This window comes from Trachypithecus francoisi, unplaced genomic scaffold, assembly GCF_009764315.1.
Source record: "Trachypithecus francoisi isolate TF-2019V2 unplaced genomic scaffold, Tfra_2.0 Lachesis_group2, whole genome shotgun sequence".
NCBI lineage: Eukaryota > Metazoa > Chordata > Mammalia > Primates > Cercopithecidae > Trachypithecus > Trachypithecus francoisi.
Genome location: NW_022681465.1, coordinates 151402087 through 151473314, shown reverse-complemented (window position 1 = coordinate 151473314; position 71228 = coordinate 151402087). Strand labels below are relative to the sequence as shown.

The window sequence follows — 71228 nt, the reverse complement described above, 5'->3', positions numbered from 1 at the left end:
TCTTAATTTTTCCCTCATATTTGAATGATGGTTTTGGTGGATATAAAATTATTGGTATACAGTTTTGTTCTTTCAATGCATTAAATATATAATTCAATTGCTTTTTGGCCTGCAAGGTTTCTGATGAGAAGTTGGTTGATAATTTTATTGAGCATCTCCTATACATATTGAGTTGCTTTTCTCTTGCTTTCAAGATTCTGTCTTTTTCTTTAGATTTTGATAGTTTGATTATAATGTGTCTTAGTGTGGGTTTCTTTGTGGTTTCCCATTTGGACTTTGTTGAGCTTCTTGGATTTGTAGATTGATGTCTTTCATTAAATTTGGAAAGTTTTCAAACACTATTGTTTAAAAATATTCATTCCAACCCCTTTTATCTCTCTCTGTCTCTCTTTCTCTCTTCTCCTTATGGGACTCTCATATGCATATATTTGTATACTTGATGATATCCCACAAGTCCTTTAGGCTCTCTGCACTTTTCTTCATTCATTTTTCTTTCCTGCTTTTCCAATGATAATGTCAATTATCTTATTTTCAAGTTGGCTGATTATTTATTCTGTCTAGTTAATTCACTTTTTTCAGAGATGAGGTCTCATCTCACTATGTTGACTAGACTGGTCTGGAACTCCTGGGCTCAAGCAATCCTCCCACCTTGGCATCCCAAAGTACTAGGATTACAGGCATGAGCCATTACACTCAGCTTCTTCTGTCTACTTAAATCTGTATTTGAACCCCTCTAGTGAACTTTTCATTTAGTGATTGTATTTTTCAGCTTCAGAATTTGTTTGGTTTCTTTTCATAATTTTTATATGTTTGTCAATTCTGATTTTGTTCATATATTATCTCTTGATTTTTTTTTACTTCTTTGTTCATATTTTTTCTTAGCTATTTGAGCATATTTAAGACAATTATCTTAAATTCTTTGTCCATTAAGTCCAAGGTCAGGGAAACCTTAGGGATGATTACTGTCCATGTATTACGTTTTTCTGAATAACACGTTTTCCTGTTTCTTTGTATGATGTGATTTTTTTCTTGAAAATTAGACATTTTGATATTTTGTGAAAACTTTGAAAATGAGATTATCTCGCTTTCCCAGAGTTTAATGTTTTAAATTGTTGAAGGTTGTAGTAGTTCTTTTTTTGGAGACTTTTCCAAGCATGTTTTGCAAAGACTATTCCTTGTCAAATGTGATCACTGAAGTTTCTGATCCTCTAGCTTGTGTTCATCTAGTTATTTGATGGATTCCCTTGAGTGTCATGAACTTAAACAAACAGATCAAAATCAGAGAAAGAGAGAAGCCATTTCTCCCAGTCTTTTCAGATTACCTATGTACTGGAGCACTTCTTCACCATAGATAGGCTTGTTCTAAGCTTAGGGATTATCTCAGGGTGGAATTTTTCTAAGTATGTATCTTGCCTGCACACACACATGGCGTTTTAAATTTCCCTATACTTGTAGCTGAATTTGAATATCCTAATTTCCCACAGAGTGTCACCTCAGCTTATCTTCCAGGTCTTAGATGGTATATTGTATGTCCCCAAGCATAATATCTTCCTCCAGATGCCTGTGGGTTTGTAGTCACCTTGTAGCTTTTAGGAACAGTGCCTGTGTCTTAGTCTGTTTAGTAATGCTATAACAGTCTAGTGGTACCACATAGTTTATAAAGAAATGATTAGTCTCATGGTTCTGGTGACTGGAAAGTTCAAGATTGCATATTTCCATCTGGTGAGGGTCTTAGGTTGCCACATATCATGGTGGAATGTGGAAGGTTAGCCAGTGTATAAAGAGATCAAATGGTAAGAGAGGAAGCAGGTTTTATGTGTGCATGCCAGGTTCTTTTTAACTACCAGCTCTTGTAGGAACTATTTAGAGCATTAACTCACTAACCCAGCAGGGAAGGTATTAATCTATTCATGAGGTACCACCCCCATGAACCAAATGCTTCCCACCAGGTCCTACCTCCTAACATTGCCACACTGGGAATCAACTTTCAACATGAAGCCTGGAGGGGACAAACATTAAAATTATAGCCACCTGCAAAATCTTTAACCTTCAAACAATCAAACACCTTGCTTCAGTCCTTCAGTGGTTTCCCTAGACAGCTTAGAAGAGACAAACAAAAAAAGTTGTAAATGAAGTCTGCTCTTCACCCTTTGGTTCTAGGGAGGGAACTGGGAACTGTGCTGTCACCAATTCAAGACCATGTTTGATATTGTGCCAGGAAGAAGGTGAGGCAAAGAAGAGTAAAAACATCACCAAATGTTTCTTTCTGAGACAGAGTCTTTCTCTATTTCCCAGGCTGGAGTGCAGTGGCATGAACAAAATTCACTGCAGTCTCGACCTCCCAGGCTCACATGATCCTCCCTCCTCAGCCTCCTGAGTAGTTGGGACTATAGGTGTGCACCACTGCATCCAGCTAATTTTTCATTTTTATCTTTTATTTTTGTAGAAGTGAAGTCTGACTATGCTACCCAGGCTAGTCTCAAACTCCTGGCCCAAGCAAACCTCCTACCTTGGCCTCCCGAATTGCTGGGATTACAGGCGTGAGCCACAGCTCCTGGCTAGATTTTTTTTTTTTTCTCACAGTCTAAATATGTTCATAGATTTTTTTTTTCTTGATTGGGCATTTACTTGGTTGTTGTAGACCTTTGACTGTTTTCCACAGCTCCCACAGAGTTTATTCAGACTGGTTTGTTTTTTGTTTTGTTGTTGTTTCTGTTGGGGGACAAAAGTTTAGAGCTTCCTTGTTCATGATTTTGCTGTCTTCACTTCTGATTTTATAATTAAACTTGTTGATATGGTTTGGATATTTGTATCCTCCAAATCTGATGTTAAAATGTGATCAGAGGTGAGCCTAGTGGGAGGTATTTTGGTCATGGAGGTGGATCCCTCATGAATGGCTTGGTGCCCTCCCTGTGGTAATAAATGAATTCTCACTTTATTAGTTCACATGATAGCTACTTGTTTACAGGAGCCTGACATCTGTCTTGCCATGTGATATGCCTGCTCCCCTTGCACCTCTCTCTCTCTCTCTGTCTTTTTTTTTTTTTTTTTTTTTTTTAGACAGTCTCACTCTGTCACCTGGGCTGGAGTGCAGTGGTGCAATGTCAGCTCACTGCAACCTCACCTCCCTGGTTCAAGTGATTCTCCTGCCTCAGCCTCCAGAGTAGCTAGGCCTACAGGAGGCGCATGCCATCACACCCAGTAATTTTTGTAGTTTTTTTTAGTAGAGACGGGGTTTCACTATGTTGGCCAGGCTGGTCCCGAACTCCTGACCTCATGACCTGCCCACCTTGGCCTCCCAAAGTGTTGGGGTTACAGGTGTGAGCCACTGGGCTCGGCCTCCCCCTTCACCTTCTGTTATGAGTAAAAGTTCCTGAGGCCTCAGGAATAAGAGGCCATCAGAAATAGATGTTACCACCATACTTCTTGTACAGTCTGCCAAACCATTAGCTAATTAAACCTATTTTCTTTATATAGTACTGACCTCAGGTATTCCTTTATAGCAATGCAAATCAGATGAACACACTTATTATTTAAGATAATTGTAGGCTCACATGGAATTATAAGAAATAATAATCCCCTGTACTGTTTACCCACTTTTCCACAATGGTAACATCTTCCAAAGCTATAGTACAACATTACATCCAAAATACTGATATTGCTGCAGTTAAGATCCAGAACATTTCCATCACTACAGGGATTCCTTATATTGCCCTTTTATGCCCATACTCACTTTTTCCCCTGGCCCACCTCTTTCTTAACCCTTGCAACCACTAATCTGTTTTCCACTTTTAAAATATTGTTATTTCCAGAATGACATATAAATAAAATCATACAGTATAAAACATTTTGGGATTAGTCATTTTCACTCAGCATAATTCTCTGGAAATTCATCCAGGTTATTGAATGTATTAATATAATGGAATAGAATTCCATTATATAGATGTTCCCCTGTTTATTATTCATCCATTGAAGGACATCGGGGATGTTTTAAGTTCAGGAATATTATTAATGAACCTTGTTTTACCATTTGTGTAAAGGTTTTTGTGTGAACACAAGATTTTACATCTATTAAATAAATGCCAAAGAATGCAATTATAGTTTTATATGAGAGGTCCATGGGTAGTTGATTGTTTTTTTTTTTTTTTTTTTTTTGAGACGGAGTCTCGCTCTGTCGCCCAGGCTGGAGTGCAGTGGCCGGATCTCAGCTCACTGCAAGCTCCGCCTCCCGGGTTCCCGCCATTCTCCTGCCTCAGCCTCCCAAGTAGCTGGGACTACAGGCGCCCGCCAACGCACCCGGCTAGTTTTTTGTATTTTTTAGTAGAGACGGGGTTTCACCGTATTAGCCAGGATGGTCTCCATCTCCTGACCTCGTGATCCGCCCGTCTCGGCCTCCCAAAGTGCTGGGATTACAGGCTTGAGCCACCGCGCCCGGCTTGTTTTGTTTTTAAAGAAACTGCCATACTCCTTATCAGAGTGGCTGTAGCATTTTGCATTATCACCAGAATGTGTGAGAAATCTAGTTTCTCTGACTTTTTCTAACATTTGGTGTTTTCAACATTTTATCTTAGTCATTCTGATAGGTATCTAATAATACCTAATTGTAGCTTTATTGTTCATCCCTAATAGCTACTGGCATTGAAAATATTTTCATGTGTTTCTTTGCCATCTTGGATATTTTCTTTGGTAAAATGTCTTTTCATATCCAGGTTCTAATTGGGCTGTTTGGTTTTTTACTGTTGAGTTTTGACTGTTTTTTATATATACTAGATATAAGTGCTTTGTCAGATATGTGCTTGCAAACATTTTCTCTAAAATTTCAGCTTTATCTTTTATGCTTTTAATATGTTTTTTTCACAGCATGAAAGTTTAAAAATGTTTAAGAAATTCAACTTACTAGTTTTTCATTTTACAGATTATGCTTTTGATGTCAAGTCTAAGAGCCGTTTGCCTAGCCTTAGATCCTGAATATTTTCCTTTATGTTGTTTTCTAAAAGTCTTAGAATGTTATGTTACTTTGAAGTTTGTGATAAATTTTGCATTAATTTTAGTATAAGATGTGAGACTTAAGTTGAAATTCATTTTTTTTGCCCATGGAAGTCCAATTGCTCCAATGCCATTATTTGGAAGGCCATCTTTCTTTCAGTGAGTTGCATTTACACCTTTGTCAAAATTCAGGTGGGTGTATTTGCATGCGTCTACTTTTGGATTATTTATTTTATCTTGTTCCATTGATTTACATGTCTATTCATCTACTTCTTATTTACAGTCTTTTTTTTTTTTTTTTTTTTTTGAGGCGGAGTCTCGCTCTGTCGCCCGGACTGGAGTGCAGTGGCCGGATCTCAGCTCACTGCAAGCTCCGCCTCCCGGGTTCATGCCATTCTCCTGCCTCAGCCTCCCGAGTAGCTGGGACTACAGGCGCCCGCCACCTCACCCGGCTAGTTTTTGTATTTTTAGTAGAGACGGGGTTTCACCGTGTTAGCCAGGATGGTCTCGATCTCCTGACCTCGTGATCCGCCCGTCTCGGCCTCCCAAAGTGCTGGGATTACAGGCTTGAGCCACCGCGCCCGGCCTACAGTCTTGATTACTGTAGCTATTTAGTAAAAATCTTAGAGTACATTGATTTTTCCTACTTTTTTCTTGTTTCTCAAAATTGCTTTAATTATTCTAGTTCCTTTGGTATTCCACATAAATTTTATAGTAATCTTATCTATAGCCACAGAAAATCTTGCTGGTATTTTGGTCGAAATTGTGTAAAATTATATATCAATTCAGGAAAAATTGATATCTCTCCATGACTTTTTGAGTCTTTCAATTGATGAGCACAGTGTATGTCTCTCCATTTATTTAGATTTTGAAAATCTTTCATCAGTGTTGTGTAGTTATTGTAGTTTTTAGAACACAAGTCCGGTACATTTTTTTTTTTTTTTTAACAGTTACACCTAAGTATTCTTTTTGAGTTAATGGAAATGGTATTATATTTTAAATTTTGGTATCCATTTGTTCATTGTTAGTATATGGGTATACAATTTACTTTTCTATGTTCATCTTTTTTTTAGAGACCTTGCTGAATTCATTCATTTATTCTAGAAGTGGTTTATTTTTTGTCTATTCCTTGGGATTTTAAAGTACACAGTTGTGTCAAACATGAATAAAAACAATTTTATTTCTTTCTCATTTGTATTTCACTTATTTACTTTTCTTGCCTTATTGCATCATGTAGAACTTCCAGTGCTATGCTGAATAAGAGTGGTAAGAACAGATATTTTTGCTTTTTTCTTGATCTTGGGATAAAAGCATTCAGTCCTTCACAATTAAATATAAATCCTTCTATAGGCTTTTCATAGATGCTTCTTACTGTGTTGAGGAGGTTCTCCTGTATTTCTATTTTTCTGAGATTTTTTAAAACCATGAATTGATATTGAAGTTTGGTTGAATGTCTTTCTGCATTTATTGACGTGATTGTTATGAACATATGTCTTTTCTTCTTTAGCCCATTAATATGGTAGATTATAATGACTGATTTTCAAATACTGAATATAGGAAAAAAGCCCCCTTGATCATGGTGTATAATTCTATTTGTTGTAAAATTTTATTTGCTAGTATTTTGAAAAAAATGTTGAAATCTAAATTTATGAAAGTTATCACTCTGTGTTTTCTTTTTATTTTTGTATCATCTTTGGTTTTGGCATCAGGGTGATACTATCTTCATAGCATACATTGAGAAATGTTCCTTCTACTTAGATGGATTACCTTCCTATGAGGGGACTTCCAAAAGTTCATGGAAAATGGAATTAAAAGATCAAAATAAAAATTATCAATTTTATTTCTCAACATAAGCTCCATCAAGTTCAAGACACTTTTAAAATTTATTTTATTTTGTTTTATTTTAAGCTCCATGATGCGTGTGCGGAATGTGAAGGTTTGTTATACAGGTAAATGTGTGCCATGGTGGCTTGCTGCACCTATCACCTAGGTATTAAGCCCCACATGCATGAGCTATTTTTTCTGATGCTCTCCCTGCCCCTACTCCCGTGACAGGCCCAGGTATGTGTTGTTCCCCTCCCTGCATTCATGTGTTCTCATTGTTCAGCTCCCACTTATGAGGGAGAACATGTGGTGTTTGGTTTTCTGTTCCTGTGTTAGTTTGCTGAGGATGATGGCGTCCAGCTTCATCCATATCCCTGCAAAGGACATGATCTCAATCTTTTTTATGGCTCCATAGTATTCCATGGTGTATATGTACTACATTTTCTTTATCCAGTCTATCATTGATGGGCATTTGGGTTGATTCCATGTCTTTGCTATTGTGAATAGTGCTGCAATAAACAGACGTGTGCATGTATCCTTATAAGAGAATGATTTACATTCCTTTGAGTATATACTCGGTAATGGGATTGCCGGGTCAAATGATATTTCTAGTTCTTGATCTTTGAGGAATCGCCACACTGTCTTCCACAATGTTGAACTAATTTACATTCCCACCAACAATGTAAAAACATCCCTATTTCTCCACAGCCTCACCAGCATCTGTTGTTTCTTGACTTTTTAATAATGCCATTCTGACTGGTGTGAGATGGTATCTCATTGTGGTTTTGATTTGCATTTCTCTAGTGATCAGTGATTTTGAGCTTTTTTTTCACATGTTTGTTGGCTGCATAAATGTCTTCTTTTGAGAAGTGTCTGTTCATGTCCTTTGCTCACTTTTTGATGGGGTTGTTTGTATTTTTTTCCTTGTAAATTTGTTTAAGTTCCTTGTAAATTCTGGATATTAGACTTTTGTCAGATGGGTAGATTGCAAAAATTTTCTCCCATTTTATAGGTTGCCCGTTCACTCTGATGATAGTTTCTTTTGCTGTGCAGAAGGTCTTTAGTTTAACTAGATCCAATTTGTCAATTTTTGCTTCTGTTGCAATTGCTTTTGATGATTTTGTTATAAAATCTTCACTCATGCCTATGTCCTGAATGGTGTTGCTTAGATTTTCTTCTAGGGTTTTTATGGTTTTGGATTTTATATTTAAGTCTTTAATCCATATTGAGTTAATTTTTGTAAAAGGTGTACGGAAGGGTCCAGTTTCAGTTTTCTGCATATGACTAGCCAGTTTTCCCAGCACTATTAATTAAATAGGGAATTCTTTTCCAATTGCTTGTTTTTGTCAAGTTTGTTAAAGATCAGATGGTTGTAAATGTGTGGTCTTATTTCTGAGATCTCTATTCTGTTCCATTGGTCTGTGTATCTGTTTTGGTACCAGTACCATGCTGTTTTTGTTACTGTAGCCTTGTAGTATAGTTTGAATCAGGTAGCGTGATGCCTCCAGCTTTGTTTTTTGCTTAGAATTGTCTTGGCTATATGGGCTCTTTTTTGTTCCATATGAATTTTAACGTCATTTTTTCTAATTCCGTGAAGAATATCAATGGTAGTTTGATGGGAATAACATTGAATCTATAAATTACTTTAGGCAGTATGGCCATTTTCATGATATTGATTCTTCCTATTCATGAAGATGGAATGTTTTTCATTTTGTTTGTGTCCTTTCTTATTTCCTTGAGCAGTGGTTTATAGTTCTCCTTGAAGAGGTCCTTTACATCCTTTGTTAGCTGTATTCCTAGGTATTTTATTCTCTTTGTAGCAGTTGTGAATGGGAGTTCATTCATGATTTGGCTCTCTGCTTGTCTATTGTTGATGTACAGGAATGCTTGTGATTTTTGCACATTGATTTTGTGTCCTGAGACTTTGCTGAAGTTCCTTTTCAGCTTAAGGAGCTTTTGGGCTGAGACAGTGGGGTTTTCTAGATCATGTTGTCTGCAAACAGAGACAATTTGACTTCCTCTTTTCCTATTTGAATACCCGTTATTTCTTTCTCTTGTCTGATTGCCCTGGCCAGAACTTCCAACACTATGTTGAATAGGAGTGGTGAGAGAGGGCATCTTTGTCTTGTGCTGCTTTTCAAGGGGAATGCTTTTGGGTTTTGCCCATTCTGTATGATATTGGTTGTGGGTTTGTCATAAATGTCATAAATGGTTCTTACTATTTTGAGATACGTTCCATCAATACCTAGTTTATTGAGTGTTTTTAACATGAAGGGATGTTGAAATTTATCAAAGGCTTTTTTGGCATCTTTTGAGATAATCATGTGGTTTTTGTCATTAGTTCCATTTGTGTGATGAATTATGTTTATTGATTTGCATATGTTGAACCAGCCTTGCATCCCAGGGATGAAGCAGACTTGATCATGGTGCATAAACTTTTTGATGTGCTGCTGGATTCAGTTTGCCAGTATTGTATTGAGGATTTTTGTATCAGTGTTCATCAGGGATACTGGGCTGAAGTTTTCCTTTTTGGTTGTATCTCTGCCAGGTTTTGGTATCAGGATGGTACCTCTGTCCAGTTCTGTGCACTTGCTGGAGAGGTGTTGTGATCATTTGGAGAAGAGGCACTCTGGCCTTTTGAGTTTTCAGCATTTTTCCACCACAGACTGTGTACTGCACCATGGGGATTACCTCTTGGAACCAAGCTGTCATGTCCCACTCCAGGGGGGGAAAAATGTGGTCTAGAGCTGTAGTGATGGCTGCCACCCTCCCCGCTGCCACCAGTTCAATGTCTTAGATGGCTAGCAGCCTGAGTAATGTTTGCCATCCCTCCTGCAGGGAGCTCAGTTTTCTTAGGCAGCTGACAGCTGCAGTGATGGCTGCCATCTTTCCCCCTGGGAGCTCAGATGGCTTAGACAGCAGGCAGCTGCAGTGATGATGGCGGCTTCTCCTCTGGGAACTCGTTAGTCTTAGGCAGATTCCAGCAGAGTGGCTGTTGAGAGTCTGTGCAGCTCTGTGGTTGGGACCCAAGGCCCTGATGATGTGGGCTCATAAGTGGAATCTTCTGATCTGTGGGTTGCACAGATCTGTGGAAAAAGCATGGTTTCCCAGGCAAGGTAGCATGCTCATTCACCACCTTCTTGGTTGCAGGTGGGGTTTGCCCTTGCTCCATGTGGACTGACGCACCACCCTGCCTTTTCTTGCTCTTTGTGGGTCACACCAACTGCCTAGTCAGTCCTGATGATAGAACCTGGATACCTCGGTTGCCAGTGCAGGATTCACATGCTATTTTGTTTCTTCTCAGTGGGAACCTCTAACTGCTGCTGCTTCTAGTTGGCCATCTTGGTCCTGCCAAGCTCAAGACACTTTTATAAGGGATGATACCAGTCATTTAGTCCATCTCTAAAGATCTGACGGTCCTAAGAATTTAACCATGTCAATGAAGAATTGTTTACATTATTAACTGAAGGGAAATGGATGCTCTTTAAAGACTTTTTAAGATTGGGAAATAAAGAAAAGTCAGAAATAATCACATTGGGGCAGGGCATGGTGGCTCACACTTGTAATCCCAGAACTTTGGGAAACCGAGGCAGGCGGATCACTTGAGGTCAGGAGTTTGAGACCAGCCTGGCCAACATGGTGAAAATCCATCTCTATTAAAATATAAAAATTGCCTGGGCAAGATGGCACACACCTGTAATCCCAGCTACTCAGGAGGCTGAAGCAGGAGAATCACATGAACCCGGGAGGTAGAGGTTGCGGTGAGCTGAGATCGTGCCACCGCACTCCAGCCTGGGCGACAGAGTGAGACCCTGTCTCGAAAAAAAAGAAAAAAAAAAAAGAAATAACCAAATTGGGACTGTACGGTGGATGTCCAGTGATTTTCCACGTCAGAATTCTTGCGAAATTGCCCTTGTTTGATGAGAGGAATGAACATGAGCATTGTTGTGGTGGAGAAGAACTCTATAGTGAAGCTTTCCTCGTTATTTTTCTGCTAAAGCTTCACTTTCTTAAAATATTATTTGGCCCTCTAGAAAGTCAACAAGCAAAATGCCTTGAAGATCCCCAAAACCTGTTGTCATGACCTTTGCTTTTTTTTGTGTGTAGGGACCTTTGCTTTTAACCAGCCTGCTTTTACTTTGACTAGATCATTTATGCCTCTTGGTAGCATTGCTTTGATTGTGCTTTGTCTTCAAGATCATACTGCTAAAGCCATGTTTCTCTCCTGTTACAATTCTCCAAAGAGAGTATTCAGAATCTTGATCCCATTGTTTAAAATTTCCATGGAAACTCAGCTCTTGTCTGCAGCTGATCTGAGTGCAATGGTTTTGGCACCCATTGAGCAGAAATTTGCTCAACTTTAATTTTTTAGTCAGAAGTATGTAAGCTGAACCATTTTGGATGTCTATGGTATTTCCTATTGTATTTGCTGTTAATTATTGGCCCTCTTCAATTATGTTATGAACAGGACTAATTTTTTTCTTATAAAATGATATGGATAGCCTGCCACCACAGGCTTTATCTCCAACATCATCTTATCCCTTCTTAAAACGAGTTATCCATTTGTACACTACTTATTTCTTTGAGGCATTGTCCTCATAAACTTTTCATAAAGTGTCAATGATTTCACTGTTTTTCCACCCAAGTTTCACCATAAATCTGATGTTTGGTCTTGCTTCAATTTTAGTAGAATTTATGTTGCTCTAATAGGGAGTCTTTTCAAATGGATGTCCTATCCTTCTTTGTGGCTTAAACTAGATCCTGCTCAGACATATTATAACAAGTTAATACAAGTTTATTTTGATGCAAACTTTTTAAAATTCATGCATCATTTTTTCATAGTATGCATTTTTCATGAACTTTTTGAAGACCTCTTGTATTTTCTGGGAGAGATTTGTATTGGTGTTATTTTTTAAATTAAAAATTTTTTTACCTAATACAATGTATTTTTTTTTTTATTCCTTTGAGACATCATTTTTGACTCATGGATTATTTAGAGATATGTTAGCATCCAAGTGTTAGAATATTTTTCTTTTTTTTTTTTTGAGACAGAGTCTCGCTCTGTTGCCCAGGCTGGAGCACAGTGGCATGATCTTGGCTCATTGCAAGCTCCGCCTCCCAGGTTCACGCCATTCTCCTGCCTCAGCCTCCCGAGTAGCTGGGACTACAGGCACCTGCCACCACGCCCGGCTAAGTTTTTTTTTTTTTTTAATTTTTATTTTTAGTAGAGACGGGGTTTCACTGTGTTAGCCAGGATGGTCTCAATCTCCTGACCTTGTGATCCACCCGCCTCGGCCTCCCAGAGTGCTGGGATTACAGGCATGAGCCACCATGCCCGGCCCAAATATCTTTCTTTTATCTCTATGTTATTAATTTCTCCTTTGATTCCATCGTGGTCCCAGAACACACTCTGTATGATTTCATTTACTGAGGCTTGTTTTATGACTCAGGGCAAGATGTGTTTTGAAATATGTTCCACTGGCACTTGGAAGAATGTATTTTATAATTTTTTTTTTTTTTTTGAGATGATGGAGTCTCTCTCTCTCTTTTTTTTTTTTTTTTTGACAGCGTCTCACTCTGTTGCCCAGGCTGGAGTGTAGTGGCATGATCTTGGCTCATTGCAACCTCCACCTCCCAGGCTCAAGTGATTCTCTTGCCTCAGCCTCCCAAGCACCTGGGATTACAGGCGTGCACCACCACACCTGGCTAATTTTTGTATTTTTAGTAGAGACAGGGTTTCACCGTGTTGGCCAGGCTGATCTCGAATTCCTGACTTCAAGGGATTTGCTTGCCTCAGTGTCTCAAAGTGCTGGGATTACAGGTGTGAGCCACTGTGCTCAGCCTGTGATTGTTGCATAATGTGTTCTATAAATGTCAATTAGTTTCCATTGGTTAGTGATGTTGCTGAGTTCTTCTATATTCTTGCTGATTTTCCCTTTAGTTGTTTTGTTATTTGTTGAGAGAGAAGTGTTGACTTCTCCAATTATAATTGTGGATTTATCTGTTTCTCCTTTTAGTTCTATGAGATTTTGTTTCACAGCTCTGTTGTTTGGTGCATACACATTTAGGGTTGCCATGTCTTTTTGGTGGATTGACTCCTTATCATTTATAATTTTCCTCTCTCTCTCTTTTTTTTGTTTTTTGTTTTTTTGTGGGATCTTGGCTCACTGCAAGCTCCGCCTCCCAGGTTCACGCCATTCTCCTGCCTCAGCCTCCTGAGTAGCTGGGACTACAGGCGCCCACCAGCACTCCTGGCTAATTTTTTATATTTTTAGTAGAGATGGGGTTTCACTGTGTTAGCCAGGATGGTCTCGATCTCCTGACCTCATGATCCACCTGCCTCAGCCTCCCAAAGTGCTGGGATTACAGGTGTGAACCACCGTGCCCAGCTTCTCCTGAAACAGGGTCTTACTCTGTCATCAGACTGGAGTGCAGTGGTGCGATATGGGCTCACTGCAACCTCCGCCTCTCAGGATCAAGCGATTCTCTTGCCTCAGCCTCCCAAGTAGCTAGGATTACAGGCACGCATCACTACCGCCTGGCTCATTTTTGTATTTTTAGTAGAGATGGGATTTCATCATGTTGGCCGGGCTGGTCTTGAACTCCTTACCTCAAATGATCCACCCGCATTGGCCTCCCAAGTTGCTGGGATTACACGCATGGGTCAGTGCTCCCGGCCTAATTTTCCTCTATATCCTGGTAGTTTTCTTTGTCCTGAACTCTATTTGATAGATACTTCTGCTTTCCTTTGATCACTTCTGACTAAAAAATTAAAGTTGAGCAAATTTCTGCTCGATGGGTACCAAAACCATTGCACCCAGATCAGCTGCAGATAAGAGCTGAGTTTCCATGGAAATTTTAAACAATGGGATCAAGATTCTGAATATTTTCTTTGGAGAATTGTAACAGGAGATGAAACATGGCTTTAGCAGTATGATCCTGAAGACAAAGCACAGTCAAAGCAATACTACCAGGAGGTGTAAATGGTCTAGCCAAAGTAAAAGCAGGCTGGTCAAAAGCAAAGGTCCCAACATACACAAAAAGCAAAGGTCATGGCAACAGGTTTTGGGGATGCTCAAGGCATTTAGCTTGTTGATATAGCTTTTACATTTTTTATTTGAATCTCCCTGTATTTTTATATTTCAAGTGAGATACTTGTAGGCAGCATGTAATTGGGTCTTTTTTTAAACTCACTTCATCAGTTTTTTTTCTCTTTCTCTTTCTTTTTCTTTCCTGTCCTTTTCTTTTCTTTTTCTTTCTTTCTTTTTTTTTTTTTTTTTGGAGACAGGGCTTTGTTCTGTCACTCAGGCTAGAGTGCAGTGGTATGGTGTCGGCTCACTGCAGCCTTGATCTCTCAGGCTCAAGTTGTCCTCCCACCTCACTCCCCTGAGTAGAGGAAAGAATGATTTCATTCTTTCCACTTAGGAGGAAAGAATGATTTCATTCTTTCCACTTAGGAGGAAAGAATGATTTCATTCTTTCCACTTAGGAGGAAAGAATGATTTCATTCTTTCCACTTAGGAGGAAAGAATGATTTTGAGGACCAGGTCCAAGGCCCTGCTGGCATGTGAAGCCTTGGGACACTGCTCCCAGGATCCTGACTGCTTTGGCTCCAGCTGGAGCCCAAAGGGCCACAAGTACAGCTCTGGCCACTGCATTGGAGAGTTCAGGCCACCATAAACCTTGTTGGCTTCCACATGGTGTTAAGCCTGTAGGTACATAGAATGCAAGTGTGAAGGAGGCTTGGCAGCTTCCACCTAGATTTCAGAGGATGTATCAGAAAGCCTGGATGCCTAGGCAGAAGCCTGCCCTAGGATGGAGCTCCCATAAAGAACTACTGGAGCAATTCCCAGGAGAAATGTGGAGCTGGAGCTCTCCCACCGAGTTTTCACCAGCATATTTTCTAGTGGAGCTGTGGGAAGGGGGTCACCATCCTCTAGATCCAAGAATAATCTAAGAATGCCACCAGCAGCTTGCACCCTGAGCCTGGAGAAGCTTCAGGCATTCAATTCCAAGCCATGATATCAGCCATGGGAGTTGCACCCTACAAAGCCATGGAGGTGGGGCTGCTCAAGGCCTTAGGAGTCTGCTCTGTGCACCAGTGTGCCTTGGGTGCAGGACATGGAGTCAATAATTATTTTGGAGCTTTAAGATTTAATGTCTGCCCTGTGTGGTTTCAGTCTTGTGTGGGACCTGTTCCTTTCTTTTATCTGTTTTCTCCTTTTTAGAATGGGAATGTTTACCCAATGCAATGCCTGTACTACCATTGTATCTCTTTTTTTTAATCTTACAGGCTCATAGGTAGAAGGAACTTGCTTTGAGTCTCAGATGGGACTTGGGAGTTTTGATTGAGTTGATGCTGGAACAAGTTAAGATTTTGGGAGAACTATTGGTAAGGAATGATTGGATTATGCAACGTGAGAAGGACATGAGATTTGGAGGGCTGAGGTGGAATGATATGTTTGGATATTTGGCTCCTCTGAATCTCTTGTGGAAATGTGATCCCCAGTGTTGGAGGTGGACCTAGTTGTGGGTGTTTGTGTCATGGGGGCAGATTCCTTATGAATGGCTTGGTGCTTGGTAATGAGTGAGTTACCACTTTATGAGTTCACATGAGATTTTCTTTTAAGAGTGTGGCACCTCCTCCTTCTCTCTCTTGCTTTCTTTCTCTCTTACCATGTGATATGCTGGCTCCCTCTTTGCTTTCAGTTGTGATTGGAAGTTTCCTGAGGCTCTCACCAAAAGCAGATGCTGGCACTGTGCTTCTTACATAGCCTGGAGAACCATGAGCCAAGTAAACCTCTTTTCTGTATAGATTACCCAGCCTCAGGTATTCCTTTATAGCAATGCAAAATGGACTAATGCACCACCCCAGCAGAGAGCGGGAGGTGGCAGCGTGTTATTTTCTGCGTAGGGGTACTAGTCCAGGCTGCCCACATGGTCTCCTCTGATACCACAGCTGTGGAGCATGTTAGCAGTTGGGGGAATGAAAATCTCAGTTTCATTTTTTGGCCTGATCTGATACCACCAGAAGTATTGGGTTTCCTCATTAACAGCTTTGCAAGAGTGTAAATCTAGATTCCCCAGTCAACTTTGGCTGGTGTGGGGCCACAGTGTTTTTCTGTGGTGATTATCTGGAGTAAATGATTATCTAGGAGCTTTTTGTCTTGCTAGGCTGCCTATTTCTTGGTCCTTGGTCTAGAAAGAGCATGCTTTTTTTTTTTTTTGAGCTTTTTGCATCAGTACCTAATAATGTTTCTGGCTGTTGGCTTCTTCAGGTCCAAGTCTGGAATAAATAAGGCAAAAACCCAGAGAGTACACCACTGTGTCATTCTTCAAAATGTATAACTCATTAAAGTATTTTGCATTTCCAAATGTTGACAATGTTCTCTAAATCTACTAAGCTTTAGAATGTTTCCAAGTTCAAAGTTTGCTTCACTTTTGGAGTAAGAGAATATTCGTTTTTTGTTTTTTTTTTAATGTGGAACGCTTCACGAATTTGCGTGTCATCCTTGTGCAGGGGCCATGCTAATCTTCTCTGTATCGTTCCAATTTTAGTATATGTGCTGCCGAAGCGAGCACTATTCATGTATTTTATATTGCTCCATCTTTTGTAATAAAGTAATTACTACATTGAACTGTTAAAATATATAAACTACTTGTTAAAAATAAAATAGCTCCATGTTTTATCTATATCTTAATTATCAAGTAAACAAGGATTTAGGCTTTCTGATTATGAAGACATACTGGATTAAATAATCCTTATTCACATTAATATCCTTAACTATTCTTAGTACTTAAAATATAAACATTATGGCTCTTCCTGCTATTTTATCTATATCTTAATTATCAAGTAAACAAGGATTTAGGCTTTCTGATTATGAAGACATACTGGATTAAATAATCCTTATTCACATTAATATCCTTAACTATTCTTAGTACTTAAAATATAAACATTATGGCTCTTCCTTTAAAAAAATAACTAGTGATAGCTTATTCTGATCACACTTCTTAGTCAAACTAAGATGTAGCTATGGGATTCTGACTATGAATTGGACTGAAATTGAAAGAGAGGTTATTAATAAGTAGGTTATTCTCAAATTATTTTTAAATCTATCTTTGCATTAGATTTACATTTTTCTTTTGACTATGGACTATATTAAGACTCTCAGTATGTGTCTCTGATATTGCAATTCAATATCCATATGATTTTTGTTGTAATATGACAATGTTTGGTCTCGATAAGAAAAAAGCATGGCTGAAAATTTAACATAGGAATAAAAGATCTAGTGGACACTGATTCAGTTAGGAGTACTGACTTCTGGAAGTTAGAGTTATAAGTTCAATATGTAGGTCATTATGTTATATAACAAGCAACAAAGGAAAATGTCACAAATATCTTTATTCTAACAGTTAAAGTATCAGAAAATGATGAAGTTGTTCATACAACATTAAAGGAATGTTACATGTGTTCAGAAATTTTCCAAAATGTCATCTGTAAGTACCTGATAACTATATATACATGTGCATATGTATGTGTGTGTGCATAATATCATTTAAAAAATAAACACCCAAGCTATGCTAGAATAAGGTAAATCATATCAGTCAAAGTACCTTATTTTAAAACTTTGACATTCAGTTGCAAATATTTAATAATAAAAACATATGAGCTGATAAACTGTTTTAAATAAAATGATGTAAGGAGAGGTTAAGTATATCTTAAAGTTTCTAATTCAATTGTAATATGTTTGTAATCATTACCAAAGGAAAATACTGGATTACACACTCTCCAATGAGATTTGAAATGTCCTGGGTCTTCAAAGGACATAAAATTGAAAATGATTGCATTGAATAAATTGCAGACGGATATAGAGGTTGCATTTTGAAAATCAATGAATGGATCTAAAATTTACATTGGCCACATGATGTCGCTGTACACCACAAAGTCTTGTCAAAAGGAGCTACTGATCACTAAAAGTAAAGGAGGAAGCTCCATTTTGTCACCGCCTGAAAGAAGACAGAAACGGTAAAGAGATAAATGATTGGAAGTATTAGATAAAAATAGCATGATTTTGAAGTAAGGGGAGGGCATAAAAAAGGTGTAGTCCTTTTGCAATGGTGTTTTCTAGGAGAGGAGGCCTGGGAGCCCAGGATCTGCTTCTTTCGCTTCTGCTCCTCGCAACCTGGGAGGTGGGGAGCGGCCAGCTCCACTACTCCATCCCGGAGGAAGCCAAACACGGCACCTTTGTTGGCCGCATTGCTCAGGACCTGGGGCTGGAGCTGGCAGAGCTGGTGCCGCGCCTGTTCCGGGTGGCGTCCAAAACACACGGGGACCTTCTGGAGGTAAATCTGCAGAATGGCATTTTGTTTGTGAATTCTCGGATCGATCGCGAGGAGCTGTGCGGGCGGAGCGCGGAGTGCAGCATCCACCTGGAGGTGATCGTGGACAGGCCGCTGCAGGTTTTCCATGTGGAGGTGAAGGTGAAAGATATTAACGATAATCCACCCGTCTTCAGAGGCAGAGAACAAATAATATTTATTCCTGAATCTAGACTCCTGGATTCGCGTTTTCCGATAGAAGGAGCTGCTGATGCAGACGTTGGTGTTAACGCTCTTCTAGCGTACACCCTCAGCCCGAGTGATTATTTCTCTTTGGATGTACAGGCAAGTGATGAATTGAGTAAATCTCTTTGGCTTGAATTGAGAAAATCTTTGGATAGAGAAGAAACACCAGAACTTCGCTTATTACTGACAGCCACTGACGGGGGTAAACCGGAGCTGCAAGGTACAGTTGAGCTGCTGATCACTGTCCTCGACGTTAATGATAACGCCCCACTGTTTGATCAGGCCGTATACAGAGTCCACTTATTAGAAACTACAGCAAATGGAACATTAGTGACCACATTAAATGCCTCCGACGCTGACGAAGGTGCAAATGGTGAAGTTGTCTTTTCCTTTGACAGTGGTATTTCTCGTGACATTCAAGAAAAATTCAAAGTTGATTCCAGCTCAGGAGAAATCAGGTTAATTGATAAACTGGATTATGAAGAAACAAAATCCTACGAAATTCAAGTAAAGGCAGTTGATAAAGGAAGTCCTCCGATGTCAAATCACTGCAAAGTTTTGGTGAAAGTGCTGGATGTAAATGATAATGCTCCGGAACTGGCAGTCACTTCGTTGTATTTGCCTATCAGAGAGGACGCTCCACTCAGCACCGTCATCGCCCTCATCACCGTGTCTGACCGTGACTCAGGTGCCAACGGGCAGGTGACTTGCTCCCTAATGCCCCATGTCCCCTTCAAGCTGGTGTCCACCTTCAAGAATTACTACTCGTTAGTGCTGGACAGCGCCTTGGATCGCGAGAGCCTGTCGGTCTTTGAGCTGGTGGTGACCGCGCGGGACGGGGGTTCGCCTTCGCTGTGGGCCACAGCAAGCGTGTCCGTGGAGGTGGCCGACGTGAACGACAACGCGCCAGCGTTCGCGCAGTCCGAGTACACAGTGTTCGTGAAGGAGAACAACCCGCCAGGCTGCCACATCTTCACGGTGTCTGCGCGGGACGCGGACGCGCAGGAGAACGCGCTGGTGTCCTACTCGCTGGTGGAGCGGCGGGTGGGCGAGCGCGCGCTGTCGAGCTACGTGTCGGTGCACGCGGAGAGCGGCAAGGTGTACGCGCTGCAGCCGCTGGACCACGAGGAGCTGGAGCTGCTGCAGTTCCAGGTGAGCGCGCACGACGCGGGCGTGCCGCCTCTGGGCAGCAACGTGACGCTGCAGGTGTTCGTGCTGGACGAGAATGACAACGCGCCGGCGCTGCTGGCGCCTCGAGTGGGTGGTACTAACGGTGCAGTCAGTGAGCTGGTGCCGCGATTGGTGGGCGCGGGTCATGTGGTGGCGAAGGTGCGCGCAGTGGACGCCGACTCCGGCTACAATGCGTGGCTGTCCTATGAACTACAGCCGGCGGCAGGCGGCGCGCGCATGCCGTTCCGCGTGGGGCTGTACACGGGCGAGATCAGCACTACTCGTGTTCTGGACGAGGCTGACTTGTCGCGCTACCGCCTTCTGGTGCTGGTGAAGGACCACGGTGAGCCAGCGCTGACAGCCACGGCCACTGTGCTTGTGACTCTGGTGGAGAGCGGCCAGGCGCCAAAGGCCTCTTCGCGGGCGTCAGTGGGTGTCGCGGGCCCAGAGGCGGCGCTGGTGGATGTTAACGTGTACCTGATCATTGCCATCTGTGCGGTGTCCAGCCTGCTGGTGCTCACACTGCTGCTGTACACGGCGCTGCGGTGCTCAGCGCCGCCCACCGAGGGTGCATGTGCGCCGGGCAAGCCCACTCTGGTGTGCTCCAGCGCGGTGGGGAGCTGGTCGAACTCACAGCAGAGGCGGCAGAAGGTGTGCTCTAGCGAGGGCCCACCCAAAACCGACCTCATGGCCTTCAGCCCAGGCCTACCTCCAAGTCTTAATCCGTCAGAAAGAAATGAACAACCAGAAGCAAATTTGGATCTTTCTGGTAATGTAAGTCCAACTTTCGAGTTTTGGCTTTAAATAGTTTTCACATTTAACTTGTCTAATCATCTTTTCAAATATCACTTTAAAAGAATGTCTTCAAGGTGTTCACTAACGTTGAAATAAATCGTACAATTGAATGTAGATATCCTATTAATGCCAATTTTGTCTCGAATGGAACTAGAAAGCAAAGAAAAATGTAGGGACAAATTGTCATATTTCTTGATTATTTAAATCAAGAAATACGGCCTGGTCAAACAGTGGGGCGTTATCATTAACGTCGAGGATGGTGATCAGCAGCTCAACTGTACCCTGCAGCTCCGGTTATTTCCGACAGGTTAAAAAAAGCTACAATACAAGGTACAATATAAGGAACGTTGATCATATTTAACACAAGATCTCAAAGTAGTAAAATAACAGTGATATTTTCAGGGTAACTTATTATGTTATCTTTTCTTGTAAAATGTCAAGCCCCGGACAAACAATTCTAGACAAAGTTACAGAAATCATCTGCCTTTCCTTTACGTGGGTAAGTTTCAAAGTGAACAATAAACTGAATAGTTTTAAGCAAATGTAATTTAAAATACATTAATTGGCCAGGGGCGGTGGCTCATGCCTGTAATCCCAAAACTTTGGGAGGCCGAGGTGGGCAGATCACCTGAGGTCAGGAGTTTGAGACCAGCCTGGACAACATGGTGAAACCCTGTCTCAACTAAAAATACAAAAATATTGGCCAGGCATGGTGGGGGGCGCCTGTAATCCCAGCTTCTGGGGAGGCTGAGGCAGGAGAATCGCTTGAACCTGGGAGGTGGAGGTTGTAGTGAACCGGGATCGCACCATTGCACTCTAACCTGGGCGACAGAGTGAGACTCCGTCAAAACAAAAACAAAAACAAAAACAAAAACCGACCAACCAACCAACCAAACAAAAACACCATTTATTGGGCGATTTGTTTAATTTCTTTATGAAAACATACAACCACGACTTCATTGTCGTTGTGAACAATTTCCTGATGCCATTAGCCTTGAGTTCCCCTGGGTCTAGAAGGCTTAATATTGCATGTATTTGCTATTTCGGGAATCCAGTTAGGAAACACTTATTGAGCACCTCCCATTCCTCCCATTCACTCACAAATTTCTAAAACCCTTTACTTTTTAGCTCATTCGATCCTTCCTACGATTTTATGAAGACTTTAGTCACATTTTGTGGATAAAGGTGCTGAGGCTCGGAAAAACTAAGTTCAGTATTATTACTAAGTTTTCTTCAAATTTCCTGAGGATATCCAAAACTTGCTTGCTGTCATACGGTTCTTTACCTTTCCTAAAATGTTTAAGGTAGCTTACAGTGGAAGAAATTTGCAAAAGCAAATTATTAAAAAATCTGCTTAAGGCCAAAGTAAAAGATCAAGAGAAAGATGGGAGTCATTATTTCAAAAACCAAGCCTAGGCTGAGTGCAAATCCCAATGCTTACCGTCCTGTAAGTCAATATAGGAGTATAAAAAATAACAATAAAAGGAAATTCTCTATACCATTTCTTCAAGAGAGAAAAAATAGCCTCTTTCTGCTACAAAATCAAAGAAGGTTTGATTACTGATGATTGTGTAAAGGTTGAGCAATATACTGGGCATCATGTTTTATAGTAGTTTTGCAAAACCCACGGAAATATCCTTGATGTAGACATCATTGTGTTTGCTAGTCATTCAGTCAAGGGAGTAATGTTAAATTTTATTTCCTATGTTTACTTCTGAAGTTACTTAAATATTAAATGAATGTATTTTTGTTTGTCAAACATTCAAACATATGTGAATGTCCCATTGTGAAGACATTCTATGAGAAATTAATATAATTTGCTAGTTAAGTTTCTAGAGATTTGAGTTGATACAGAGTTGTTGCTTAGAGTATTGTAAAAAAAATAGGCTGTAAGCATGTTCTATAACTTTTAATATATTATCATACTCAGCTTTTTGGCAAGAATCAGAAAAAAAAAAATCTTAGGATCATGTTGCCAAGAAAATGTCCCAGTTCCTCAAAATATGAGACAAACTTTGTAGGATTATAAAATTGGAAAAAATAGATCAGAAAATCACAAAACAATTTATCTTTCCAATTCACATTACTATGTCCCCAGAGCTTCATTTGCTAACAATATTAATGTCCAGGCTTAGAATTGCCTTTAGATACATTCAATATTTCTTTATTTAGTTTTCTAGGTTAGTTGAGGTTATTAACTTGAAAGTGAATCACAAATAATAGTGAATTACTATTAAACCAAAATAAATGGGTGTAGGAGTACAAAATTTGAAAAGTAATTTTATGAAAAGGTAATTCTAGAATGGAGGAAAAGATGATTGTGGAGTGGTATTGTCACTTAGTATTTATTTTAATGTAAATATGAATGGATTTCCCATTGGTAGTTAAAGTTCTTCCTCCATTCCAAATCTTCATATAGTTAACACAACTTTCAATAGGCTTATCTTTCTTCATGAGATTTCTTCCACAAACTAGTAAGGTATCATTTGAGGGACCTTAGAGGCTTGTGGTCAGTGAAGGATGCAAATAGATGAAAATGAGAAATGGTTTGTGTTGGTAGCCACTACCAATATTCCTCTGAGAATGCTGGAGGATTTCATTTTTTTGTTGTTTTGAAGTAGCACGATTGCGTGATTTCCTTTGGCCAATGAAATGTGAATGGTGTGTCACTTCCAAGCAGAATTATGTAACTGCCAGTGAAAGACTCTTCTGCTGTCTTTTCCTGTTACAGCAATTACATAAGCACTGGTTGATACTGAGATGCCATAAAGTCAAAGCAATCCAGGATTCTGAGCCAACATGTGGAGAAAAGCTGTCATAGGAAGTCCCCAAAAACTACAAAGGACTCTGTAGGAGCAAGAAATAAAATTATGTTTACTTTAGAGCAAAAACTGAATGTTAACTCACAACAGCATATGTATTGGGGTCCCACTGCCATTAAGCTAATATGAACAGAACAAATTTTAAGAGGAGGGCATTTTTTTTTTTTACAACAGGAAATACAACGGTAGGAGAACATTATTGTTGACACTTTTTACTAAGACATCTGACCATTAAGCAGATTAGATAACTTGAATTCCATGGAAAAAAATCTACTGTGTTTTGATTACTTTTTCTTAAATATAAAAGGTAGCAGAAGAAAAATAATAAGCTGAAATTTAAAATGTCATAGATATTCCTTCTTTTTTCTTGCTTAGGATCCATTCCCTTTGTTGTTTTTTTCTTCTAGGGTCTTCTAGTAGTTTTGTGAAAGACTAGGTTGAAGGTTTTGCAAGAATGAGTGCTTGGACATGTAAACGTTAAGGGACATACAGTTGCGTAGATAGGTGCAAAGGGTATAATTTTAGCAATGGGTACTATATTAGTTTCCTTGGGCTGATGCAACAAATTACCACAGACTTGGTGGCTTGAAATAGCAGAAATTTATTCTCTTACAGAGTCTCTCTAAGAATAAATTTCTTCTTTCTTACAGAGGCCAGAAGTCCAAAATCAAGGTGTTGCCTGGGCCACATTTCTTCTGAAGACTTTAGGGGAAAATTTTTTCTTGCATCTTCCAGCTTCTGGTGGCTCTTGGCATTGCTTGGCTTCTGGCAGCATACCTCCAGTTCCTGCCTCTGTCTTCACATTTCCTTCTTTCCTGTGTTACTATATGCCTTCTCTTTTTCTGTCTTTTATAAGGGGCAACCATCATTGGATTTATGGCCTTCTTTAATCTAGGATGATCTCATATCAAGATCCTCATCTTTGTTACAACTGCAAAGACCTTTATTCCAAATAAAGTCACTTATTTGAACCTCAGAAAAGTGATATCTTTTGGGGTATCTTTGACCCAAAACAGGTACCAAGAGATATCAAGTGCAGTGAGAGGAAGGATGATTTGCTGAGCATGGTTTCTTAGTCTCTTTTCCTCATTGTGGGGGAAATATGCTTGCATATGTGGCAACAGTATTCTATCTCCGAGGGAAGGGGGAAATATTCTATGTTCTCAGAAATCCTAAATAACAGCACAAAATGCCTCTTACACCCCCACATATGTCATTCTGAAAATCCAGTATAATTATCTTATATGATTGCAGAAATTGTCTCAAGCAAGTCATGTTTCCTGAAGCTGGCATCTGGATTCTAGGTATAATTCCTTCTATGTGTCAACAGTGGTCAATGTTGGCCATAGATTAAGCAATAATTACTGGGTGTCACACATATGCAGTTGCTTTGCAACTACATAATGCTGTAATGACCAGTTCTGTAGCTATCTGCCATCTGTTTAAGCTCCAGGAGAATTTGGGTACATGCCATGACCTCCACTTTTCAGTTCACATAAGAACCAACCTCCCACTTTTCATTTCACATAATTTAGGTGGAGCTGATTTCATTTCCTGGCTTCAAGAATGAACAAATGGACCTATGTCTAGCCAATGTGAGAAAAATCACAATTATTGACTAAAGGAAATTTACATCATACAAACTGGGCTGTGGGAAGTAATATCCAGGATTTTTGCTGGACTGTTAGAAAAGGGCACTTTCTGGTAAGAGTCAATAAACTAGTAATTTTTAGTCTAGAAAGCTACTTCGGACATTTTGCCAGCACACTGTGAAAAGTCTACCTGAGAAGATGGTCAGCAGGGGAATAGGAATTATAAATGTGGAGATTATTTTCCTTATGGAATTATGGAAGGGTGTAGACCCAGTTCTGCCTGAAACCAGTAATCAATCACCCACTTCCATATACAAGTCAGTAAAGGATTCTCTGGTTTATTTGTGCTTAAATCAGTTAACTTGGGATTCATTGTTAGAGTATGATTAATATAAATACACACTTCCATAGATGGTACAAATGAGTATCTTAAGATACTGTACACAAGGGAAAAAATTGTTATTGGAAAAAAAGCCAGCTTTTCTTAACAAGAGCTTTGCTTTTCTCTTATGGACATTGCAAATTTTGCAATTAATCTTACTTTTCTCTTTGCTCTAGAAAGCTGAAAACAAAATTTGTGACATGGTTAGAGTAACTGAAAATGACCCTTTATTATGCATTTTGTATGATATCCCACTCCTTGATTCATTTTATTTCATCCTCATCTTATCTTTATTCTATTTTCATTTTTTTTAATGTGAAGGGATCAGCTAAAAATTAACAAGATATTCTCAAGTAATTAACACTAAAAAAGAGATCACTTGTACTGTTCTTGCATAAAAGTCTAAATGTAATGGAAAAGGAAATATTCTAAATTAATAATACATTATCCAAATGAGAAACAAATAAATTATTAATTTCAAAAATCTGCAAACAATTCAAAAATCAAAATTAAATCACAAAACAACAGTATATATACACATATATTTTCAATGGACTAAAATACCTTTGATTACTATGTTCTTCATTTGAAGAGACTGAAAAATGCTAAATATCCAAAAGAATTGAAAGCAGGGTCTCAAGGAAATATTTGCACACCCATGTTCATGGCAACACTGTTCACAGCAGTCAAGAGATGGAAGCAACTCAAATGTCCACGGATACTTGAATGAATAAACAAAACGTGGTGTAAACATATGTTGGACTATTATTCAGCCTTAAAAAGGAAAGAAATCCTGTCACATGCTACAACATGGATGAACCTTGAGAAACCGTCCACGGATGTTTGAATGAATAAACAAAATGTGGTGTATACATACGTTGGACTAGTATTCAGCCTTAAAAAAGGAAATAAATCTTGTCACATGCTAAAACATAGATGAAACTTGAGGACATTGTTCTAAGTGAAATAGGCCAGTCACAAAAAGACAAATACTGTATGAGTTCACTTATATGAAATACCTAAAGTAGTGAAATTCATAGAAATAGAAAATAGAACTGTGGTTACCAGAGACTGGAGTGAGGGTGAAAAGGGGAGTTGTTGTCTGATGGGTATAGAGTTTCTGTTTTCCAAGATGAAAATTTCGTAACAACGTGAATATACTTAATATTACTGAAATGTACACTTAATCATAGTACATTTATGTACATAATACATTTACATAGTACATAGTACATTAATATGGTAGTTTTTAATTTTTATGTTGTGTGTGTGTTTTTTTTTACCAGAGCAAAAAAAGGGTAAAAAGGTAATATATTTTAGGGCTTAAAATAGGTATTTTTTCCAAGATGAAAGCTATGAGTAAACTTAAACCAGAAAATTGACTAGTTTTAAATCTACAGAATAAACAGTAGAGCCTTCGTTTTAGCCACATGATGTCGCTGTCCACCATAGAGTGTTCTCTAGGAAGAAAAATACCCAGAGCCCCTTTGTTACTTCAGAGAAGCGGAGGAATAAGAGAAGAAGCAGGACTTTAACAGAGACTAGAATATTTAAATTTTTTGCAAAATATGTTCCTCTAATTTGATCCAATCGTTGTGGATTGGTAATGGCGTCTTCTATCAGACGGGGCCGAGAGGGCTGGACATGGCTGCTCTCGCTTCTGCTCCTCGCAGCCTGGGAGGTGGGGAGCCGCCAGCTCCGCTACTCCGTCACTGAGGAGGCCAAACACGGCACCTTCGTGGGCCGCATCGCGCAGGACCTGGGGTTGGAGCTGGCGGAGCTGGTGCCGCGCCTGTTCCGAGTGGCGTCCAAAACACACGGGGACCTTCTGGAGGTAAATCTGCAGAATGGCATTTTGTTTGTGAATTCTCGGATCGACCGCGAGGAGTTGTGTGGGCGGAGCGCGGAATGTAGCATCCACCTGGAGGTGATCGTGGACAGGCCGCTGCAGGTTTTCCATGTGGACGTGGAGGTGAAGGACATTAACGACAACCCGCCAATATTTCCAATGACAGTCAAGATTATCCGGTTTCCCGAATCGAGGCTGCTTAATTCTCGGTTTCCTCTAGAGGGAGCATCTGATGCAGATATAGGAATAAATGCTCTTCTCTCCTACAAGCTCAGCTCCAGTGAGTTTTTCTTCCTAGATATACAGACAAATGATGAACTAAGCGAAACTTTGTCTCTCGTGCTGGGGAAATCGCTGGACAGAGAGGAAACTGCTGAGGTTAATTTGTTACTGGTGGCTACTGATGGGGGCAAACCTGAGCTCACGGGCACCGTTCAAATACTTATTAAGGTATTAGATGTAAATGACAATGAACCAACTTTTGCCCAATCAGTTTACAAAGTAAAATTGTTAGAGAATACTGCAAATGGGACCTTAGTGGTTAAATTAAACGCTTCTGATGCAGATGAAGGATCAAACAGCGAGATTGTATATTCACTCGGTAGTGATGTGTTCTCCACTATACAAACTAAGTTTACCATAGATCCCAGCTCAGGGGAAATCAGAACTAAGGGAAAATTAGATTATGAAGAAGCAAAATCCTACGAGATTCAGGTCACTGCAACTGACAAGGGAACCCCTTCAATGTCAGGACATTGTAAAATTTCATTAAAACTTGTGGACATCAATGATAACACACCGGAAGTCTCAATAACGTCTCTTTCACTTCCCATCTCAGAAAACGCTTCCCTGGGCACGGTCATTGCTCTCATCACGGTGTCGGATCGCGACTCTGGTACTAATGGACATGTCACCTGCTCCCTGACGCCCCACGTCCCCTTCAAGCTGGTGCCCACCTTCAAGAATTACTACTCGTTGGTGCTGGACAATTCCCTGGACCGCGAGAGCCTGTCAGCCTATGAACTGGTGGTGACCGCACGGGATGGGGGCTCGCCTTCACTGTGGGCCACCGCCAGCGTGTCTGTCCAGGTGGCCGACGTGAACGACAACGCGCCGACGTTCGCACAGCCTGAGTACACAGTGTTCGTGAAGGAGAACAACCCTCCCGGCTGCCACATCTTCACAGTGTCAGCGTGGGATGCGGACGCGCAGGAGAACGCGCTGGTGTCCTACTCGCTGGTGGAGCGGCGGGTGGGAGAGCGCGCGCTGTCGAGCTACGTGTCGGTGCACGCCGAGAGCGGCAAGGTGTACGCGCTGCAGCCGCTGGACCACGAGGAACTGGAGCTGCTGCAGTTCCAGGTGAGCGCGCGGGATGCGGGCGTGCCGTCTCTGAGCAGCAACGTGACTCTACAGGTGTTCGTGCTCGACGAGAACGATAACGCGCCGGCACTGTTGGCTCCTAGGGCTGGCACTGCTGCCGGCGCGGTGAGTGAGCTGGTGCCGTGGTCGGTGGGTGCAGGGTACGTGGTGGCGAAGGTGCGTGCGGTCGACGCGGACTCAGGCTACAACGCCTGGCTTTCGTACGAGCTACAGCTGGGTACTGGCAGCGCTCGCATCCCGTTCCGCGTGGGGCTGTACACGGGCGAGATCAGCACGACACGTGCCCTCGACGAGACTGACTCGCCTCGCCACCGCCTACTCGTGATGGTGAAGGACCACGGAGAGCCGACGTTGACAGCCACGGCCACCGTGCTGGTGTCGTTGGTGGAAAGTGGCCAGGCACCCAAAGCCTCGTCGCGGGCGTGGGTGGGCGCCGCGGGCTCAGAGGCTACGCTGATGGATGTCAACGTGTACCTGATCATCGCCATCTGCGCGGTATCCAGCCTGTTGGTGCTCACGGTGCTGCTGTACACTGCGCTGCGGTGCTCGGTGCCGCCCACTGAGGGTGCTCGCGTGCCGGGAAAGCCCACGCTGGTGTGCTCCAGCGCCGTGGGGAGCTGGTCTTACTCGCAGCAGAGGCGGCAGAGGGTGTGCTCTGGGGAGGACCCACCCAAGACGGACCTCATGGCCTTCAGCCCCAGCTTATCTCAAGGTCCAGACTCCACAGAAGAGAGACAGCACTCAGAATCAGAATACGTAGGAAAGGTGAGTCTTTTAATTTTTCTTGCCAATTCTAAAATTATTCTTTTAAAAAAATTCTATATGATTTCTACTAGTTATTTAGATTCATAGTTTCTCATTTATTTTATATCATCCTACTGTGCAATGTTGAATATGAATTAGAGATCAATTTCTTGCATTTACTGAACAATTTACTTAAACAATCTACGTAACTGTTTTCTTATTTTTACATTTTGGCATTTCCGTCATTAAGTCATGAGTAATAGACCATGAAAGCCTGAAAAACACCTCAACAAAATTTGTAAATTAAACATTGCTCTCTTTTAAAAACTGAAAATCACAATCGGAAGATATTAAAGAATTTGATTATATAATACATATTTTCAATTGACACTGTCTATCCAATCTGTCAGATAGTGTTTGGAATAACCTATATCCTGGACATTTCTTAGATTTTCAAACTAGCTTTGGATCAACAATGCCCTTGTCTATGCAGTAGTTAATAAGTTACATTTTTTTCTTTTTTCTTTTGTTGTTGTTGTTGAGACAGAGTCTTGCTCTGTCACCCAGGCTGGAGTGCAGTGGTGTGATCTCAGCTCACTGCAACCTCTGCCTCCTGGGTTCTCCTGCCTCACAGCCTCCTGAGTAACTGGGATTACAGGCGCCAACCACCACGCCCGGCTTTTTTTTTTTTCTTTTTAGTAGAGACGGGGTTTCACCATGTTGGCCAGGCTGATCTCAAACTCCTGGCCTCAAGTGATCCTCCCTCCTAGGCCTCCCAAAGTGCTGGGATTACGGGAGTGAGCCACTGCGCCCGACCTTTTTATTTGTATTTGAAATCAGACTGAGTGGATATTTTAATGCCAGAATTTCCAAAAGTATGTAGCACAGGTTGTTACAACAAAATGACAGCACTTAGGAATAATTGCTAATCTTAAGTATGTTTTTTATAAGTAAAATAACCCATTATTTGGTATAAAGATTTCACACTGATAAAATTTTTGAGTTAACAGGCAAAAATAGAGAGTACTGAGAAAAGAGACCCTCTCTATTTTGTTTAATTTGAAAATCTTAACATTTAAAAATCACACTGGGGTTGTTCAGGTCGTGGGACTTTTTCTTCATTTAAGTGGAGACTACCCAGTCTTTATGTTAACCGTTGATACATCATCCTTTCAGTATCATTATCATTAGGCCAATGTGTGCAAGCCTCCCACTGCAGAGAATGAGTACCTTTTTCTGGCGTCTAATTCTATGCATGGGAATACATTTTCTATTAATGTGAGCTCACTCAATTTTATCTGGAAGCATCCATATTCCTAATGGAATTGGAATTTTTCCAAAAGGTGAGGTCTGGTCTTGGATGACTACATTTTCATTTGAAACATTTATTTTGGGTAATTAAAACACTGAACTCTACAAGTAAATGCTACCCTTGGAAAGAATTTTTTTAGCTTTTCCAACCAAAGGAAGATGTATTGCAATAAAATAACTGTCTTAAACAGTCCTCTACTGCTTGGTTCTTAGTTATTTGCTGTTTATTCTAAATATATGTGCATATTGATAAATCATAGAACTAACTTCCATTAGTGATCTTACCTTTAGCCATTCCATAGTTAGGTCAGAATATCCATTTCCAAGTTATACTTGACCACTATGTTAAAAGCATAAATGATATGCTTTTAAAATTATATTCACATATGTCCAAATCTCCAGGAATCACAATCTGTTGCTCTATAAGTTTTTTTTTTTAATTCTTATTTACATTTTTTTCTTGGTTGTCTAAGAGATGTCTAGGTGGTAGTAGAAACTATTCACTGATACTTTATCTACAAAATAGCTCAATCTTTTAAAATCATATTTCCTTTAATATTACCTTTATCTCTTAATAATCAGTATGGAGTCTACTCTGTTATAAATTCCCATGTGACATCCCATTTTGCAATGAGTATAACTCTTAAAGGTACTGAAAAGCATAGTATTACAATAAGTTGTCAAAGACATCTCATTAATATGAAGTCCATGAAATTTAAAAATTTTAAATTTATCTCTCATTTTCAAACTAGCTACCATCTTTCAAAATTCAGCAAAGTGGTAACTGGAATATTAATAGCTATAATTATTTCTTAGTTCCATGCTTTTCAGAAATAATTCTTAAATGTTTACTTACTTCATAATATAGCACAATAGAATCAGTTAGAAATTATGTAAGTTTGATATTAACAAATATCATTAATTTAACTTACATTTTTATTTATCTTGCTTGAAAAAGTTAATTCAAAATATTAATTTATTTATTCACAAAAACAACAATTGATAATTTATCCTATTCTAAATATGAATAATAAAATCTGAGTAAGTTGCAGTCCTGGCTTCCATTTAGTGAGTACACAGAAAACAAACGCTGAAATGAAAACTTTTCCCCCAAATATTTAAATCACATGTTTGATTTTATTTTGAAATGGTCTGGCTATAAGCAAAAATTTGTACATTCTTTTATTTCTCTAAATTTGACCTCTTTCCATGAATTTTCTTTGCCCCACTTCCAAATGCTGAGAGAATTCATGCTTCTCACTGAATTCACAGAGATCTTTAGAATGTTTTATTATTTAGTGTTAAATATGTTGAGTAAATACTGGGTTATGTTCCTGGGTTACTTTTCTCCCTTCACTGGTTGGTTAAATCATCAATTCTTTCCAGTAACAACTTTTAAAGAAGCTGGAATCTAGAAATTCATCAGGAGTGGAGATCATCAAAAACATAATTATTTTATATTGTTAACATTTTAGTATATACAGGTAAATTCAAATACATAAAGAGTGTGGAGAAAATTAAACCTAATATATTCTTAATTGATGTGATGTGAATGTGGCAAATATACAAATCACATTCCCACAATAGGAAACAAATTTCCTGTTTGAATTTCTCTGTAAAGGACTGACTTCTGAAATCTTTATGTAAGTAACAGTCAAGACAGTTGACGAGGCCGTAGTTCTTGAAAACGGGGCATGGGAGGGAATTATAGACATTCTACAAATTTAAAAAACCATAAATGTACATATTTAAAAAAATTAACAGTTGCTGTAATAATATAAAATAGATACATGTATGTTTTAATATACACAGCACACATACACTTTTAAATACTTAAATGTCTCAATGTTTTGATGATCATTAATCTGAAAGGATCTGATTTTTCTCTAAAATGTAGCTTGGGAGGTAAAGAGGTTAATGGTAAGTTGTCTTGAATCAGATTGAAATCCCATCGTACCAACAGTTAATATCGTTTTACTTAACCTCTATGTGTTTATAAAAAGCGAATAATATTAAAACCTATTTCAGAGGATTGTGAGAGTTTAACGGGATAATTCCATTAAGACAAGTAGAAAAGTGGCTGTCACATGGGAAACATTTCCAATAGATGTCCACTGTTAAAACAGGAATCACAGTATTTTACTGTATGTCATGAATTAGCACAATTGATAGTGAATTAGTATAAAAGTTCTAAGGAAATATTTAGATAAAATATAAGGACTTTGAGGAGTGACCGAAGGATATTACAACTGAAACTACAAATTTTGGGAACGTTCAAACGACATACAAGGAAAAGAAGATATATTTACATATTTAATACTTACACATTTAGCCACATGATGTCGCTGTCCACCACAAAGTCTTTCTCCACAAAAGAGAGCGTGCATTACGTATTCAGATACTGCTTTGCTTCATCCTCTCTAAAATTTAACACCGAGGAGTTTAAGAAATGAAGATAGGGAACTCGAATTATTTTTAAAGTTTGGATTAATGTAAAGGCAATCTAATATTTGGAAAATGCTTGCAATGTTCTCCTGGCGAGAAGATCCTGGAGCCCAGTGCCTGCTGCTTTCTCTTCTGCTCTTCACAGCCTGGGAGGTGGGGAGTGGCCAGCTCCACTACTCCGTCTCCGAGGAAGCCAAACACGGCACCTTCGTGGGCCGCATCGCGCAGGACCTGGGGCTGGAGCTGGCGGAGCTGGTGCCGCGCCTGTTCCGGGTGGCGTCCAAAACACACGGGGACCTTCTGGAGGTAAATCTGCAGAATGGCATTTTGTTTGTGAATTCTCGGATAGACCGCGAGGAGCTGTGCGGGTGGAGCTCAGAGTGTAGCATCCACCTGGAGGTGATCGTGGACAGGCCGCTGCAGGTTTTCCATGTGGACGTGGAAGTGAAGGACATTAATGACAACGCGCCAGTTTTTCCAATGGCTGTAAAGAATCTGTTTATTTCCGAATCCCGACAGCCTGGCTCTCGGTTTTCGCTAGAGGGCGCATCAGATGCAGATATCGGAACAAATTCGTTGTTGACTTACAGTCTTGATTCCACTGAATATTTTACCTTGAACGTTAAAAGAAATGATGAGGAAATTAAATCCCTTGGACTCGTGTTGAAAAAAAATTTAAATCGAGAGGACACTCCTAAGCATTATTTACTAATAACAGCAATTGATGGTGGGAAACCAGAGCTCACTGGCACGACTCAACTAAAGATCACTGTTTTAGATGTAAACGACAATGCCCCAGCGTTTGAGAGAACGATCTATAAAGTCAGATTATTCGAAAATGCACCAAATGGTACCCTAGTGGTGACCGTTAACGCCACAGATTTGGATGAAGGAGTAAATAAGGATATCGTATATTCTTTATATACGGACATGTCAACAGATATTCTGTCAAAATTCCATTTAGATCCAGTCAATGGACAAATCAGTGTAAAGGGTAACATAGATTTCGAGGAAAGTAAGTCATATGAAATCCATGTAGAAGCCACGGATAAAGGAAATCCTCCGATGTCAGATCACTGCACAGTTCTACTCGAAATTGTAGACATCAATGATAATTTACCTGAGTTAGTTATTAAATCACTATCTTTACCTGTATTAGAAGACTCGCCACTTAGCACAGTCATCGCTCTGATCAGCGTGTCTGACCGTGACTCAGGTGTCAATGGAGAGGTCACCTGCTCCCTGACGCCCCACGTCCCCTTCAAGCTGGTGTCCACCTACAAGAATTACTACTCGTTGGTGCTGGACAGCGCCCTGGACCGCGAGAGCGTGTCGGCCTATGAGCTGGTGGTGACTGCTCGGGACGGGGGCTCGCCTTCACTGTGGGCCACGGCCAGCGTGTCCGTAGAGGTGGCCGACGTGAACGACAACGCGCCGGCATTCGCACAGTCCGAGTACACGGTGTTCGTGAGGGAGAACAACCCGCCGGGCTGCCACATCTTTACGGTGTCTGCGCGGGACGCGGACGCGCAGGAGAACGCGCTGGTGTCCTACTCGCTGGTGGAGCGGCGGGTGGGCGAGCGCGCGCTGTCGAGCTACGTGTCGGTGCACGCGGAGAGCGGCAAGGTGTACGCGCTGCAGCCGCTGGACCGCGAGGAACTGGAGCTGCTGCAGTTTCAGGTGAGCGCGCGCGACGCGGGCGTGCCGCCTCTGGGCAGCAACGTGACACTGCAGGTATTCGTGCTGGACGAGAACGACAACGCGCCAGCACTGCTGACGCCTCGGGTGGGTGGCATCGGTGGTGCAGTGAGTGAGCTAGTGCCGCGGTCAGTGGGTGCGGGCCACGTGGTAGCGAAGGTGCGTGCAGTGGATGCTGACTCGGGCTACAACGCGTGGCTTTCGTACGAGCTGCAGCCGGGGACGGGTCTGCATCCCGTTCCGTGTGGGGCTGTACACAGGCGAGATCAGCACGACGCGTGCCCTGGACGAGGTGGATGCCGCGCGCCACCGCCTACTGGTGCTGGTGAAGGACCACGGTGAACCCTCATTGACCGCCACAGCTACTGTGCTGGTGTCGCTGGTGGAGAGTGGCCAGGCACCCAAGGCCTCATCCCGGGCGTCCGCTGGCGCCACGAGCCCTGAGGCTGCACTGGTGGATGTCAACGTGTACTTGATCATCGCCATCTGCGCAGTGTCTAGTCTGTTGGTGCTCACACTGCTGCTATATACTGCTCTGAGGTGCTCCGCGCCGCCACCGGAAGGCGCGTGTGGGCCGGGCAAGCCCACGCTGGTGTGCTCCAGCGCGGTGGGGAGCTGGTCATACTCGCAGCAGAGGCAGCAGAGGGTGTGCTCTGGAGAGGAGTTGCCCAAGACCGACCTCATGGCTTTTAGCCCTAGCCTTCCTCCTTGTCCAATTAGCCGGGATAGAGAGGAGAAACAGGATGTGGACGTTGATCACTCAGTCAAAGTGAGTAATTTTTATTTATTCTTTCCAAAATGTCTTTTTCATTCCTCAATGTTTTCACTATTTTGGAAATACGTTAATAGTTAAGTATGAATTATGTGATTCATAATTAGACTTTTCCAGTTTTTTGGTTTTGTGGTTAAAATGCTAAGATTTTTGTTGCTAATTTTTGAACCAAATCAGCAGTAAGTCATGAGATCCACACTTGTAATTTTGTTTGTCAGCAGGTGCAGAAGTAGGATTACTTTATTGCTAAATGCCTGGGTATAAGACAAATATTTTTTCTTAGATGAGTTTCATTATGTAGAGAATTTGATTTCGACTCGTTTTATATTTATCCCTACACAATGCTTCTTCAATATTTTTTGCCACTTTTCATTTGGACTTCCTACCACCTGTTAGTACGAATGTTACTTGCTCATTTTATGAGTTCACCTAAATGCTTATAATTCCCTATTGATTATGCTTTTCCACCTTCAGTTTCAAAAATTAGATCATTACACCTGTTGTCTTTTATGGAACCTCTTTTATTCTGTTATTCATTTGTTTGGAGTGTCAATCCTTCTTTTTCACTTGAATATGATTCATTTTAGGCCTTGTGCTCTTATTTGGCACTACTGTTTATTGTTTCTTGATTTCCCAGTTGGGAGAAAAATCGAGAATAACAATTGCATTTAGAATTGTATTTTTGGGCCGGGCGCGGTGGCTCAAGCCTGTAATCCCAGCACTTTGGGAGGCCGAGACGGGCGGATCACAAGGTCAGGAGATCGAGACCATCCTGGCTGAAACCCCGTCTCTACTAAAAATACAAAAAACTAGCGGGGCGAGGTGGCGGGCGCTTGTAGTCCCAGCTACTTGGGAGGCTGAGGCAGGAGAATGGCGTAAACCCGGGAGGCGGAGCTTGCAGTGAGCTGAGATCTGGCCACTGCACTCCAGCCTGGGTGACAGAGCAAGACTCTGCCTCAAAAAAAAAAAAAAAAAAAAAGGAATTGTATTTTTGTTCATCTTTAGTTTATCACTACTTTATTTAATACTACTTTAATAATACTACTGTATTATGTGTTCAAATTTATTTATTACTAATAGCTAAAATATCAATATGAAGTGAAAATTTAATAGCTCTGTAGTATATTTATATGTTCATTTTAAAAGAATGTTTTAAATCTTGTTAAAAATAATTTTCAATGTGAACAATATCTTGAAAATAATTATAGTATCTAATTTTAAAACTATCCCTACTAGCAAAACTTTTCATTCATTAGTGTCTTTTACATACCATACTAAGGATGTTAATATGAAATAAATTTGATAAGCCAATGTTATAATGTTATTACTGGTTACCTTCTCTGAATAGCATCCTACTTATTAATGTGTGCCATGCAGTAAGTAGAAAACTCCAAATAACCAGAACCAAATAAAATTGAAGTTAGACTTTTTTCTAATCACTCCCCCCACATATTTGGTTATCTCCTCTAGCAATTAGTTGGACTCCCATTTTTTTTTTTTTGTCTTTTTTTTTTTTTTCCTTTTTGTGGAGAACGGGGTCTCGCTATATTACCCAGGCAGGTCTCGAACTCCTGGGCTCAAGCTATCCTCCCGCCTCTGCCTCCCTGAGAGTTGGGATTACAGGCGTGAACCACCATGCCCAGCCTGGACTCCCATTTAAGTTTCCCTACCACTGGAGAGAAATAGTAACCAATTGAAATCTGGTCAATACTCATTGACAGTGTGGGAGGTCTAACATGTAAAATAGATACTTTTCTTGACTCCTCTCCTTCCCCCGACTTTCATTTTCTTTATTTCCTTTTTTGCCACTATCCTTTGTTGCTCCCTTGTCCATGAAGTAGTAACCGTAGTGTGTCCATCTCAGGTCAATATTTTAAAAATTTAGTTCTGTTATCAGCTTCTTGAATATAATAGAGTCAGCCAAAGTACGTGTCTTCCCAGATATGGAACTTCAATCTTCAAATCCAGCTTGCCTCTTGAAATTCTTGTCTAACAAGACTCTTGGCAAAGACATTTTGAAGACTTTGGAATTTTTGCTTCGCAGATATATTGATGCTATGCCAAATAAATATTGAATAGCTACCAAATAAACATCCTTTTCTATGCTGCTGCATTCCCCATCTGTACATTAAAATACCTGGTAAATGAAAATATTACAAATGAAATGTGTGAAAATGGAATTCTTCCTCTTTTTTTCCAATGTGCTTGATGTCAATGATCATTTTGTAAAAATCTAGTTTGGGTCCCCAAATAGTGAAAGTACCCTGGTTTCTTTTTGATTCAGAAAGTTGGTGGGTTTTTTTGTTGTTGTTTTGATTTGTGTGTGTGTGTGTGTTTGTGTGAATGTAGCTCTTCGATAGAGAGGGAGCATAAAGCTATTTTCACTACATTGATTTTTTGTTTAGACAAACAGGATGAAAAGAACTTTATGAATACAGGAGGCAAAGAAAGTTTTTAAATAGCTACCATTATGTCTTTATATATTAAATGTCTTTATGTAAGAATAAATGTATTGTGGTTTATTTATTGGGAAGTCTTCATTCCCCATTAATACCCAGGATGATTCAAAGATCGTGATTACCAAGAATTAGAAGAAAAATTAAGCTAAAACCCAAGTTTTCAACATGGAATTTGAAATACGTCTTAATTGGGGAAATGTCTAGAGACTTTTTTTGTATCTTTAGAAAATTATAGAGGCTGCCGAAACACCACATTTTCCCAACTAGCTATGCGATCACCTGAAATTAATGCATTTTATTAGGAAATGGAAGGAAACCAAACCTTTTCTACAGGGTAAATATTTAGCAAATATTAAGTAAGTCCCTCTGAGCTATTAAACAATTAAGATACAACTATTCCCTTTAAAATATATTCCAAAAAAGGACACACATAGTCAAATGCTTATAAGAGATAAATTAATGTAATAAATGGCCCACGCGATTCCACCCTGGTGCTGCAGTTTGTAAAAGAAGAAAAAATACCTGTTCAATTGGTTTGATCATGACATTCTTCATGGGTTAGGGAACTTTTAAGTGGTTATAAAAACTGGCTTTAGAAGGGTTTAGAAATGATGTGGATTACTTATAGACAGGACAAAATGAACATGTTTGTTTATTAAAAAATGTTATTGGAAGCAGGAAATATTCAGTTTGGCTAAAATATATAAGCACTATAGGAGAAAATAGAAGCTTAGGCACATTACCTACTGGAGAACAAGCAAGTACTTATAAACTGTAAGAGTCAAAATGAGAATACCAGCCTTGCTTATGGGAGCAAATGAGTTCCAATGAATGAAATTATTTGGAATGCTTTTCCATGCAAGCTATTTGCTATAACTTCCTGCTTCCTTGCACTTTCAGCCCTGACATGACTCAAGGAAGACATTTAATTAAATGCTGATGGTTTTTGATTCTTTTATAAAATATCTGCAAATTTCCCTTTCAATAGCTTGTTCTTGGGACTAGAAGTTCTCTAGAGACCAGTCCCCTCAAGTCTACAACACCAAAAATACTAGGGCGAAGAGGGTGTTATCATTAATAAAAAACCCTGGAATTCTTGGGAATACAGGAATCTTTAATGAATTTTTGTAATCAACACTTTACGGTTACAAGTTTTACAAAGTGTGTAGTTAGGTCTCTGTAATACTTAAAGCCTGTGTTGAAAAAATTATTTCTACTGAAGTAAAAGGTGCCCCTATGGTGAAACTAAGGACCACACTCAATCAATCAGTGGTACAATGTGTACCACAATAGTACAAAATGTATTCCTATTCTCCAAAACGGCTGAAAGAATAAATAAAACCAAGTAGTTTATAGTAGAGTGTGTGTGGGTTTCCACAATTGCTACTTACGGTTTGGAGCCACATGATGTCGCTCTTTACCACAAAATACATGAGAGAAGAAAGACGAGGGGAAAATTCCTTCTATTCTTACTGGAAGGAACTATATGCACTCTTTGGAGTCTGAAATATGGAGGATGCAGCTGCACTTGACCGACCGATCAAAAGATTTCTCTTGACTTTGAGAAACGATATTTAATCAGAACAAAACACTGTGCACTAAAGATGGAATTTTCCTGGGGAAGCGGCCAGGAATCCCGGCGTCTGCTGCTCTTGCTTCTTCTCCTCGCAACCTGGGAGGCAGGGAACGGTCAGCTCCACTACTCGGTCTCCGAGGAGGCCAAACACGGCACCTTCGTGGGCCGCATCGCGCAGGACCTGGGGCTGGAGCTGGCGGAGCTGGTGCCGCGCCTGTTCCGGGTGGCGTCCAAGGGCCGCGGAGATCTTCTGGAGGTAAATCTGCAGAATGGCATTTTGTTTGTGAATTCTCGGATCGACCGCGAGGAGCTGTGTGGGCGGAGCGCTGAGTGCAGCATCCATCTGGAGGTGATCGTGGACAGGCCGCTGCAGGTTTTCCATGTGGACGTAGAGGTGAGGGACATTAACGATAACCCGCCGGTGTTCCCAGCAACACAAAAGAACCTGTCCATCGCGGAATCGAGGCCGCTTGACTCTCAGTTTCCACTAGAGGGCGCCTCGGATGCAGATATCGGGGAGAACGCCCTGCTCACTTACAGACTGAGCCCAAATGAATACTTTTCTCTGGAAAAACCGTCTGATGATGAGCTGGTAAAAGGTCTTGGGCTTATACTACGGAAATCTTTAGACAGAGAAGAAGCTCCGGAGATATTTTTAGTGCTCACAGCCACTGATGGAGGCAAACCCGAGATGACTGGCACTATTCAGTTACTCATCACAGTACTGGATGCCAATGACAATGCCCCAGCTTTTGACAGAACCCTTTATAAGGTGAGATTACCAGAAAATGTTCCTAATGGAACACTGGTAATTAAACTTAACGCCTCAGATTTAGACGAAGGATTGAATGGGGACATTGTTTATTCATTCTCAAATGATGTTTCGCCAAATGTGAAATCCAAGTTTCACATAGATCCAATTACTGGACAAATTATTGTAAAGGGATATATTGATTTTGAAGAAAGCAAATCCTATGAAATTATTGTAGAGGGCATTGATAAGGGACAGCTCCCACTTTCTGGCCATTGTAGAGTTATTGTGGAAGTAGAAGACAACAACGATCATGTCCCAGATTTGGAATTCAAGTCTTTATCACTTCCAATTAGAGAGGACGCTCCACTGGGTACAGTCATTGCCCTGATCAGCGTGTCCGACAAAGACATGGGTGTCAATGGGCTGGTCACCTGCTCCTTGACGTCCCACGTCCCTTTCAAGCTGGTGTCCACCTTCAAGAATTACTACTCGTTGGTGCTGGACAGTGCCCTGGACCGCGAGAGCGTGTCAGCCTATGAGCTGGTGGTGACCGCGCGGGACGGGGGCTCGCCTTCGCTGTGGGCCACGGCCAGTGTTTCTGTGGAGGTGGCCGACGTGAACGACAACGCACCAGCGTTCGCGCAGCCCGAGTACACAGTGTTCGTGAAAGAGAACAACCCGCCGGGCTGCCACATCTTCACAGTGTCAGCATGGGATGCGGACGCACAGGAGAACGCGCTGGTGTCCTACTCGCTGGTGGAGCGGCGGGTGGGCGAGCGCTCGCTGTCAAGCTACGTGTCGGTGCACGCGGAGAGCGGCAAGGTGTACGCGCTGCAACCGCTGGACCACGAGGAATTGGAGCTGCTGCAGTTCCAGGTGAGCGCGCGCGACGCGGGCGTGCCGCCTCTGGGCAGTAACGTGACGCTGCAGGTGTTCGTGCTGGACGAGAACGACAACGCGCCAGCACTGCTAGCGCCTCGGGCGGGTGGCATCGGTGGCTCAGTGAACGAGCTGGTGCCATGGTCGGTGGGTGCGGGCCACGTGGTGGCAAAGGTGCGCGCGGTGGATGCTGACTCAGGCTACAACGCGTGGCTTTCGTACGAGCTGCAGCCGGGGACTGGTGGCACGCGCATCCCGTTCCGCGTGGGGCTGTACACTGGCGAGATCAGCACTACGCGTGTCCTGGACGAAGCGGACGCTCCGCGCCACCGCCTACTGGTACTGGTGAAGGACCACGGCGAGCCCGCACTGACGGCCACGGCCACCGTGCTGGTGTCACTTGTGGAGGGTGGACAGGCGCCAAAGGCCTCCTCACGGGCGTTGTCGGGCGCTGTGAGTCCCGAGGCTGCGCTAGTGGATGTCAACGTGTACCTAATCATCGCCATCTGCGCGGTGTCCAGCCTTTTGGTGCTCACGCTGCTGCTGTACACCGCGCTGCGGTGCTCGGCGCCGCCCACCGAGGGCGCATGCGCTCCGGGCAAGCCCACACTGGTGTGCTCCAGCGCGGTGGGGAGCTGGTCATACTCGCCGCACAGGAGGCCGAGGGTGTGCTCTGGTGAGGGCCCACCCAAGACCGACCTCATGGCCTTCAGCCCCAGTTTACCTGACTCTAGGGAAAGAGAAGATCAGCTGCAGACAGCTGAGGAATCCTTTGCAAAGGTTAGTGTATAACATCCTTTTGTTTAATTTTCGTATTGTTTTTCTCTATCAACTTCTTCGTAAATTTATTTCTAAGAATCAAATTTCCCTGGCTTAAAATTTTACCTCTTTTTACATATCCATTTTAACTAAAGTCTTTTGGAATTATAGGACATCAAAGCAATATACATTGCCTTCCTTCATTTTATGCTGCATTATTCAATGCATATTAACAGGACTGTAATTTCTAGTAAATTTTCACTATATTCTCTTTCTTTATTTTTGGTAATAAGAACATTTAGAAAACATTTTACTATTATTTAACCTATAACACATAAACAAATGTGCAGAGGCTGAAATAATAAAGCTCCATAAATTGTATGAAAGTGAAAACCTCTATTGCCTCCATCGCTGAAGCCCCTCACATGCACTTGCCAAATCACTTCCCTTGTTTTTCCTCCAGTGTAACTGCACATTTGCCTGTTATATCTGTGTTTATTCTGGGCCTGTTTTGGGAACGTATTCTAATTGGAATTGCACAACGTGTATTGTCTGTGCATTTGTGTGTTATTTGTATTTATCACTCATTGTTTATGAAATTATCCATGTTGTTACATGTAGTTGTAGTTCATTTAATTGTTTCTAGTACTATTTCATAAATATACTATATATTATTTATTTTACTGTTCAGGAATTTGCATTGTGCCTCAATGTCTATTTCAAATAATGCCATCATAAATATATTGCACATTTCTTTGAGGCCTATGTACACAGATTTCTCTTAGGTTTTTACCTAAGAGTTGTGTTTGTGGGTCACAGAATATGTGTGTATCTTTGTCTTTTGTAGCTAACACCAACCAATTTTCCAAGATGTTTTTACCTATTTACATTCCTAGTAGTGTGTAAGGCTTTCTGCTGCTCCACATCATCTCTACATTTGTCAGGTTATTTTCATGTTAGCCATTTTACTGGGCAAGTTTTGTAATCTCATTTTGAAATTATTTTATGCTTAAATGAAGTTGAGTACCTTTCTATTTTATTTTAGCAATTTTTATACCTTATTTTGTGCAATAGCTGTTCAAATCTCCTATTTCTCTAGTCTGTTGTTTTTCTTGTCTTTTTTCTTTTCTTTTTCGCTTCCATAAAACTTTATTTCTTTCTTTATCTTGTGTTTTTCTTATTACTTAAACAAATCTTATATTCTGAACATAACTCCTTTTTTTAAAGTAGTTTTCAACCTCATGGCTTGTTTTTAATTCTATTTGTCTTTTGGTGAATAGAAAGTTGTAATTTTGGTTAAACTCAATTTATCAGTTTTTGCTTCTGATCCTATTTCATAAAGATAATTCTCTGTGGTATCTTTTATTTCATTGTTTACATTGCATCTATAATCCATTTGGAATATACATATTTTTATCATTGTTGTGAGGTAGGGATCAATATTTATTTTTATTTCTTCTTATTATTTTTATTATACTTTAAGTTTTAGGGTACATGTGCACAATGTGCAGGTTTGTTACATAGGTATATATGTGTGCCATGTTGGTTTGCACCACCCATCAACTCATCATTTACATTAGGTGTTTCTCCTAATGCTATCCCTCCCCCAATCCCCCACACCTCAACAGGCCCTGGTGTATGATGTTCCCCACCCTGTGTCCAAGTGTTCTTGTTGTTCAATTCCCACCTGTGAGTGAGAACATGCGGTGTTTGGTTTTCTGTCCTTGCGATAGTTTGCTCATGATGGTTTCCAGCTTCATCCATGTCTCACCCTTTTTTATGACTGCATAATATTCCATGGTGTATATATGCCACATTTTCTTAATCCAGTCTATCACTGATGGATATTTGAGGTGGTTCCAAGTCTTTGCTATTGTGAATAGTGCTGCAATAAACATACGTGTGCATGTGTCTTTATAGTAGCATGATTTATAATCCTTTGGATATATACCCAGTAATGGGATCTCTGGGTCAAATGGTATTTCTAGTTCTAGATCCTTGAGGAATCACCACACTGTCTTCCACAATGGTTGAACTAGTTTACATTCCTACCAACAGTGTAAAAGCATTACTATTTCTCCACATCCTCTCCAGCATGTGTTGTTTCCTGACTTTTTAGTGATCGCCATTCTAACTGGCATGAGATGGTATCTCATTGTGGTTTTGATTTGCATTTCTGTGATGACCAGTGATGATGAGCATTTCTTCATGTGTCTTGGCTGCATAAATGTCTTCTTTTGAGAAGTGTCTGTTCATATCCTTTGCCCACTTTTTGATGGGGTTGTTTGTTTTTTCTTGTAAGTGTGTTTAAGTTCTTTGTAGATTCTGGATATTAGCCCTTTGTCAGATGGGTAGATTGCAAAACTTTTCTCCCATTCTGTAGGTTGCCTGTTCACTCTGATTGTAGTTTTTTTTGAAGATTTATTTTTTACTACCATTTTTTGTTGTACTTTTAAAATGAGTTTGAAAGTGTTCCCTCTCCTTCAATTTTTTTTTTTTGAAGAGTTTGAGAAAAAATAACATTGATTCTTCTTTAAAAGTTTGGTAGAATTAGCCAGGAAAGGTATCTGGTCTTGGGCTTTTTTTATTTTTATTTTTTGTTAGGAGGTTTGGATTACTGATTCAATCTCCTTACTAGTTATCATTTTGTTTAGATTTTTTATTGCTTCATGATTATGTCTTGGTAGTTTGTATGTTTCTAGGAATTAATCAATTTCTTCTAGGTTATTTAATTTGTTGGTATATAATTTTAATAGCCTCTTATAACTGTGGCATCAGTTGTAATGCCACCTTCTTGGTTTCTGACTTCCAGTCTCTTTGTTTTTTCCTTAGTTTAGCTAAGGGTTGTCAAATTTGTTTTTTCAAAAATTCAACTAAGTTTAAAAACTTAATTTAAACTTTTTCTTCGTTTATTTTTGCTCTAATCTTTATTATAGTATTTCCTCCCTTTGCTTTGGGCTTCCTCATTTGTCCTTTTTTTTCTAGTTGCTTGAGTTGTTAAGTTTTTTATTTGAGATCTTTCTTCTTTCTTCATTTTTAGTGTAGGCATTTACAACTCCCTTCTTTGTTTTGTTTTCATTTTTAAGAGACAAGGTCTTGCTGTGTTGCCCAGGCTGAAATACAGAGGAACGATCATAGCTCCCTGTAAGTGATCCTTGTGCCTTGGCTTCCCGAAGCACTGGAATTACAGGCGTGAGCCACTGAGCTTGCCCAGCTTAATCTTCCTTCTTAGTACTGCTTTTATTGTATCCTGTAAGTTCTGATGTGTTGTGTTTTCATTTTTGTTTATCTTAACATATTTTCTAAATTATTTTTTGATTTCCCCTTTGACCTACTAGTCATTCAAAATTCTGTTGTTTAATTTCTACGTATTTGCAGATTTTCCAGTTTTAATTCCACTATTGATTTCTAGTTATATTCCACTGTGGTCAGAAAAGATATTCAGTAAGATTTCAACCTTCTTGAATTTGTTAAGACTTGTTTTGTGACCTGACATGTGATTTATCCTGGAAAATGCTCTGAATATGCTTGAGAAGACTGTGTATTTGCTTCTGTTGGGTGGAATTTTCTGTATATGTCTGTCAGTTCCATTTCAGCTATAGTGTTGTTCAAGTCCTCTGTTTCCTTACTGATTTTCTGTCTGAATGTTCTATTCCTTATTGAAAGTAGGGTACCAAAATCTCCTACTACAGTCATATCACTTAATGATGGAGATACATTCTGAGAATTGTATCATTCTAGGAATTCATCACTGTGCAAACATGAGAGTGTACTTAAATATTTACACAAATCTAGATAGTATAGCCTACTACAGACCTAGGCTACATGATCTATTGCTTCTAGGCTACAAACCTGTACATATGTTAACTGTACTGAATACTATAGGGAATTGTAACACAATGTTAAGTATTTGTATACCTAAATATATCTAAACATCTAAAAGGTACAGTAAAAACATTGTATAGATTTTTAAAATGGTACACCTGAATAGGGTACTTACCCTATGAATGGAGGTTGCCGAGCTGGAAATTTCTCTGGGTGGGTCAAAGAGTGAATGGTGAGTGAATGTGAAGGCTCAGGACATTACGGTGCACTAATGTAGACTTTAAAACACTGCACATTTAGGCTATACTCAATTTATCAAAAATTTTCTTTTTATAGGCTGGTCATGGTGGCTCATGCCTGTAATCTCAGCACTTTGGGAAGCTGAGGAAGGAGGATCACTTAAGCCCAGGAGTTCAAGACCAACCTGGGCAATATAGTGAGACCCTGTCTCTAGAAAATAATTTTTAAAAATTAGCTAGGTGTGGTGACACACACCTGTAGTTCCAGCTACTCAGGAGGCTGAGGCGGGAGGATCCTTGAGTTGAGCAGGTCAAGGCTACAGTGAGCCATGGTCATGCCACTGTACTCCAGCCTGAGCAACAGTGTGAGATTCTGTCTCAATTTTTTTTCTTTCTTCAGTAATAAATTAACCTTAGGTTACTGCAACTTTTTAACTTTATAAACTTAAATTTTTAAACCTTTTGACTCTTTTGCAATAACACTTAGCTTAAAACACAAACACATTGTACAGCTGTACAAAAATATTTTCTCTTTATATCCTTATGTTACCAGCTTTTTTTGATTTTGAAATTTTTTATTTTTTTCACTTTTACTTAGTGTTTTTTTTTGTTGTTGTTAAAAATGAAGATATAAACACCCATACTAGCCTAGGACTGTATTGGGTCAGAATCATCAATATCGTTTTCACCTCCATATCTTGTCCACTGGAAGGTGTTCTGGGATAATTACACATGTGATGCTCTCATCTCCTATGATAACAATGTCTTCTTCTGGAATACATCTCTAAAGATTTGCCTCAGGCTGTTTTATGGTGAACTTTTTTTTTTTTTTTAGTTTTTTTTTAATAAGTAGAAAGAGTACATTGTAAAATACTACTAAAAGTATAGTAAATACATAAAGCAGCAACATTTATTATCTGTATCAAGTATGTACTGTATATAACAGTACATAATTGTATGTGCTATCTTGCACTTTTATATGACTGGCAGTGCAATAGGTTTGTTTACACCAACATCATCATGAACATTTGAGTAATGTGCTACAACATTATGACTGCTACATCATCACTAGGTGATAGGAATTTTTCAGCTCCATTATAATCTTATAGGACTACTCTTGTACATGTGGTCTGTTATTGGTTGAAACGTTATGATACAACACTTGACTGTATTGTATTGCCATCTATTTCTCCATTTCTGTGAATGTTTGCCTCATATATTTAGGTGTTTTAATGTTGGGTGCATATATATTTATAATCGCTATGTCTTTCTGGTGAATTGATCTTTTATCATTATATAATGTTCTTCTTTGTCTCTTATGACACTTTTTGACTTAAAGACTATTTTGTCTGATGTAGTAGCTCTTTTCACATTTGCACTCTTTTGGTTATAATTTGCATGAAATTTTAAAAATATCCTTTTAACTTTCAGCCTATCTAGATCTTTAAATCTAAAGCAAATCTCTTGTAGTTAGCATGTGATTGGGTCTTTAAAAAAATCAGTTCAGCCTCTTTGTATCTTTTGATTGAGGGAGTTTATTCTATTTTTATTTAAAGTAATTATTGATAGGGCATGACTTACTGTTGCCACTTTGTTAATTGTTGTTTGCAGCTTGTAGACTTTTTGCTCCTCTTTCCTTTTGTTACTGTCTCCCTTTGTGTTTTATTGAGATTTTTAATGCTATGTTTTTGTTCCTTTCCTGTTTTCTTTTGTATATCTTCCATAGGTATTTTCTTTGTGGTTACCATGGGGCTTACACTTTAAAACTCTTATAAAAATCTATTTTAAAATGATAGCATCTTTACTTCAATCACAAAACAAAACTCATTACTTTTACTTCTCCCCACCCAAATTTTATATTACTGATGTCATAAATACATCTTTTTATATTGTGTATACATTAACATTCTTTTATAGTTAGTTTTTCTGTACTTTTGTGTTTTAACCAGATTTTAAAATATCAGATTTTAAAGTGACTTATGTACCACCATTACAGTACTATAGTATTCTGTTTTTGTCTATATATTTATCTTTACTAGTGAGCTTTATACTTTAATAAAATACCTATGTATTTCTGTTTAGCATCCCCTAATTTTAACTCGAAAGACTCCCTCTTAACATTTCTTGTAAGGCAGGTCTAATTGTGATCACCTTCAGCTTTTGTTTAACTGGGAAGGTCTTTATTGCTTTTTCATTTTTGAAGAAAAACTTTGGTGGATTTGGTATTCTTGGTTGGCAGTTCTTTTTCCTTTCAGCACTTTCAGTATAACATCTCACCCCTTTCTGGATAGCAAGGTTTCTACTGAGAAATCTACTGGTAGAGTTAGGGGTGTTCTCTTGTATGTAATGAATCATTTTTCTTTTGCTGCTTTCTAAATTCTTAATATTTCTTGAATCTTGATGTCCATTTCTTTCCTCATATTTGGGAAGTTTTCAGACGTAATTTTAAAAAATAAGCTGTCTGTCCTTTTATCTCGCTGCTTCTTCTTTTGAAACTGTCATAATGAGTAGAACAGCCTGTTCGAGGATGTCCTATCAATTTCTTAGGCTTTCTTTACGCTTTCATTTCTTGTTCTTTTTGCTAGTCCATCTGGATAATTTCAAATGATGTGTCCTTGAGTTCACTGATTCATTCTTCTACTTGATTGAGTCTGCTGTTGAACATGTCTGTAAAATTTTCAGTTCAATTATTGTATTCTTCAGTTCCAAAATTTCTTTTTAGTTCTTTTAAATATTTTCTATCTGCTGAAATTCTGATTCTACTTATGCATTATTTTCCTGAGCTCATTGAACATCTTTATGACAATTATTTTGAATACTTTATCAAGTAATTCATATAGCTCTATTTCTTTAGGTTTGGTTTCTGGAGTGTGTGTGTGTGTGTGCACTATTTGGGCCATGTTTCCTATTTTCTCATATTCCTTATTACCTTGTGTTGATATCTATACATTTCAAACACACACACACACACACACACACACACACACACACACAAACCATCCCAGCTACCTCTCCCAGTCTTTATTGGCCTGGATTTGTACATGGAAAGATCTTTTACTAATCAGGCTGGCTAGAGATTCTAGGGGCCTCTCAAACCTTTTCTGTGGATGCATCTTCTATGGACTTGTGTGTATAATTCCTAATTAGAGGGATCTGCCAGCTTTTTTTTTTTTTTTTTTTTTTAAGCTCGAATCCTTTTCTGTCTGTGGTGTCTGTGTGCTGTACTGTGGGCCCTCTGGAGCAGCAGTATTCACGCAGCTCTTTTAAGTTCTGAGAAGCCCTCAGTTACAGATTCTGCTGAATCCTATCAGTGCCTGGAGTCAAGTGAGACAGAAACTTGGACTGCCCACTGAAATTCAGGAAATTTGGATGCATTTTACTCTTCTCTTTCCTTCATGAGGGAGAGAGTGCTGAGCTGAGTTGTGCTCTGTGTGCTGTGTCATAGGTCCTGAGGAACATCAGCCCACCACCCAGCTCTTTATTATTCTCAGCTGCCCTCAGGAATTTAGAATATGCCAGGCTCCATCAGTGCTCTGAGATATGCAAGACAGCCCCCCTGAAAAGTCAGAACACTGAATGCGCGCTTTACTTTCTCTTTCCCTTCTCAGGGAGAAGCCAGGAGCTGGAAGTTTCCCCCTGTTTGAATGGGATGGTGCTGCTGGATGGGACTATAGGAAAAGTGCCCCAGAAAAGTGCCCAGCTAGTTTTACACTTGCTTGGAGCCCAGGATCCTCTTAACTGGTTTCTGCACTTATCACCGTGGGAATTGGTCCTTGTATTGTTGTTGAGTTGGTATATCTGTGGGGGGTCTGGGGATTCCTATAACAGCATCTTGCTGATGTCACTACCTCTGTTATCTTTTTAAGTTATATACGCTTTTACAAATTATTTTATTGATTTCCTCTTTTACTTCCTCTTTTATTAACACACATCCTTGACTTATTACCTCAATTAAATCAATACTTTTACTATTTCCAGGCAATGCTAAGACCTTGAATCATTATACCATTTACTTGTACCCTAATTTTTGTTACTGATATGCCTTCCAATTATTTATGTATTCTAGACACACAGTACATTATTATCATTGTTTTGTTAACACCTATTTGTGTTTCTTTCTGGGATCGTTTTCCTTCTGAAGACGTTAACATTTCCGTTAGTGTGGCCTGCTAGTAAAGCAACCTTTAAGTTTTCATATATCTGGAAATGTCTTAATTTTACTATCACTTTTGAGAAACAGTTTTGGGTATTGAATGAAAGTTATTTTTGCCAGCACTTTTAAGATGACATTCCATGGTCCTCTTTTGAAGTGATGGCTGTCAAGTTTATTGTTCAATTAGTGTGTCTTTTTTTCTCTCTAGCTACTTTGTATACTTACTCTGTTTTTCACTGTTAGCAGCTTTACTATCATGTGCCCAGTATTAATTTGCTTTGTTTTTAATCTTGCTTGCAGTTTTGAAAGCTTCTTTTTTTTTTTTTTTTTTGAGACGGAGTCTTGCTCTGTCGCCCAGGCTGGAGTGCAGTGGCCGGATCTCAGCTCACTGCAAGCTCCGCCTCCCAGGTTCACGCCATTCTCCTGCCTCCGCCTCCCAAGTAGCTGGGACTACAGGTGCCCGCCTCGTCGCCCGGCTAGTTTTTTGTATTCTTTATTTTTTTTTATTTTATTTTTTTTTTTTGAGGCGGAGTCTCGCTCTGTTGCCCGGACTGGAGTGCAGTGGCCGGATCTCAGCTCACTGCAAGCTCCGCCTCCCGGGTTTACGCCATTCTCCTGCCTCAGCCTCCTGAGTAGCTGGGACTACAGGCGCCCGCCATCTCGCCCGGCTAGTTTTTTTGTATTTTTAGTAGAGACGGGGTTTCACCGTGTTAGCCAGGATGGTCTCGATCTCCTGACCTCGTGATCCGCCCATCTCGGCCTCCCAAAGTGCTGGGATTACAGGCTTGAGCCACCGCGCCCGGCCAGTTTTTTGTATTCTTTAGTAGAGACGGGGTTTCACCGTATTAGCCAGGATGGTCTCGATCTCCTGACCTTGTGATCCGCCCGTCTCGGCCTCCCAAAGTGCTGGGATTACAGGTTTGAGCCACCGCGCCCGGCCTTGAAAGCTTCTTAGATCTGTGGGTTGATAATATTTTATCAGTTTAAGAGAAGATTTAGCAGTATGCCTTCAAATACTGCTTCTACTTCGTATTTTCTCTTATATTCTTCTGTGACTATAAGTACATGTATGTTAAATCTTTTCATCATATCCCTTGTCTTTTATATGCCATTTCTGTTTTTAAATCACTTTTTCTCTTTGTTTCATAATCTATATTTTATTCTTACCCATCTTTTACTTCAGAATTTTATCTTGTTATTCTAGGCCACTGTCAAAATCATCGATTGAATTCTTAATTTCAATCATGGCATTTTTCAGTTTTAGAATTTAATTTTCCTTTTAAAAAATAGATTTCTAACTTGGGTACTGTCTAATGTTAAAAGAAACTTTCCTCCCACCAAGTTTTCGCTCACTTGATCTTGGATTTTAAAATTAGATATAACCTGAGAGATTATCATTTTTCTCCATTTAATAATGAATCAGGCCAGGCATGGTGGCTCCTGCCTGTAATCTCAACACTTTTGTGGGCCATGACAGGAGGATTGCTTGAGCCCAGGAGTTCAAGATAAGCCTGAACAATATAGGGAGACTCTATCTTTACAAAAAATAAAAAAAAAATTAGCTAGATGTGGTGGTGCACACCTGTGGTCCCAGCTACTTGGGAGGCTGAAGTTGGAGACTTGAGCCTGAGGCTACAATGAACCTTGACTGTACCACTACACTCCAGCCTGGGTCAGAGTGAGACTCTTTGTCACCCAGTTGTATAGAAACAACTATAGGCAGAGGCATAAAAAAGATGCCTGAGATTACAGCTCCTGAATTTAGCTTCATTGTCCCTTTCCACTAAGTGAGATAATCTGACATTAATGAATGCAATATAGTTGCATAAAAATGATTAATTTAATTTTTCACTATCTCAGGGATATGCTAGAACTATTCTCATATTTTCTATCCAAAGAGGATATATAATATGGATATTTTAGCACACTCCCTTATAGGGCAGTTATACCTTCCTCTGTGAATCATTATACAGGCAGTGCTAAGATGTGTATTATATGCACATGGTATCCTTTCTTACTATCCTTATAATAGAATAAATTAATTTTTATACAGAATTAATTTTTGAAGGATCAAATGACATATGTGCATAAATTATTTATACATTTTTATACAATTGCTTCAACATTTCCTCTTCATGCAATCTGGTATATCTATATAATTTCTACAGATAACAGAAGAAAAATACAGCTTATTAAAATTTTATTCTGGGTTTTGTAAGGAATAAAGGACATTTATACCCTTATGAAGATTAAATTTTATTGTGTTAGTGTATTTCTAAAGGCTTTTAGTGAATTAATTGGAGACACTTTAAAATACTACACAGTTTTAAATCTAAATTTTTTTCTCAAGGAAGAAGTTCTTTTTACACAAGGGTGCTTAAACATGACTGAAATATCTAAAGGAGAGGTTAACTGGATCAGTCAAGAAAATAATCTGTAATATTTGATTGAAAAAAATGGCTTAGAAGATTTTTAAAAATGTTCTTTTCCTGGCCAGGCGCAGTGGCTCAGGCCTGTATTCGCAGCACTTTGGGAGACCAAGGCGGGCGGATCACAAGGTCAGGAGATTGAGACCATCCTGGTTAACACAGTGAAACCCCGCCTCTACTAAAACTACAAAAATTAGCCGGGTGTGGGGGCGGGAGGCAGGAGAATGGCGTGAACCCGGGAGGCGGAGCTTGCAGTGAGCCGATATCGCGCTGCTACACTCCAGCCTGGGCTACAGAGCCGGGTGTGGGGGCGGGCGCCTGTAGTCCCAGCTACTTTTTTTTCCATAGAAAAAAAAGTAGTTTCCTTTGGAGTCTCCCGTGAAATTGAGATTAGATAATCTATAGTTATTCAGAAAAGAATATTCAAGATAAGAGTTGATCACTGTAGCACAAATGCAAGTGATAATTCGAAAAGTAAATATAATTAAATATAGTTTAACAGATATGAAAATGAATCAAAAGTCAAGAGTCTTGTTTTCTCCTGAAATATCTATATAAGCACATGAGATATTTTTTCCAGACTGAGAAGAGCATGTGAACTGATATTGTTGATAACTTTTTCTCCATTGAGTGTATCTTTTAAAATACTCAGTATTTACCATAATACTCTGCAGATTACAATGTACACATTGTTAATACTACACTGTTAATTTGCCTTTTAAATACTTAATATTTACTTTTTTCAAAGGTTATATTTGTGTATTCTGTATAAAATTCTACTGTAATTTATTCCATAGCCTTGTAGTTTTACATTATTTACTGTTATATAGTAGAAAGTGGCTAACGTCAGCTAATGCTATTTTTAAAATATTTATTATCATTTTCTTATGTTTTTAACCATTGCGTATTAAAATATTTTTAAATTATCAGTATGACAACTATTAGGCAAATAGTCTCGGAAACTGATTTGTGTTTCAATGATCCAAGTATTACTGCAAAGTCATGATAATAGAGATAGTAAGAATCTTATAAGGGAAATGGTAAATACATCTTTAAAGATTGTATCAGAAACAATTCTGTGACAATATCTTATTTCTTTACAAGTTTGAATTCCAGAAATCAAGTGAATTTCCGCTGACTTTGCATTTTCTGGTAATTTTGTTTTTCTTATTAAGCTATATTTTAAATGTAAAAGTATCCAACAATAGAATTGCTGATCTCGTGGTCCCTCTTGTCTTCACAGGTAAGGGATATTTTGTAATATTTAAGGGATTTTAAGGAGTATATGTACAAGCAGACTGTTAGCTATTTCTCCAATAGAAAACTTGGCGACATTTTCTTTTGCCCGTATTTATTAAGTGTTTACTATATTTTCTAGGTCGCATTCAAATGATACCACCCAGTAAACATTTAGGAGACCAAAAAGTCATTAAACTAACATAAAGGTAGCCTGGTTAATAAAATGATATTCTTTTCAACATGATTATATTTACTGGAACCTAAACATTTTGTGAAATAGTATGTCGTATAGAAAATGTTAGGATTTTGACTTGTTATGTAAGTGCAAAGCTATGTATTTTACAATTTTAAATAATTGCTTTATCAGTAATAGCAACTTGAAGAAATGCTATCTAGATGCTACTAATTTGAAAATAGTGCAAAGACGTTTACCAAAGTTGTTCTATTATGCTTTTGATTTCTAGAAAGTTGAAATATCCTCATTACAGTTTTTGGGGTAATATAAAAAGTAGATAGGTGTTATAGATAAAGAAATAGGTTTTCATCGATTTGAAGATTAGACCTCCAAGAAGAAACTCAGGTGAGAATGCCATTAAAATAGTTTTAGTTGTTTTTGAAAATAACATAAACAGAATGTCACTATCAAACACTGAAATTGGAATAAAAATTTGGTTTATGAGTAACACGGAGATAGCATACAAACATTCCATTGACTAATACAGAAAAACTCAAAAATTTTAATTAGATATGTTTAAATAGAGATGAGAAAAGTCAAGACTTTAACTCTTAAAAGTTATTTTTATCAGTTTGGAAATATATAAACTCCTCCCTATATAAAATACACCAATACAAACTTCTCTAGTAAGGATTGGGGTTACATGACTTTAGATGCATGTTTCTGTAATATTTTAATGATGCACTTATATTGACGCATTTGAAGATAGAGTTTAATGATGTATTTTGATTAGAGATAAGTGATTTAAAAAAATGATAAGAATCATGTCATTGAAAGTGAGAATACTTGAGAAATATTGACGACTATAAGCTAAACAAAGCAAAACAAAGTAAAACACTTACCCTTTCATCCGCATGATGTCGCTGGACACCGCAAGGTTTTTCTCCCTTCCCAACCTCAAAAGGAGTACAGTGAGTACATTTTCCTTAGACAGAAAGGAAAAGAACCTTCCATTTTTGGCTCTGCCAAGTAGCCCAGAAAGGTGATAATATAAAAATATATAGGTAATTGGGAATTGAATTTACAAAATACATAGTGTGGTGATGCAATAGAGAGCTGATAATCGGAACGAGATTGAGATGGTATATTCCCGGAGAGGAAGTCCGGGATCCCGGCTCCTGCTGCTGTGGCTTCTCCTCGTCTACTGGAAGGCAGGGAGCGGCCAGCTCCACTACTCGATCTCGGAGGAAGCCAAACACGGAACCTTCGTTGGCCGCATCGCGCAGGACCTAGGGCTGGAGCTGACAGAGCTGGTGCCGCGCCTGTTCCGGGTGGCGTCCAAGGGCCGCAGGGACCTTCTGGAGGTAAATCTGCAGAATGGCATTTTGTTTGTGAATTCTCGGATCGACCGGGAGGAACTGTGCCGGCGGAGCGCGGAGTGCAGCATCCACCTGGAGGTGATCGTGGACAGGCCGCTGCAGGTTTTCCATGTGGAGGTGGCAGTGAAGGACATTAACGACAATCCGCCCAGGTTCTCCAGACAAGAACAAAGATTATTCATTTTAGAGTCAAGAATGCCAGATTCGCGGTTTCCAGTAGAGGGCGCGTCGGATTTGGATATCGGAGCAAACGCACAATTGAGATACAAGTTAAATCCTAACGAATATTTTGACTTAGATGTTAAAACAAATGAAGAAGAAACGAACTTTTTAGAGCTAGTTTTGAGGAAATCCTTAGATAGAGAAGAAACACAAGAACATCGTTTATTAGTGATTGCAACTGATGGAGGACAACCCGAACTAACAGGTACAGTTCAGTTGTTGATCAATGTATTGGATGCTAATGATAATGCCCCAGAATTTGATAAATCCATTTATAATGTCAGATTGTTGGAAAATGCACCAAGTGGGACATTAGTTATTAAACTGAACGCCTCAGATGCAGATGAGGGCATCAATAAGGACATAGTGTATTTCTTTAGTCATCTTGTTCTTGACGATGTAAAGTCCAAATTTATAATTAATTCTAATACTGGTGAAATAAAAGTTAAGGGGGAACTGGATTATGAAGACTGTAACTCATATGAAATTAATATTGATGCCATGGATAAAAGTGCATTCCCATTAACAGGACACTGTAAAGTAGTAGTGAAACTCCTGGATGTGAATGATAATACCCCAGAGATGGCCATAACCTCCCTTTTCCTGCCTGTGAAAGAGGACGCTCCAGTCAGCACGGTCATTGCTCTGATCACCGTGTCTGACCGTGACTCAGGTGCTAACGGGCAGGTGACCTGCTCCCTAATGCCCCACGTCCCCTTCAAGCTGGTGTCCACCTTCAAAAATTACTACTCGTTGGTGCTGGACAGCGTCCTGGACCGCGAGAGCGTGTCGGCCTATGAGCTGGTGGTGACTGCGCGGGACGGGGGCTCGCCTTCACTGTGGGCCACGGCCAGCGTGTCTGTGGAGGTGGCCGACGTGAACGACAACGCACCAGCGTTCGCGCAGTCCGAGTATACCGTGTTCGTGAAGGAGAACAACCCGCCGGGCTGCCACATCTTCACGGTGTCTGCGTGGGACGCGGACGCGCAGGAGAACGCGCTGGTGTCCTACTCGCTGGTGGAGCGGCGGGTGGGCGAGCGCGCGCTGTCGAGCTACGTGTCGGTGCACGCGCAGAGCGGCAAAGTGTACGTGCTGCAGCCGCTGGACCACGAGGAGCTGGAGTTGCTACAGTTCCAGGTGAGCGCTCGCGACGCGGGCGTGCCACCTCTGGGCAGCAACGTGACGCTGCAGGTGTTCGTGCTGGACGAGAACGACAACGCGCCGGCCCTGCTGGCGCCTCGAGTGGGTGGCACCGGCGGTGCAGTGAGCGAGCTGGTGCCGCGGTCGGTGGGAGCTGGCCAAGTGGTGGCGAAGGTGCGCGCAGTGGACTCCGACTCGGGCTACAACGCATGGCTTTCGTATGAGCTGCAGCCAGCGCCTGGCAGTGCGCGCATCCCGTTCCGCGTGGGGCTGTACACAGGCGAGATCAGCACAACACGCTCTCTGGATGAGACCGAAGCACCGCGCCACCGCCTTCTGGTGCTGGTGAAGGACCATGGAGAGCCCGCGCTGACAGCCACAGCCACAGTGCTGGTGTCGCTGGTGGAAAGTGGCCAGGCCCCGAAGGCCTCATCGCGGGCGTCGGCGGGCGCTGTGGGTCCCGAGGCTGCCCTGGTGGATGTCAACGTGTACCTGATCATCGCCATCTGTGCGGTGTCCAGCCTGTTGGTGCTCACGCTGCTGCTGTACACCGCGCTGCGGTGCTCGGCGCCGCCCACCGAGGTCGTGCGCACGCGAGGCAATCCCACTCTGGTGTGCTCCAGCGCGGTGGGGAGCTGGTCCTACTCGCAGCAGAGGAGGGAGAGAGTGTGCTCTGGAGAAGCCCCACCCAAGACGGACCTCATGGCTTTCAGTCCAAGCCTTCCTCAGGGTCCCACCTCTGCAGACAACGTGAGTTTTCTAATATTAACATCCAACTTTCCCTCCCAATTTTTAAATATTGTCACATTCACCCACTTTTTTTGTTTTTAAAAATTACGCCCTAGTACATAAATATTGTAGTACACAATTATTGCACTAATTCATGTACTATGTGTTTTTTATGATGTTTTTCTGTTAGGGGAATAGATTCATCAGCTTTCTGTGATATTAAGTATTTTTAAAATTGTATTTTATATTAGCGTTTGAATTTCGCATCTCTAAAAATGTAGGATAATAATTGTAGGACATAGTTTGGAGTCATTCTCAAAGTCTCAGTTTATGACTCCATGAAACTTTATTTTATTTTATTATTATTTTTTAAAGACCCTTTATTGCTCAGTCTGCAGTGGACTGATCATAGCTCACTGAAGCCTGAAACTCGTGGGCTCAAGTGATCCTCCCATCTCAGCCACCCAAGTAGCTGGACTACATGCACATGCTAATTAAAGTTTGTTTGTTTGTTCTTTTCTCTAGAGATAGGGGTCTTGCTACTTTGCCCAGGCTGGTATTAAACTCCTAATTTGAAGCCATGCTCCCATCTCAGCCTCCCGAAGTACTAAGATTACAGGATTGAGCAAGAGTTCCTGGCCTATAAAAATGTTTTAACACCACCCTTCCAATTTTACCTTTTTGTTTCTGTTGAATTTAAATTATTATTTTATTACACTAATTTAGTTTCTGTTTTCAATTATATTTTTGCAGTATATTGTTTATTTCAACTTTGCCTAAGCAGTTCACCTGTATACCCATGATGAATTTGATAACTGTAATTTAAAAATTACATTTTTCATTTTATTGATCTTTTGAATAGGAAACACATATACATAGTTTACTGTTCTAAAGGTGCAAAAGAATACAATTAAATTTTCTCTTTCACGTCCTTCATGAAATCAAAACATTCTTGGGTATCCTTCTAGAGATTTTTTTCATATGCAAATAAACTTCCCTACTCCCTTAAAAAACATATGAGTATTGATTTTAATTTTGCTTTTTTCATTTACTAATATATCTTGATGATCATGAGTTATCATTACTGAAGTAGATTTGTTTTTCTCTTATCTGGATCTATGGTGTTCCATTGTGTATAAATACAATCGGTTATTTTTCCCTTATCTTAACATTAACATTTGATAGAACAATGATTTAATTTTCTGGAAACTTGCATATTTTTCAATTTATAAACTATATATCTAATATATATTAGATATTTTGAGATGGAATTTTGCTCTTGTTGCCCAAACGAGTGCAATGGCTCAATCTCAGCCTCCCAGGTTCAAGCAATTCTCCTGCCTTATCTTCCCAAGTAGCTGGGATTGCAGGCATGTGCCACCACACCTGGCTAATTTTTTGTATTTACTAGACATGGGGTTTCACCGCGTTGGTCAGGGTGGTCTCGAACTCCTAATCTCAGGTGATTCACCCGCCTTGGCCTCCCAAAGTGCTGGGATTGCAGGCGTGAGCCATCATGCCCAGCCTAAATTATTATATTGATGAGGAGTAATTGTGAACCCCCTCAGTTGTGCAAATTCTGCTATATTTTGGTTGGGAAATTTTACTGCTTGTTGTTACTTTTCATTTTTAGATTAAAAAATAAATATACCATGATACAAACTGCCCTCTTGAGTTGTTTACAAAGAGTTGTTTATTAAATCTATATGTTTGAGACTACTCTAGACAAGTGTCCTCTCCATCTGAAATAATGAGAATCGTTTTTCTACTCTTTTGAGGAGAAAAGTGTGGGTTTATAGGTAATAACTAGTCTACACTTTACATGATAAAATGTGAATTCCCTATTTCTGTTGCTTTGCCTGTTTCTTTTATTCTCATATGCATTTAATTTTATAAATACCCTTCTATGATGCTATTTATATATTCCTAATATCCTGAGCTACTTTGAGGAAGTCCTAGAAATTGAGAAATAGTTTTTATCACTCTGTAAATCTACAGTTAACCACTGTCAAATTTTTAAAAATCAACTTACCTTATTCTGTGATATAAACTATTTATATATCTCTTTACATATCAAGTCTTTATATATATTTTGTGCAGTTTATCCTTTTTATAGGACCCTCTTGTTTTGGGGATTGTTTTTGGTTAGGAAATTGAACCCTTTGTTTGCCCAAAATAACTACAGTAGAAAGTCAGTGATAAGAACTACTAAATAGATCCAGGTTAATTATTTTAAGAAAGAATTTCACACGGAAGAAAAGGCTTTTGTGTTACAATATTCTGTGAGGCATTTTACTGTATATCAGAATTTCAGAATAAGGTGAAGATGATCATGTAATTTGAAAAGTCTCATTGGTGGCTCTAATTTTCTCCTTTCAAGGAGGGGTTCAATCACTTCCAATGGATAACATTAAGGTTAAATTAAGGGTGAAGTTGATATTTGGCCTTGACTTTTATGTGAGGGTAACATTTTTGCAGGTAAATGTAGATGTAATTTAAAAATCCAGCTAAAACAAACACAGTATTGGGAAAGAGGAAGAGCAAGTGGTCTATATTGTCAGAAAAATAAGATTCATATTGGAGAGTAATTGAAAATAACCTTCAAAAAGTTGATCACCTAATATGTGATTACATATTAGGTTACTAGAAGTTCCTCAAATGTCTTGGAATTTCTAGCTTTAGTAAAATTCAATGAAAGCTGTACTCATAAAGATAAATATGATAGCATGTGAAAGACAGATGGACTTAGGTGGATGTGGAATAAGGCAAGCCAGGGAAAAGGAGTAATTTAAAAAGTGATATAGATGACATGGGAAATGCTCATGTCATTAAAAGTATGAATTTGAAAATTTGAATTTGGGGATTATTAATAATTGGTCATGCTTTGATATTTAACAAACTGTTTTCTAGGAGTCAGCATGTATAGGTGAAAATGACAATTAGAAACATAGAAAGAAGGGATGAAGATATGGATTTGTAAGTACCTCAATAAAAGTCTTATTCAAGACTTGGAAGTGAGTGAGAACAATTAAAGGAAAGGATATAGGACAGGGTTAAAGTTGAGAGAAAAGAATGAGATCATTTAAGAACAGCTGTAGAATCAAAAACAGCAAAGCACAATGGGTAGAAATTCCACTAGAATTGAAGTGGTAAAGTATATGAAAAGAAAATATTTTAAGCGAGAATCCTAATATAAGCTGCAGATAAATTAAATGTGATAAAGAATATGCTCTAGAATTTTATCTTCCATCATTACACAAAAGAACCTTAAGAGCGTCTGATATTTGTTGAACAAAGAAAGCATGGACTTCAACAATCCATAAATTTTTAAAAATTCAACCAAAATTTGTTGATTTTAAGTTACATTTTTCCCTAGAGCACTATATAATAGCATGTCCTATGACAGACATATGTGGACAAGTTTCTTTTCTAAAAGTGTGTAGAATAGTTTACATTTCTGATTTAAAGAGTAGTTTCGTAAACACTTAAATTTGCTAAACTGGCTGATACTAATGTTGCAAATACTGGTAGAAAAATTGTTTAGCTGTGAATAATTAGATCCCTTACTCTAAGGGTACTAAGATACTACTGCCTGTGCAAATTACAAACGTGAGGAGGATTTACTATAAAAGTAGAGAAAAGAAGATACCATTTTAAAATTATATAGTATAGCACCGTTATGTGAATTAATTTCTTACCTTTTGGAGCCGCATGATGTCGCTGTCTACCATGAAGTTATAGCTAGCCACCATTCACATTTCTTCTATTACTGCATCATTCCCTGACTGTTGAATGATGGCGGACGCAGAAGAATTGGATTAATAAATTCCGGAACTTACAGTATTTTATCTTTATGCGGAAGATCTTCTAATGGAAATAAAACAAGAGATATTTGACATGGTGTTTACCCCGGAAGACAGATTGGGAAAGCAATGTCTGCTCCTCCCGTTTCTGCTCCTGGCAGCCTGGAAGGTGGGGAGCGGCCAGCTCCACTACTCCGTCCCGGAGGAGGCCAAACACGGCACCTTCGTGGGCCGCATCGCGCAGGATCTGGGACTACAGCTGGCGGAGCTAGTGCCGCGCCTGTTCAGGATGGCTTCCAAAAACCACGAGGACCTTCTGGAGGTAAATCTACAGAATGGCATTTTGTTTGTGAATTCTCGGATAGACCGAGAGGAGCTGTGCGGGAGGAGCGCGGAGTGCAGCATACACCTGGAGGTGATCGTGGACAGGCCGCTGCAGGTTTTCCATGTGGATGTAGAGGTGAGGGACATTAACGACAACCCGCCCTTGTTCCCGGTAGAGGAACAAAGAGTGCTGATTTACGAATCTAGGCTGCCAGATTCTGTGTTTCCACTGGAGGGCGCGTCAGATGCAGATGTGGGCTCAAATTCCATCTTAACCTATAAACTCAGTTCTAGCGAATACTTCGGGCTAGATGTGAAAATAAACAGTGATGACAATAAACAAATTGGGCTCATATTAAGGAAATCCTTGGACAGAGAGGATGCTCCTGCACACAACTTATTCCTGACAGCCACAGATGGGGGCAAACCTGAGCTCACAGGCACTGTTCACCTGCTGGTCACAGTGCTGGATGTGAATGATAATGCTCCCACTTTCGAGCAGCCTGAATACGAAGTAAGAATATTCGAAAACGCAGACAACGGAACGACAGTTATCAGACTGAATGCTTCTGATCGGGATGAAGGAGCGAATGGGGCAATTTCATACTCTTTTAATAGCCTTGTTGCAGCCATAGTTATTGACCACTTTAGCATAGATCGAAATACAGGAGAAATAGTGATTCGGGGTAATTTGGATTTTGAACAAGTAAATTTATACAAAATCCGCGTTGACGCAACGGACAAAGGTCATCCTCCTATGGCAGGTCATTGCACCGTTTTAGTGAGAATTTTGGATAAAAATGATAACGTCCCTGAGATAACATTGACTTCCTTATCCTTGCCTGTACGTGAAGACGCTCAATTCGGTACTGTCATCGCCCTAATTAGCGTGAACGACCTTGACTCAGGTGTCAACGGGCAGGTGACCTGCTCCCTGACGCCCCATGTCCCCTTCAAGTTGGTGTCCACCTTCAAGAATTACTACTCGTTGGTGCTGGACAGCGCCCTGGACCGCGAGAACGTGTCAGCCTATGAGCTGGTGGTGACGGCGCGGGACGGGGGCTCGCCTTCACTGTGGGCCACGGCCACCGCGTCCGTGGAGGTGGCCGACGTGAACGACAATGCGCCGGCGTTCGCGCAGTCCGAGTACACGGTGTTCGTGAAGGAGAACAACCCGCCGGGCTGCCACATCTTCACAGTGTCTGCGCGGGACGCGGACGCGCAGGAGAACGCGCTGGTGTCCTACTCGCTGGTGGAGCGGCGGGTGGGAGAGCGCGCGCTGTCGAGCTACGTGTCAGTGCACGCGGAGAGCGGCAAGGTGTACGCGCTGCAGCCGCTGGACCATGAGGAGCTAGAGTTGCTGCAGTTCCAGGTGAGCGCGCGCGACGCCGGAGTGCCGCCTCTGAGCAGCAACGTGACGCTGCAGGTGTTCGTGCTGGACGAGAACGACAACTCGCCGGTGCTGCTGGAGCCCCGGGTGGGTGGCACTGGTGGTGCAGTGAGCGAGCTGTTACCGCGGTCGGTGGGTGTGGGCCAAGTGGTGGCGAAAGTGCGCGCAGTGGACGCCGACTCGGGCTACAACGCGTGGCTTTCGTATGAGCTGCAGGCAGTGGCAAGCAGCGCTCGGTTCCCGTTTCGCGTGGGGCTGTACACGGGCGAGATCAGCACGACTCGTGTCCTGGACGAAGCAGACTCTCCGCGCCACCGGCTGCTGGTGCTGGTGAAAGACCACGGTGAGCCGGCGCTGACGGCCACGGCCACGGTGCTGGTGTCGCTGGTGGAGAATGGCCAGGCTCCAAAAGCGTCATCGCGGTTGTCGGTGGGCGCTGCGGGGCCAGAGGCGGCGCTGGTGAATGTCAACGTGTACCTGATCATCGCCATCTGTGCGGTATCCAGCCTGCTGGTCCTCACGCTACTGCTGTACACCGCGCTGCGGTGCTCGGCGCCGCCCACCGAGGGCGCGTGCACGGCGGGCAAGCCCACGCTGGTGTGCTCCAGCGCGGTGGGGAGCTGGTCATACTCGCAGCAGAGGCGGCAGAGGGTGTGCTCTGGGGAGGGCCCACCCAAGATGGATCTCATGGCCTTCAGCCCCAGCCTTTCACCTTGTCCTGTTATGGGTAGGGCGGAGAATCAGGCTTTAAATGAAGATCATGATGCCAAAGTAAGTGAATTTTCATAATTAACAGTCAATTTTTATTTTAAATTCATAATTTTTTCCGCAGATTTTTTTTCTATATTTCTGTTTTTAATTTTAATTAATTTTACAAAATTTACGTATTTTCATTTTATTGTTTCTTATTATAATCTCTTTGCTTCTCTAATATTTATAATTTAAGTGGAATTAGAAATCATTGTCCACAATCTGCACCTCAGAATTTTTGTCTTCAAACCAAAATATTCTGGGACATGTCGTTTTCTGTTGCATTTTAATTCAGATTCTTAGTAGCATTTTTTTCTGATTAATTATATAGGATTTTCATTTGTTTGCCTTTGAGCTGTAGGAAAATATTTTTACATATACTCTTTTTTTGATCATATATTGATATTTGAGCACCGCTGTATCAATTATGCTTTTACACTTTCCATTTCAATGTTTTTCTGCTGAGACTTTTATTAACACTTTGATTTTATCCATTTTGTGTAAGAACTCTGATCATCATACTTTTTATCTGTGGTTCCCTTTTCAGACTTGTGATTCCAGGAGACAATAGTGTTTATTTATTGTCCCCCTTTTAAACCATTGAGGAATAAAGGACAAAAACAATAATTATCAGCCTGAATACTTCTGGTTGTTATGGTTGATTTATTTACTACTGATCTAAATACTGGAAAAATAGTGATTCAAGAGATTTTGGACCTTGTGATCAAGTAAATTTATATGAAAACTGCATTCCTCTGGCATTGCAGCTCTCTTATTTCTGTTTGAATTTCATTTGATGGTCTTCTCTTCATGGAGTCTAAATCTATTTTTTATATTAATGTTTTCATTGTTTCTATACAGTAATTTAAACTATTCACTATTTTCTGTGTGTGTGTGACAGGGTCTTGCTCTGTCACCCAGGCTGGAGTACAGTGGTGCAATAATGGCTCACTGCACCCTCGAGTTCCTGGGCTCTAGTGATTCTCTCACCTCAGCCACTGGAGTAGCTGGGACTACACACGAGCACCACCATGCCCTCTGCCTTTTTTTTTTTTTTTTTGTAGAGACGGGGTTTCTCCATGTTGCCCAGGCTGGTCTCAAACTACTGGTTGCAGGTGATCTGCCCACCTTGGCCTCCCAGAGTACTAAGATTATAGGTGTGAGTCACTATGCTTGGCTATTCATTATTTCTTTAAATGAAAAGCAGCAAAAAGTAGTGATTAAGTGTGACTTTTGGTGCTATCCTACCTTGCCTAAACTTCATTGCTACCAATTTTGTTTTGTGGATGGATTGTTTCACCTCCATTTCAGTTTCTTCTGTAAAGTTGGTATGATAAACACTAGTTTCAATGATAGAATTTTCATAAAGCTTTAGTAAGTTGATACTGTAAGGTGCTTATAGCTGTGTTTGCCAAATAGTAAGTGCTTAATAAAATTTGCTACTAGTTTTCCGAAGAGGAAAATAAAAACTTCATGTCATTTTATGTTAGGAAACTCTCATTATGGATTCCATATTGTTTTCATTTTATGTAAAGATTGAATTTTTGTTATTCATAGTGAGGTCATAATTACCGAATTAATCCGAGATGTCTCTAACATTTTAAATGCCATGTTCCACATTAAAAGTAATTTAAAATGTGTGTTTCAAAGTTGAAAATTGAATTAAGACTTGGACAGTGGAAAAGTTTTATGAATTCAAAAGACATTTAAACTGCTGAGTCCTCAGTGATTTCCTGAAGGTGGTTTTGACTTTTTGTGTTGTCCACGTTCCCAGGAAATATTAGACTATGTTAAGCATGAATGGTGTATTTGCCCACATTTAAAAGTTGCTTAAGGGCCATTAGAGGACTGAGTTGAGGTTTGTGTTCCCTAATGTGAGCATTTTCCATTCTTGAAATGGCAGAAACCATTAGTAGTATTTTCTGTTTTCTAAAAGAAGTACATGATAATTTTAAGCATGTAATTAATATTGCACCAAAATTTAAAAAACTACCTCTACATACTTAAGAGTGGCAGAATTGTCTCTGATTATACCGAAGATCACCATTTGTGTAGACAATGATATCTAACAACCTCAAAACAGCATACTTTCTTAGGAAGTAGAGAACTGTAGCGTTGCTAGTGAGTAAATGTTTTTTAAAAAGTTTCTAGGGGGGTCTTTAAGAGTATCACACTGTGCCTGCTGAGAATCATCGAATTAACAAGACCCAGTCCCTGGCTTCAAATTTAATAGATAAATAAATATAAGTATCCTACATAAATACGATAGTAAAAGGAAGAATATTGTAAGAGGTGCTAGAAAGGTACATCACAGTGTTATTGGAATAGAAAAAAAGCATTTGCCTTTTTCCCTTGTTGAAGGAGTCCGTGAAGAGTCATGATGTTTTACTGGTTATAAAATGGAAAGAGTTTTCCCTGGGAAAATATGGAGACTAATAGGTATTCTTGAGAACAGAGTAACTTAAATGAGTACACGGAAAATTCCAAATGTACCTAGAAATAAGGTACACAGAAAATTCCAAATGTACCTAGAAATAAGGAATAGTCAACTTTGGGTAAAGCACATGGTTCCTATAAGAGAGACTGTGATATAAAGCAAGAAAAGTAATATGAGAAAAACCTTCTGGGTAACTTTGAGTACTAGACAAGTAATTTTGACACTCTTCAAAAGTCGTTTGAAAGCTGTCAAAAAGTGTGAAGCAATGGGAATCAAAAGTGTTTAAGGAAAATGACTGCAAGGATTAAATGAAGGAGAATGAAATAGGAACGGACAGGTTACACAATAAGAAGCCACTGCAATACTCCAGGAAAGCAGCAATTATGAAAACTTATTTAGGAAAACATCTGAATACAGACATAATTCTTTTACATTGCCGTTGGGAACATTGGAGTGAAACATTCAAGAAAACTAACACAGTAAGATAGATCCAAAAAGGATGAAATAACTCAAGGCTTGATCAAAGGGCTGCTTTATGTGAGATGGCCTGAGCACTGAAATTTATCTAATAAAATAAACATATTATAAAAGAAATACAAATCATATTTGAGATTGTATAAATAGGCATATATCATAACACACAAGTGTTTGAAAGGATAGAATGAGGAAACAAATATAAAATTATGAACTCCTGAAACAGTATATATAGATTCTGCTAAAGCAAAAAATTCAGAATACTTTCTCCTCAGAAAGTTCACATGATTCAAATTCTCCCCCTTCAAAGATTCCCCAAACCTTCTCTTATTTTGTTTTCCCAAGAAAAGTGTCTGGATAGGTGCTAACGTTTCTTGCCTCCTAAAAAGAAAACACACACACACACACACACACCCCTTTCTAAGTTTCTCTTTCATCAATCAGTAGATTCTTGAGATCCTGGGTCCCTAAAAGAGTACAGGATTTTTCTTAACAAGGGGTACTGAATCAGGAATATGAAGTTTCCTGGGATCCAGATCAAAGGAATTTAAACTTGCAGTTGTTCAGATTCATGTTGTCACTTAGGTTTCTGTCTTTATTTAAAACTGTGTGAAAAAAAGTTTTTCTAAGGCATGAGGAAGCTACAATTATGTTCACGCTAAGTATTCAAAAGCCATCAGTCGCCTAAGAATGCTTCTAACAAGCATGAGAAATGCTATTTTAACCTTTAACAACAATGAAGAAAAAAATTCAGAGTTTGAAATAAAACTTTTCAACCGATTAATAGTTTGTAATTCTTACTTACCATTTGGGCCACATGATGTCGCTCTTTACCGCAAATTCTTTCATAATCAACAAAAGGAAGTCATTCCTGTTCGCACTGGAAAGACGCTCCACTCTCTTTCACTCTTCAGATGCACAATGGCCACACATCGAGATTGCAATGAAGGGATAAAAACATCCTATAAATTCAGAGGCAGGTTTTGCTGACTAGAAAAAAAAAACGCCAATAATCTGAAATGGTGTGCCGGAGTGGATACGACCCAGGGGGCCGACATCTACTGCTGTTTATTATACTTCTAGCAGCTTGGGAGGCGGGGAGAGGCCAGCTCCACTACTCGGTCCCCGAGGAGGCTAAACACGGCACCTTCGTGGGCCGCATCGCGCAGGACCTGGGGCTGGAGCTGGCGGAGCTGGTGCCGCGCCTGTTCCGGGCGGTGTGCAAATTCCGTGGGGATCTTCTGGAGGTAAATCTGCAGAATGGCATTTTGTTTGTAAATTCTCGAATCGACCGCGAGGAGCTGTGTGGGTGGAGCGCGGAGTGCAGCATCCACCTGGAGGTGATCGTGGACAGGCCGCTGCAGGTTTTCCATGTGGACGTGGAGGTGAAGGACATTAACGACAACTCTCCCGTGTTCCCAGCGACACAAAAGAACCTGTTCATCGCGGAATCCAGGCCGCTTGACTCTCGGTTTCCACTAGAGGGCGCGGCTGATGCAGATATCGGGGAGAATGCCTTGCTCACTTACAGACTGAACCCCAGTGAGTATTTCTCCCTGGACGTGCCAACCAGCAACCAGCAGGTAAAACCTCTTGGGCTTGTATTACGGAAACCTTTGGACAGAGAAGAAACTCCGGAGCTTCATTTATTGCTCACGGCCACCGATGGAGGCAAACCTGAACTGACTGGCACCCTTCAGTTACTCATCACAGTACTGGACGTCAATGACAATGCCCCAGTGTTCGACAGAACCCTCTATACGGTGAAATTACCAGAAAACGTTTCTATCGGAACGCTGGTGATTCACCCCAATGCCTCAGATTTAGACGAAGGCTTAAATGGGGATATTATTTACTCCTTCTCCAGTGACGTTTCTCCAGATATAAAATCCAAGTTCCACGTGGACCCCGTAAGTGGGGCAATCACAGTGATAGGACACATGGATTTTGAAGAAAGTAGAGCACACAAGATCCCAGTAGAGGCTGTCGATAAAGGCTTCCTACCACTGGCTGGTCATTGTACAGTTCTTGTGGAAGTTGTGGATGTAAATGACAATGCTCCACAGTTGACTCTCACTTCCTTGTCTCTCCCTGTTTCAGAGGATGCCCAGCCAGGTACAGTCATCACTTTGATTAGCGTGTTTGACCGAGATTTTGGAGTCAATGGACAGGTTACCTGCTCCTTGACGCCCCACGTCCCCTTCAAGTTGGTGTCCACCTTCAAGAATTACTATTCATTGGTGCTGGACAGCGTCCTGGACCGCGAGAGTGTGTCGGCCTATGAGCTGGTGGTGACGGCGCGGGATGGGGGCTCGCCTTCACTGTGGGCCACGGCCACTGTGTCTGTGGAGGTGGCCGACGTGAACGACAACGCGCCGGCGTTCGCGCAGTCCGAGTACACGGTGTTTGTGAAGGAGAACAACCCACCGGGCTGCCACATCTTCACGGTGTCGGCGGGGGACGCGGACGCGCAGGAGAACGCGCTGGTGTCCTACTCGCTGGTGGAGCGGCGGGTGGGCGAGCGCGCGCTGTCGAGCTACGTGTCGGTGCACGCGGAGAGCGGCAAGGTGTACGCGCTGCAGCCGCTAGACCACGAGGAGCTGGAGCTGCTGCAGTTCCAGGTGAGCGCGCGCGACGCGGGCGTGCCGTCTCTGAGCAGCAACGTGACGCTGCAGGTGTTCGTGCTGGACGAGAACGACAACGCGCCGGTGCTGCTGGCGCCTCCGGTGGGTGGCACTGGTGGCGCTGTGAGCGAGCTTGTGCCGCGGTCTGTGGGCGCGGGCCATGTCGTGGCGAAGGTACGTGCAGTTGACGCTGACTCAGGCTACAACGCGTGGCTTTCGTACGAGTTTCAACCTGTCGCTGCCAGTGCACGCATCCCGTTCCGCATGGGGCTGTACACTGGCGAGATCAGCACTACCCGAGCCCTAGATGAGACGGACGCACCGCGCCACCGTCTTCTGGTGCTGGTGAAGGACCATGGGGAGCCCTCGCTGACAGCCACAGCCACCGTGCTGGTGTCGCTGGTGGAAAGCGCCCAGTCACCAAAGGCGTCGTCGCGGGCATCGGTGGGCATTGCAGGCCCAGAGGTGGCACTGATGGATGTCAACGTGTACCTGATCATCGCCATCTGCTCCGTATCCAGTCTGTTGGTGCTTACCCTGCTGCTGTACACCGCGTTGCGGTGCTCAGCGCCGTCCTCCGAGGGTGCATGTGGTCTGGTAAAGCCCACTCTGGTGTGGTCCAGCCCGGTGGGGAGCTGGTCATTCTCCCAGCAGAGGCCGCAGAGGGTGTGCTCTGGGGAGGGCCCACCCAAGACAGACCTCATGGCCTTCAGTCCCAGCCTTCCTCAGGGTCCCTCCTCTTCAGACAATGTGAGTCATAAATAATCTTGCTTCCAACACTTTTAAAATAATTAGTTCAATTTGTCTCCTTAAATTTTCTTTCATAATTTCTTTTTTAGTTGATAACTTTGTACATAATTATTATTTTTTAGTGTTACGCTGTATTTGCACTAATTATTTGGAAGTACTTTTAATATACACTTTTGGGATACGTAATACTGTAGATCAAAATCTATGGTTTATGTTGGCTACTCTCTATTTTTGGAGAAGGACTTTGCTAACTGGAACAATGGATTCACCTTTCTTCTATAGTGTATTTACAAAATCAAGTGTTTACATTTCCATATTTTGATAACACTTGTAAATGTTATAGTAAACAAATTTCAATATATATTTTTACCTAATATTTTATTCTATGTACTGTCCTCATTTTATAAAATATAAGTGTCAAAATCATCTGTTCAATTTTGCCTTTTTATATTTAGAACTTGAAGTTTAAACATTTCTTTTACATCTATTTATCTTCTTTTTATCATATTTGTGTAGTACTGACTTCTTTTTAACTTACTTTGTTGAAATGTATTTGCCATGTTCTTGATGAATCAATATGAACAATTTAAAAATAGTTTAAATAGCAGTTCAATAGTATTTTTTATTTTGTTCCTTGTTTGTATAAGAAATATATTCACATTGAAAATTTCAAAGAGGGAAATCTAGTACATAGTAAAAAATCTCGTTGTCTCCTCCAACTCCAAACCATTCACTTTACCTTTTCGAATTTCTGAAGCAGTTTTAGTTTTTTTTGTATTTTCCAAGATTATTATTGCCAAATTATATATATATTTATACGTATTTACAATCGCCAAATTGTAAATCGCCTATATATATATTTTAGAATTTGCCCCTTTCTTCCTTCCTCCTCTCCCTTCCTTCCTTCCTTCCTTCTTTCCTTTTCTTTCTTTTCCTTTTCTTTTCTTTTCTTTTTTCTTCTTTTGAGACAACGATCTCACTCCATCACCTAGGCTGCTGAAATGCAGTGGCAGGATTATAGCTCACTGCAGTCCTGGGCTCACAGGATTCTCCCATCTCAGCCTCTGGAGTAGCTGGAAATACAGTCTGCATGTCATTGGGCCCAGCTAATTTTATTTTATTTTTGTAGAGACAGAGTGGAGTCTTGTTTCCCAGGCTGGTCTTGAACTCCTGGCTTCAAGTGATCCTCCTACCATGGCCTCCCTAGGTGTTGGGATTATAGACATGAGCAACTACACCCAGCCTGCCTTTCATCTTCCTTTTTTTTTTTTAAAAAAAGAAGTGATTACAGTAGAAACCTACCCTTCTGCACTTTTTGTTTGTTTTTCCACTTTAAATTATGTGGTTTTTTTTTTTTTTTTTTGGACAGAGTTTTACTCTGTCA

The 71228-nt window shown here is 40.5% G+C and overlaps 7 protein-coding genes and 1 non-coding gene across 8 annotated transcripts; 7 read left to right on the top strand and 1 right to left on the bottom strand.

The window, feature by feature from the left end:
• Positions 1-16285: 16285 nt before the first annotated feature.
• On the bottom strand, positions 16286-16392 carry LOC117066333. Its single transcript, XR_004430293.1, has one exon. It is a non-coding gene; the product is annotated as a U6 spliceosomal RNA (small nuclear RNA).
• A 1008-nt stretch (positions 16393-17400) lies between these two features.
• Positions 17401-20503, top strand: LOC117065739 (protocadherin alpha-1). The gene has a single exon (XM_033180931.1). The coding sequence runs from the start codon at positions 17926-17928 to the stop codon at positions 20347-20349; it is 2424 nt and encodes an 807-aa protein (XP_033036822.1). The 5' UTR covers positions 17401-17925; the 3' UTR covers positions 20350-20503.
• Positions 20504-26560: 6057 nt separating this feature from the next.
• On the top strand, positions 26561-29249 carry LOC117065730 (protocadherin alpha-2). The gene has a single exon (XM_033180921.1). The coding sequence runs from the start codon at positions 26743-26745 to the stop codon at positions 29215-29217; it is 2475 nt and encodes an 824-aa protein (XP_033036812.1). The 5' UTR covers positions 26561-26742; the 3' UTR covers positions 29218-29249.
• Positions 29250-32214: 2965 nt separating this feature from the next.
• LOC117065738 (protocadherin alpha-3-like) lies at positions 32215-37744 on the top strand. The gene is given in 3 exon segments (XM_033180930.1): positions 32215-34793; positions 34795-35308; positions 37250-37744. Coding segments are annotated over 3 exon segments (2436 nt in total). The 5' UTR covers positions 32215-32937; the 3' UTR covers positions 37316-37744.
• A 1421-nt stretch (positions 37745-39165) lies between these two features.
• LOC117065736 (protocadherin alpha-4) lies at positions 39166-49797 on the top strand. The gene has a single exon (XM_033180928.1). The coding sequence runs from the start codon at positions 39399-39401 to the stop codon at positions 41793-41795; it is 2397 nt and encodes a 798-aa protein (XP_033036819.1). The 5' UTR covers positions 39166-39398; the 3' UTR covers positions 41796-49797.
• Positions 49798-54659: 4862 nt separating this feature from the next.
• LOC117065732 (protocadherin alpha-5-like) lies at positions 54660-57478 on the top strand. The gene is given in 2 exon segments (XM_033180923.1): positions 54660-57359; positions 57362-57478. Coding segments are annotated over 2 exon segments (2445 nt in total). The 5' UTR covers positions 54660-54961; the 3' UTR covers positions 57409-57478.
• Positions 57479-61003: 3525 nt separating this feature from the next.
• Positions 61004-64303, top strand: LOC117065735 (protocadherin alpha-6). Its single transcript, XM_033180927.1, has one exon. The coding sequence runs from the start codon at positions 61163-61165 to the stop codon at positions 63596-63598; it is 2436 nt and encodes an 811-aa protein (XP_033036818.1). The 5' UTR covers positions 61004-61162; the 3' UTR covers positions 63599-64303.
• A 2766-nt stretch (positions 64304-67069) lies between these two features.
• Positions 67070-69859, top strand: LOC117065737 (protocadherin alpha-7). The gene has a single exon (XM_033180929.1). It carries the CDS (start codon positions 67490-67492, stop codon positions 69857-69859), a length of 2370 nt encoding a protein of 789 aa, XP_033036820.1. The 5' UTR covers positions 67070-67489.
• The last annotated feature ends 1369 nt before the right edge of the window (positions 69860-71228 follow it).

What these genes read in the sequence shown, in the direction of transcription:
- LOC117065739 (XM_033180931.1), top strand. Translation starts at nt 17,926, where the DNA reads ATGGTGTTTTCTAGGAGAGGAGGCCTGGGAGCCCAGGATCTGCTTCTT.
- LOC117065730 (XM_033180921.1), top strand. Translation starts at nt 26,743, where the DNA reads ATGGCGTCTTCTATCAGACGGGGCCGAGAGGGCTGGACATGGCTGCTC.
- LOC117065736 (XM_033180928.1), top strand. Translation starts at nt 39,399, where the DNA reads ATGGAATTTTCCTGGGGAAGCGGCCAGGAATCCCGGCGTCTGCTGCTC.
- LOC117065735 (XM_033180927.1), top strand. Translation starts at nt 61,163, where the DNA reads ATGGAAATAAAACAAGAGATATTTGACATGGTGTTTACCCCGGAAGAC.
- LOC117065737 (XM_033180929.1), top strand. Translation starts at nt 67,490, where the DNA reads ATGGTGTGCCGGAGTGGATACGACCCAGGGGGCCGACATCTACTGCTG.